The sequence below is a fragment of the Pteropus alecto genome, unplaced genomic scaffold (assembly GCF_000325575.1).
Source record: "Pteropus alecto unplaced genomic scaffold, ASM32557v1 scaffold206, whole genome shotgun sequence".
Taxonomy (NCBI): Eukaryota; Metazoa; Chordata; class Mammalia; order Chiroptera; family Pteropodidae; genus Pteropus; species Pteropus alecto.
Window position 1 is genome coordinate 2771703 of NW_006438906.1, and position 68927 is coordinate 2840629.

General features: G+C 39.1%; 1 long non-coding RNA gene and 1 pseudogene across 11 annotated transcripts; both read left to right on the top strand.

Moving 5' to 3' along the window:
* Positions 1–3180: 3180 nt before the first annotated feature.
* Positions 3181–3299, top strand: LOC112483131 (annotated as a pseudogene).
* A 7511-nt stretch (positions 3300–10810) lies between these two features.
* LOC107195934 lies at positions 10811–59325 on the top strand. 11 transcript variants are annotated; one of them, XR_003047512.1, is made up of 9 exons: positions 10811–11055; positions 11519–11729; positions 28931–29077; positions 45795–46054; positions 49747–49856; positions 50018–50094; positions 50591–50726; positions 52142–52201; positions 54823–59325. It is a non-coding gene; the product is annotated as an uncharacterized LOC107195934 (long non-coding RNA). The 11 variants fall into 11 exon arrangements; XR_003047509.1 differs by lacking the exon at positions 11519–11729 and adding an exon at positions 46578–46826; XR_001517252.2 differs by lacking the exon at positions 11519–11729 and having other exon boundaries at positions 54823–58225; positions 59064–59325.
* Positions 59326–68927: the final 9602 nt, after the last annotated feature.

Here is a 68927-nt window from a genome sequence, read left to right on the forward strand (position 1 = left end):
TATCAGAAAAAAAAAAAAACATGAATAGTATGACTTCTGCTGTTCTTCCACAATAGAAAAAGGAATTTTAAGGTATAAGCAGAAAATAAAATAGATAGATAGATATAGATAGATAGATAAAAGAGTTCCAAATAAGGTACTTAGATGCCCAAAGAGCTAAGCTTTAGAAAATAAAAATTTTACCCATTTATTAGTCTTCCTGCAGAGTAACAGTCAAGTACCAATTTTGAACCCTTTCTCTATGCTTGAAATTCCCCCAAGATGATGGAATTTCAAAGATTAACCATCTTTGGGGCTGGCTGGCCAAATGGGAAGTCAAGAAATACATACTTATGTTTAGTCTTCCAGCACAGGATATATCTTTTCAATAGTTCAATAGTTTCCACCTCAAGGTAAATGTATCCTGTTATCAGTAGTTTCCCTTTGTATTTGTTTTTCCTGAAGTGCTTTGTGATCTTCAATACAAAGTATTAGACGCGAATGTTGTAAATTCTTAGCACACTGTTCATAGCCTTTATACAATGATGCTCCATTTTAGACTTTTCCACCTACTATTATAAAAACTAAGTTATCGACTTTAATTTTTTCCTATAGTTGCACTATCATTTTTAATTTAATCAAAATACAATATTGATGGTTTTGATAAATTCAAGAAATATTAATAATTTGTGATTGCTTTTCCACACAATAAAGTGGCAACAATTATTTTACAAGAGTGGAATCGAGTGAACATTAGTATAACCCACTGTGCAAAATGTGTAAAAAGAGCAGGAGACTATGGAAGGAAATTTTATTTTCCTTACTTCTTATTTTAATGTTATAGAAGCATAGATAGGAGAGTAATTGGTGGCCAACATTAATTTACCAGGAGTAGAATATACACAAAATTAAGAGCAAAGCAATGAGGAACTTCAATGGCGAGAAATTTTTCAATATTTATAGCATTATAAATTCATATTTCCATTGAGCAAACAATTCGCCTTGGAACGTTTCTTACACATTTAAGTGTTTGAAATGCATTGACAAGTAACCAGAGTGTTCCAGCTATATACTGGGTAATGTGCAGGCCACAGGAGAAGAAAAGGGTAAACTAGTGTCTCTCTAGTAAGATGGGATGGGGAGGTGGTCTGCAGGAGGGGAAGAGAAGAGTGGATGGAGGAAGATGAGGGCTTTCGAGGGAAGTCACAGGTTAATGCTGCACAGCACCAAAGGTCTGAACCTCTGGGTAGAAACGACAAGGAGGCAATTTTAGCGTATCCCTTGAAATAACCACTTCTTCCAGTTTCTGCATTTGAAGCTTTGACACCTGGGGCACTGCAAGGTCTGCCCCTCCCAGGGCTAGCTAATTCCTAGAGGTAGCAAATGATTTGCCAGTGAGTGTGCCTTTCATACACAAGCCAACCAATCCAGAGCCTGCACCCTAGCCACCTCCTCTGTGAGATTCTCATACTCTGGGCCACTATCTACCTGCCCTAATCATCCCAGGACCAGGTAGCAAGTGTCCAGAGATAGCCCCTACATCCCAGAGCCCTCTGAAATTATTCAAACGAGCCATCCTAAACCTGCTAACCCTGCCTCCCCTCTGCCTGCTTGTGGAAACTGCAATAAAGCCTCTTGCCATGTTTGCTCCTCTTTCCCTGCCTCCTGACTGACCCCGGTGCTTCCCCTGTGGCCTCGTGTGACATGCTGTGCCTCCTGTTTCTAGGGATCTGTGAGTACAAACATTTCTTCCTTCATGACAGTCCTTTCTATGTCTGCGTGTCTCACCATGCCTGATTAAAACAAATCTCAGGCACATTTTAAAACACTCCTGAAAAGAACTTTTAAATAATTAGAGCTCTTTGTAAATGCAATGGACCGCCGTAGATACAGCAGCTCCCAGGCCTGAAGAAGAGTAATCACAAGCCAGCAGTCCAGAAAATGAAGTTAGACAGATTGTGTGTGTGTATGTGTGTGTGTTTTGGGAAGCGGGGAGAAGTTAGCGTCTTAGATAACTTTTAACTTTCCTTTTGTCTGTATTATTCTATATAATCAGGCACATCCAGTATAAGTCCTCTGTTGTGCTTCTTATTTCTGTGCTTTGCACTTATATTCAGCTTTGTATGCCATGTTCTGGGTGGTGCCTAACACGTTGCTGATGCTTTTTAAAAAATTAAGCCTCAACCAAATCTGGATATCATGATCTCCTGTCATGAGTAGCATATAGCGTGTCGTTTTGTGACTGTTCCTAATCTCCTTCTGTCTGGCATGCTTGCCTCAAAATATTGGCGGAGTGAGTGGAGTGAAGGACTCCATGGGGAAGGGAGGCCAGCATTAACTAAACAGCTTAACTTAACTAGCATTGAGTTAACTAGCATCGATGTTGGATTCCCCTCTGATCTGGAACTACTGTGAGGAACTTCTTACTGTTGGTTACAAAAATCACCTTCAAGATACAGGATGGAAGCTCTGAGTCAAAGCCAAATCTGGATATCATGATCTCCTGTCGTGAGTAGCATATAGCATGTCATTTTGTGAATATTCCTAATCTCCCTCTGTTTGGCATGCTTGCCTCAAAATATTGGCAGGGCTAGTGAAAAATCAAAGTACAAACAAGAGAAAAATGTGGCCGGAGTTTGGAAGCCAGTAGTAGGATTTGGTGGGGGTTTCAGAGCTGAGCTTTGGAACCTAACTGGAAGGAGATCAGAGTAAATATAGGTTAGAAGCTAGATAAATACATTCTTGTGAAAATTATGAAACAACCCTGGTGCTCCCTTGGCTGACGGGAAAGTATGTGATTCCTGAGGGTGTCAGTTTGGCTCAAAGAGTCAATGAAGGCAAAGTCAACCTTTGTCTTAGGCTGGGGTCCCTTGAGAATACATTCTGAGTGAGCAGGAAGCTTATTGAGATATGCTTTCATGATCAACATCTCTAAGGATGTGCAGGAAGCAGGAGGGGACAGAGAAAGAAGTTGAACTGTGATACGATGGCAACCAAGGCCACAGCTAATCCTAGAGTAGTTCTGAAGCTGAGGCGGTTGCTCAGAGCTGTCCACACGCCAGGCAAGGAAGCTGGGCTTTTGCATATTCTAGGTGGATCTGAACTACTTGAGGATGACAACCTCACTCCCACCAGAGGCAATTTCTGAGGATGCAGCTATAAACATCAGCTTCCACCCAGCATCCCATCAACAATGGCACAGTCTACAGCCATGCCACCCTGAACATGCCCGGTCTCATCTGATCTCAGAAGCTAAGCAGGGCTGGGCCTGGTTAGTACTTAGATGGAAGACCACCTAGGAATACCAGGTGCTGTAGGCGTTAAAAAAAAAAAAAAAACAATGGCACATACTGTTTCCAGAACCGTGGATTTCACAGCTAAAGTCTTCCCTGTTATCGCAAAGCAATGCTGTTGATGATGGGCTCTTATAGCTCCTATGAAGGTCTGCAGAATCCATATAGGATGGCCCAAGGAGATGTTATGCTAACTGGTAACTGTGGATTCAGCTAAGTTGGGCAGCGCCGCCACGGTAGATTACATTGCTGTCTGGCTGAGAAGTGACTTCAATTAATAGAAAAGCTGAAAGACCCAGGTTGGGCACCTAAAGTGTGTTCATCGGATGCAGTTCATCCTTCCTGAAAATCTTTTGCACCTTTTTCCAGATCCCTCTGACTTAAAAGTGGGATGCTTTAAATCAAGACAGGTGGAAGCAACACAAAATAATCAGTTGGATCTTCTCTGTTGTTGCCTTCTTGCCTCCTGTCTCATCCTCCCAGCCCCCGTGCAGACAGACACACACAAGTACAGTACTGTTCTCCCATAGCCTTCATTTTACAGATCTTCTGCTGAAGTTTCTGACTAATGGTAAGTTATTTGTTCAGAAAGATTTTATGGCTCTCATAAAATGTCAATTACAGTTTTTAAAATAACTTGTAGTTTTTCTGTAACATGATGCTGCCATCTTGGTTCCCAGAGGGTGTATTAAATTCAAGTAGCAATAACAAATCATTTAAGCAATAAATAAATAACCTGAGATGGAGCGTTGTTAAGAGTTAATAGTCTCCCATACACTCAATAGAGGGTGAGGCTCCACTCAATTAAAGTGACCCCAGGAGGAGGGGGGGCAGGGGCCAAACTGCACCCAATCGTTTTGTTGAAGGTATTCAACCCGCACACATTCATTTCCTTCTTTATGTTGTCTCTTTTCAGCAGGGAAGGCTCTCTGCAGCCCCTGGGCCCAGAGAACAATTACGGTACAGTCTCAGAGAACAGAAAGAAAACTGGGGTCATAAATATGTTAAATGGGTGCGTGGGTTTAAGTGGCTTTGTAAACGAAACACGGAGGAAACCTCAGACTAATTAATGAATATGAAGCAGTGGGAAAGCTGGAGGGTTTTGGGGGGACAGTCTGGTCGTGGGGTGAAGATGCGACATCTATATAATTCTTTCTTTCCAGGAAGGTATACTTATTTATTTTAGATTTTTTTTCCCAAGATCTCAGCGCTTTGATGGAGAATAACAGATATAGGTTAAACAAATTTTTAAGGTAAATCTTTTCTAAATTGTAGTTTCTCTAAGTTATAACTTTGGCTTGAAAGAATGATTTTACAGATATTTAAAAATGTTGTGTTTGTATTTTGAGAGGGAATATCACGCTATCTTAAAAAAAAGAATTATATACTTTTTATACAGAATCATAACTCATTCAATGTGGCATTTCCATGTGTTCTAAAATATTTGTTTTTCCCTTTGGAGAGTTTATTATTTTTCCTTTTGTTCTTTACTTTTTTCCCCCCATTTTAATAGCACGAATAGTTATCTCTATGTGAAATTAAAGATTGCCTGCATGTCTCATATAATGCATTCTGAACCCACAAATGACTTCCTGAGATTGCTATGTGATGCAAGCCAGTACTGGCACTCTGAAAAATGTCCCTGAACTCCGAGAATGCTCACACTGAGGGCCCGCCATAGACCAAGGACCAGAGGTCACGGTAGAGGTGCATATGGACAAAGGGGTAGGAGAGACAAGGGGCGGCGGTAGCAGAGGGAGAGATTGAGAGAGGGGAGAGAGAAGAAGAGAGTGAGAGAGAGAAAGAGAGACAGAGGCTCAGTGGGGGATAGAAGTAGTCAGGTACAAATAAAGCCACAGAAGGACACCACGATAGCAAGAGGGAAAAAAACCCAAAAACAAAAAACCCAGAAGCAATAGAAAAGTGGCTGGCCCAGACATCCTTGTTTAATTGATTAAATGGCCAAGTTGTTAACAATGGATTAAATTGAACCATTGACGTAATTTAGTTGTTCCGATACTAAAATGAGCAGGCTAACTTCTTCTTTGAGGCTGTATCAGTGGTCTTAGTTGCAACAATAAAAAAAAAAAAAAACACCTTTTCCGAATCCTGTCTATACTGACTCAACCATCTCATATTATTTTTATTACATTAAAGCTGCAGAATCATCTAATTATAATTCTTAAATGTACTTTATAAACGACATTTCTTATTCAACAAGTTTTATTAAACATCTACTATAAGAATGGCAAAGGATAAACGTTTTGTGCAAAGAATACAAAAAAGTTTAAGAAATTATAATTTTCCATAGACGTTAAGGAAATACATATTCAGGGTGACATGTTAAACACATCAGACTGAATTATATACAGATAAGAACTAAACAGGACAAGAAGAAAAACACAAGAAATACACAGGAGAAAACTCGATAAATTGCCCTAAGAAGGAATACAGATTATACATGTTTTGAGGTCTGAAAAGAGAGAACTTCTTGGGAGTTAGCATAATCTTTGATAGTTCAGTGAAGACAGATGGCCTGCTTTGGGTCTTCAAGGCCCGGTGATTCACCACTAGATGGAGAGAAGAAAAGGCCACCTGGAGACATTTGATTTATATGTTATCAATTTTTCTTGTTTTACTTACAAATGGAAATGATGAAATACATAGATGTAGCCATATGATACAATTTGTACTTTTTCCTAAAATTTCAACTTATCATGTCACAAATTCAAAGAATAGTTCCATTATTCCATGGAAGAACATGGGGTTGCAAATTGCTGTTAAGTAAAAAATGACAGTAGCGCCAGATACCTTTCTCTTTTGTCACCATATATACAAACTCAAAATCTCACCTTCTTCATGAAGCAATTCTTCCTCTATCAGACTGGAATGATGGCTCTGTCTTCTGAAATTTTGTGGCTCTCAGAATATGATTTGAAAACTCAAATGTGTCTTGGATAGAAAAAGGAAGCAGATCAGTGGTTGCCTGGGGCTAAGGGTGGGAATAGAGAATGACTGTAAACGAACATGAGGGAATTTTGGGGGTGATGAAAATGCTCTGTAAGTTTTGATTGTGGTAATGATTACACATCTCAAACAGTTTACTAAAATCATTGAATCGTACACTTACTATGGGTGAGTTTTGCGTTATGTAAATTACCTCGATAAAGCTGTTTTTTTTTTAAAGTGTCTACCAGGCCAGGCTGGTAATGTAAAAGGGGTGCAGGTTATACTTTTTGGATGCAGATACACTCTTTTTGTATAGTAAATGTTTAAAAATATCCATCAACCCCGCAAAGAGATAGCTACTCCCATATTTCGTGACACATTGAGATTTCTCATTCTATTTTTCATGTCCTAATTTTGATGGAGACATGAGTATAGAGATATAGTTCTTAAATAAAAAGAAACAAACATTGTGATCACCTGATAAATGGCAATTAATGATTCCCTACTGTGGGTCCATCTGGAATAGACAGTGGTGGGACTTGTGGTGAACAAAAGAGGCAGGCCCCATCCTAAGGGGCCAGCCACCATATGAGGCTCCACCGGTTACCATGGGAGAATACCAGCCCAGTGTTGCCAGATTTTCTATTTGTCCAAGAGAATTTTATAATAAAATCCTCCAATTTTTAAAATGTCAGCTCAGACTTTTAAAACAAAACACTGTGTGGTCCAAACAAAATGAGATCAATTCAGTAGCTAAGCTGAAAGTTTGCAAGCTCTGCTTTATAGTCAGAACCTTAAAGTTCAGCACTTAATTGTGGATTTCCCACATTTGTTCACTGTTGTTTTATGGGGGCTAATTTTTACTCCTGAATTCTTTATAGTTCTTAGAGCTGGAGGTTGGGATAAGGGGTTGGGGTCTGATAAATATATATGTGTACGTGTGTGTGTGTGTGTGTGCGCACGTGCGCATGTGTGTGTGTGTGTGCGTGTATTCTGGCCTCCATAGAGTCCCTACATTTGTGCCTGATATATATTACAAATTTGTAATCAATATTATGAATTTCATTAATATAATCAAATGTTATTTAAACATTTCTTTGAAGGCTAACTCAAATATGCATACTACTTCACCCATCTAGCAATAAAGAGCCTGATACTCAAACCTAAGTCTAGCTAGACATTACTTTAAATGATAAAGAATGACTCCTCACATCATGGATTGTATAAAATCTAACTTTTTTAAATTTAAGAAATAAAGAAATAGATTTAAAAAAAAGAAAGAAAGAAAAAAAAGAAAAGAATGACTCCTCAGATTTTCCTTGGTGAGATCTAGTTTATAAGGAAGTAAAAATGACATTATATATTGGGCCATCATATTATTCCCAGAATGTGGCAAAGCATAGATAGATTTGTTCTTTCTTTCTGGGTACATATATTTCCCAGTCTCCTTTGCAGTTAGTTTGAGGTCATTGATTGCATTCTAGGCAACACGGTGTGAGCAGATGTTATTTCCAGGACTGGTTATAGAAATTCCCTGCATGAACCTCTGCACTCCCACTATTTCCATGCTGCAGTATTTTTAGAAGCTATATGTTGAGGATGGAGTAGTCACAAGATGAAAGGAGCCTGGGTCCCTGAGTCACAGTTTGCAGGAGAGCCACATAGGAAAGCCATCTAATCTGCAGCAGACATCACATGGGAACACAAGTGAGAAATAAACATATTTGTGCCAAACTACTGAAATTTGAGCATAATTTGTTACAGCAACCTGCACTACTTATCCTGACTAATACATACAACCTATCTTCTCAGAGATAGTTTATAAAGAACTTGATTACAAATAGATGGTTCAGATCCAACTGATGCAATCATTAACAGCAGATTGCTAAATGATTATGTACTTTTTGTAGTTAATAAAGCTCCTTTACACATTTTGTTTGATGTTCACAACACAACCCTGTGAGGGTACAGAATAAGGCTTATTATCACAACAGAGGTAAACAGCAAGATCAATAAAAGGAGCTGGGATTTAAACTGGAGTATTTTGAATTCTCATTTAGTTCTCTATTCATCTACCACTGTTTATGTTTAGCAGAGAATATTCAAAGAAATGGAAAGGATGCTTAACTTTGTTATCTGATTATTTTCTCACATCCATATTTCAATTTACTATTTACACTCAATATCCATGCCAAGCTTTCAGTATGGCCTAGGTTCTTGTGCTAATGTTAATTATTATTTCTTCAGTTAAACTTCTGTAACAAAAGGAAAGCGTTGTGTAACTTCAGCTACTCCATATTATGATTAATGACATATAAAAACTTGGGTTTTTACAGTGCGATGTATCTCCTGGGAAAGCATAGAATTGCTCGGAATTTTTCATACGTAAGTAAAGTACATATTGTATATAAGCACAATTAACCGAGTGTTGTTATAATTTCTCAATTGGTGTTGTACGAACTGACAAAATTTTTTCTTTCATTAAGGCAAAATGAAATATAGTCCATGAATATGATGCATTAGAAAAAGAAGTTAAAACATTTTCAAAACCATATTTCACCAAAGGGAACAAATGGAATATTATAAATTAATGAGCTCAGGAAATTTCCAAACTTTTATCCTTGCTCTTCTCAAATATGTTATTTGAAATAACACATTTCAAATCCATTACAAAGGTATTTTTTTCACTGTGCCCCTACTCATAGTCTAGTGTGTGCCTCATGCCTGTGGTTCTCAACCAGGGGTAATCTTGTCCACCAGGGAACACTTGGCAATGTCTGCTGACCAGGACCCGCTCAATGAATGAGCAACCTATGCATTCTCACAGGGCTGCATGTTTAGAAGGACCCCATATCTGGTTTAATGCTCTGCTGTTACCTTTATAATTTCTAATAATTTTATCTTTGCACTTGCATTTTGTAAGTGAAGTCTGATGGGACGATGTAGCATGTGTGCAGTATGTGTGGCTGCCTTTCCTCGTTATCCCAATGTTATTTGCAGGCCCAATGCCCCATGAGCACAGTGTTCTGGTGGGTGTGCTGTAAGTGGGAGTTCAGCAAGACTCAAAGGCAGTACAAGTTCAGTGTGATTCACCAATGACTGAGTAAGCAAGGGCATGCAGAAATCCAAAAGGCCACACTTCCTGTTTGGCCTTTCTTTGAGTACAAAAAGAAGACAATGTCATTCTAAGAAACACAAGTTCCTGAGAAACCCTATCATATTCTTTCTTATTCATGTTGTTTACCTGGATCAGCCCACCATTTACCCTGCAAATAATGACAAAAAAGAAAACGGAAGGTTAGAACAACTTCTAGTGCCCCTTCTTTTCAGACCTTCTTGCTCAGCCGTGGGATGAAGGTAGAGAGAGTGAGTAGATATTTTATGCGGCGTGTTCATTGTCCTAGTAGGAGTGAAATATGAAATATGTGTAATTTCAGGGTTTCTGCATATGACATACATGCTCTTTATACTTGCATTAAAACAGGTATTCTGCAGTATAAGATAAACAGTAAAATTCATCCTAATAATTCAAAGTTTTAATTTTTCTTGTTAGAAAGACATTAAGTAGCGAATTTTTAAAACATGTGGTATGTCAGGAGAGAAAGGGAGAGAAAGTGGAAGAAAAGAAAAAGCTGCGTATTATATATTTTTAAATGGCCTCTCCTTGCTTTTTGAATAAGGGACTCACATCTTCATTTTGCACCAAGCTCTGAAAATTCTGCAGCTGGCCCTAATGAAGACATTTTTAATCATCACAACTAGCCTTAGATGGGGTGTCTACTAGTATCTAGTGGGTAGAGGCCAGAGATGTTGCTAAACACCCTGCAATGCACAGGACAGCTCCTTACAACCAAGAATTATCTGGCCAAAAATGTCAATGGTGCCGAGATGGAGAAACTATATGGCATTTGGGTCCATTTATAACTTCTCCAACTCAATGTCAAATCCCTTTAGATCATGGGCCATCTTTTCTCATTCTAATTCACATAATTCACTTCCTGGCACAAGTAGCAGAATTTAATAAAGAGTGATCAATAAATACTTGTTGCATTAAAAAAGAAAAAGGGCTAAACTTTCAATATTCTTTCTTGCTATCATGATCCTGTTGTGTAGACTTATTAAACAACTTATACAATTTGCAAACAACTTACAGGGATTAAGACAGTGGCAGAACTGGAAATGATAGTCTAGTCTCTGACCTTCATTACACCATAGATTTATTACTTCTCTCAGAATTGATGTGTAGCTATAAAGACATAATTTAGAACTGAAAAGATTTTTGCCAGTATACTTAGGGGGCAGGAATTAAGGAAAGGAAATTCTAACTTAGTCCCTGGCTTACAAGCATTAATCTGGATGCTTTATATTTAATAATATGTTATAAATGGTTATCATTCATCCCATTTCATAAGTGAGCAATTTGAGGCTTAGTGAGATTAAGTCATTTGCTCACGTTCATGAATCTAAAGAATGTCGACAAAGCCAAAAATCAAACTCAGGTCTGCATGACTTTGAAACATGTGACACAGGCTGGTCCTCCCTGTGGCCACATTTCACCACTAAGGGCAAGAATGTGACCCCGAAACAGAATTCCATTCCCATTCCACGTCGGTGAAGTGCCCCTTTGTCCCGTCCAAACTAGGATACTTTCGAGAGCGAAAGAGGGGCTGCTAATCAAAATGCGAGATAACAGATGTTAACAGATGAAACATGGGGACCTGAAACAGGTACCCTCTTCTTGGAGGAACCTCATCGAAGGGCAGCATCCTGGTCAACAGCACCTGCTTCCCCACAGCGCTCACTCACATTTATTTGCTGGAAGGAAGTAAAGAAGGTAAGTAAAGAGAGAGGTTAAAAAAAGCATGTGAGGCATTTTACAATTCATCATAAAATGACTACTGGTGTCACCTATTTTGCTTCAAAAGGATTAGTCAAGAAAATTTCAGGAGCAGTCTTGGTAGCCTAGAGCACGCACACATATAACGGATCTGAAATGTAATAGTTTCTTATTCTCAGAAGAGCCCTGATACAGACCTGTGCCAGGTTCTCCTCATCTCAGTGTCTCTTAGGTTGCATACATGTGCCTGCTATTGAAATGAATGCCAAAAAAAAAAAAAAAAAAAGGATTCTGATTTAAACAGCCTTTGGAAGGTGTGAAGCTGATATTCTGAGTTTGTGCCATATCCATGGTGTGGTGGGCAATTAAATAGGCTAAAATCAAAAGAACCATAGCTCTTTCTCTCAAAACACTTTGTCTTCTCTTCTTTTTTTTTCCTTGTCCCCCCCGCCCCATTCAGCTCCTATGAAAAACACACATGCAAATTAGACATGCATTACTAGAGGGAACTTGAAGAAAAGGAGCTACATGGCTCCAGTGGGACAGAAGGTTCAAGCCTGGGGCAGAAATCCAGCCCCACATCATTCCCTCATTCAAATACCGCCTGCTCCTTACATGCTACTCACCCCCTGCTCCCAGAATTTCTGCTGAGCACCAGCCAGAATCCAGAGGTATGAATCTAAATTTGATGGTGGGCACACATATTTGTTTGCATTCATGAAGATTGATGACCACTAAGACCAGAAGTTAAAATAGCGTCCACAGTCCCTTAATTTGGACTATTTTCTTGCACTAGGTCAGTAGCACTTAGATGGCTGGATTTGCAATTTCGTGTGTGAAGGACTCCTAGTTTGTGGCCCTGTTTCCTTCCGGGGCTGAGGAAGGCAGTGGGTCAGAGACCTATGCTTTTGTTTAAGATCACACAGACTGTTGGCAGCAGACCCTTCGGTTCAAGCTTGCTCACTTCTGGAGTCCTGCCAAGCCTCACACTAAGAAAATGAGGGCATTTAATTAGGGGGGAACACCTCGCTTCACATGAAAGAGAAGGGTGAAATGGGAAAAATTAATTCATTGCTGTGTAATAGGTGTAAAACACTTTAAATATGTAGAGATTGCCCTTTAGTTAAATAAATAAATTTTAAAAAGCCAGTTTCTTATTAGAAAGCAACCTAGTATTATATTGACAGCTTTTGCGTCGTGGTAGCAGCTGAAAGCAACATGGAAGCGAGAAAGCCATCACAATAAACCTCTGAGCTTTGCCCTATTAAAAATGTCAGACTAATAAATCACATTTTTAATGACCTAGGAGGGGGGAGATCAATAAGTTTGGGGAAGCCATCTATAGAAGTATCATATGGTGTTATTTAAAGAAAGCTCACCAGGGCAGCAAATATTTCACAGCAATCTAAAGTTCAATGTTAAGATCCAAATTAGAACATTAAGGCCAGAAATCTTAGCTTAATCCCTCCTGTTTTTAGGCACTATTTGGTCTTCAGACTGTATATGTATTTTGAAAATAAATAGCCCTATATCTTTCAAATCGTTTTCTATCTTCAAAATCTTTAAACTGTAAAAAAAAATTGTCAGTTATATTAACCAGAGTTTTTAAAAAGCATTCCTAAATTTGGCGATTGCTTAGTACATTGAAACAACAACAGGAAGTCAAATTAAACAAAAGGGTGAAATTTACTGTTACGGCCATGAATGTAAGAGTATACCCAAAGATCTGCAGGCTTCAGTGCTAGCGAAGATCAAACTGTCAAGCGTAAAAGAAAAATAGATCCCATAAAAGAAATAATCCTAGGCTAATAATTATTTTCTGTGGCTTTTTGTTTTCTCTTCCTTACGCCTCCCCACCCTGGGTTTTGTACGCATTCACAGATATTCTCATGGCGGGGAAGCAAATTTTGCATCTCTTATAAGTTATTCATTTTGGTAAAAGTTTCAAAATTGCCTTATTTAATGAGTTTCTCTTCACAAGTACAAACGTTATAAATAAGGTGCGATGATGGGCAGTAAAGGAAACTCTTTTGAGGTCTTAGGGAAACAGTTTAGCAGGGATTGAAGACCACTTCTGATGCTCACTCTAAAAGAAATATTTTAAGCAAACCATAAAAGTGGGCTTGACCCTTCCCTGGGCCCGTCATAAATCAATTGTTAAAGCAAGGGTGAAAACTGGGGAGGAGGTCAGAGGTGGGAGAGAGGTCACGGAGAAAGGACAGTGTGAGAACCTAGAGCAAAAACCAGAGGGAAATGGGGCAATCTTTTGGCTGAGTAGCATCATTAGTTCACAGTTATGTTGCTTATAACTAACTGTACATTAATGAAATTATAGTCATGTGAAAAATTCCAGTAGCAGAACTTAAAAATCTAAGGTTGTTTTAGTTACAACATTCCTGTTCAGCAAAATGTAGGTTGAAACGTGTTTAAAAGTAAATATCAATCCACCGTCTTTAAGTCCTGAGGAAAGTTTCTCAAAATGCAATGAAAGCTTATACCTCTGTTTTCTATTTATCATTAGAAGACAGATCTTAAAATATGCAAATGGTAATCAAACATAACTGCCTCATTCACCGTTATCTCAAAGTGTCATTTTTGCTATATTCCGAGAAAGACAGCCTTTAACTTTTTGCCAAGTTGATCTTATATTCACAATGAAAGCGTTATGACACCCCCTTTATTAAGAGAGGATATTGAATGACGAGTTAGTTTGATGACTAATCTTGAAAAAAACTTGCTTTTGTAGAACATTTTGTACCAAATGTAGAGTTTGAATGATCTATATATCTCATCATTTATTTCCGTGGGGGTGGAATCAAGTTTGAAGCCCAGACAATTGAAGTGATTCACATTTAAATGAAAGGTGGCCTGATTGATTTGTAACGACACAATTTATTTGGTAATAATGACATTCCCTGAGTTCGGCCAGGAAAACAAAGGTTGATTTATTTCCTAATAACAGAGACAAATGGCCCTTCTGCTCCAGCTTCTTCCTCATTCTCAGTGGCTCAGGGCCAGGTTGCAAGTGGACTCTGGTCTGTCCTCCCTCCTGCTAGAGGCGAATTCTAGACAAAATCTTTCAGAAACATGCACTACAATGGTTCTGAGAATGGAAACCGGACATTTGTACACCTGAAAATTTTAATGACACACATGCTATTTTTTTCCTACTTGCAATTTCACAAGTTGGTATTTAAAACAGTTATGCCAGAAAAATTATACATCTCATGCAAAGCACCTTAACATTTGCATTTGTAAAGATACAGCTCTGTCTAGCATATGTTTTTGAGACAAATCTTAGAAGACTCAGATAAATGGGGCAAATATTATGATGGCATCATTATTACAATGACATTGCTCATTTTTAAGAATATTGTCCTTAAAAAATCGGCCAATAATTTATTCAGGTGGTTCCCTTTAAAAGTGCTTTTAAAAATGCAAATGTAAAGGAAACGACTGGGGAGTGTCTGCCTAAGATAATAAGGAATAATAAAAAATAATACGAGGGCAAACAAATTAATAAAATAATCCATTTTTAGCAAATATGTGGTTTCTATTTTTATGTAATAAAATTACAGTATTAAGATTTTTTGAAAGTTTCCTATTTTATTTAATGTTTTAAAGTGAGATATAATTGACATATAACATTATATTAGTCTCAGGTGTTCAACATAGTGATTTGATATCGGTACATATTGTGAAATGATCACGGCTATAATTCTAGTTAACAATTATCACCGTCCATAGTTACAAATCGTATCTTCTTAGGATGAGAACTTTTAAAATTTACTCCCATAGCAACTTTCACACATAAAATGCCGAGCATTAGTAACTATAGTCACCACGTTGCACATGACATCCCCAGGACTTATTTTATAATTGGAAGTTTGTACCTTTTGACTCTTTCACCCATTCCTCACTGCCTTTTTTATTTGAATATGTTTTTAAGTGTTTGAAGAAAAGCCAAGGCACTCAGAACGTTTAAGAAACAGATCCCTTGGGTGACTTATAGGATCTCCTGGGACCCGCTGGGCAGAGCAGGCCTCCACAGTAAGACAAAGTCCCTGGCCCGGGAAAAGAGGTCAAGTCAGTTGAAGTGATGTCCTAGCATGAGTTTCAGAGGACCTTTTTCCTGAGTAGGAAAAATGGAATAATATGAAAATCAAAAAAGAATGTATAGCCTCATCTTTGTTCCTTTCTGAAAAGCAAAAATTTTTCCAGTTTAACATTGAAAGAAAGTTGGAAACTACTGCAGGCAGCTAGCCGTGTCTAAGTGCCGATAGAAGAGCTAAGGAAGAAAATTGCCTTCTGCTTTACAATGCAGCTTTCATTCATTCAGTAGGCAAGACCCAGCTGTGGACCAGGCAGTACCAGAGAGCTCCAGCTTACAGTAGAAGGCAGGCTAGGTCTTTGACCTCCTAGAGTTTATATTCCAATGGAAAGGTGGGAGGGCAGATGATTAAAAGATAAGCAAAAAGGACACTTCCACTTCCTGACAGTGATAGGTGTTAAGTAGGCAGTAAATAGGGCCATGTGATAAAGCAGGGAAAGTGAAAGCTCAGATGTGTGGTCAGACAGGTAATCTACCAGTGAAGTTGGCTGGGGGATACTGTAGAGGGCAGCCTGCTACTTAGCGCAAGCAAATGCGAGATTAATTTTTTAATCTTAAAAACTCAGAGAGGTTCAGAGTATAATAAACAAACAATTACATACCTAAAATTCATAATTAATAAATCTAGCATATTGTCATTTAGGCTTCAGTTTATTTTTAACAACAACAACAAAAATATTACGGCTGAAGTCTCTCTCTCTCTCTCTCTCTCTCTCTCTCTCCCCTTCTCCCTCTCAGCCTCCCTACTCCAATTCCCTTCCCCTCTTCCCTCCTTCCCTCCCTGCTGGAGGTGATCAGGTAAGGGCTAAAAAAATTAATACTTTTTCTCCTACCTTCTAAGTTCTTCTAGCTTGGCTAAAATTAAATTAACAGAGACAGATTAAGAGGAGAAAAACAAAATTTTAATACATGAATATGGGGAATTAACATAAGCATGAAAATTCCAAAGACAGTGAAGCAACATTGGGTGTATATGACATTTTTGGACAAAGGAGAAAGCGGGGTAGGTGGGTATAAATTTTAATAGTGAGAATGGGTGATTCACAGGTAGTCTAAGAAGGCGGGGACACACATGACAGGCAAATTCTTGCTAGGCAACCTAAAACCATGGGATACAGGGGTATCTAGCTAATAGGCCCCTACCTAGAGCATTTTTACTCACCATACTTAATTCAAATTAGGCTAATCAGGCTAAGGCAAACATTTAAGATTTCCTTCCTGAAGCAGGTTTTTCTATCTGAATCTCTTGGGTAGGAAAGGGGGTCAAAGGTTCTTTTGCAGTCTTTTGTTTCTTAATAAATAGCTTAACATTAGTGTCCCAAGGGCTCCTTCAGGGTGGCAATACTTTGGTCCCCTTCACTCTCAGGACGTGGTGCGTTGCTCTTCCAGTCCACATTGTACACTTTTCCTACATGTACGTATGCCTAAGAACGGCATCGTTCCGTGTTTTTTGCATGTACACAAATCACATCGTTTTATATGTCAAATTCTGCTCTTTGCTTTTTTTGTTCTGCATTGTTTTAAGAATTATCCAAGGCAATACTGATGGTTCTATTTCTTTCATTTTGATGAAGATAGAGTATTTCGTCACGTATCCTAATTTACTCACCCTTTACTGCATTAATAGACATTGAGAGTTTTGACAGATTTTACTATCACACACCGTGCTTCACTAAACATTTTTATACCATATCTCCTGTGCACAGATGCAAGAGGTTCTTTAAAAAATATATAGCTAGAAATAGAATTGCTAGATGGAGAAGGTGGAAGTGGGGATGCATCAGTATTCCAGATGTTGCCAGATTGTTTTCCCAAGTGGTCATACACATTTGTAATGCATTAGGAGTGTGTGGCTCCTCCTCTACCCCATTCTTGCAAGCATCTGGTATTGTTGGCCTTATTGTTACCAAACGGTATCTCCTGTTTTACATTTGCATATAAAATAATACTATTTCTCTAATTATTAATGAGGTAAACCATTTTTCATACATTTATTGACCATTTGGTTTTCCTAGTTTGTAATTTCCCTGCTCTTATTCTTTGTGAAATATTCTACCAGGTTTTGCATTTGTCCTTATTGATTTGTGGCAGCTATTTATATTTTTTGGATTCTGACATATATACACATACATATATATGCATATATCAGTACATATCTGATATATATATATTTATATATGTATTCAGTAAGGTGGGCAACCACAGAATTAATATACAACATTAATTAACTAAATTAACAGCATTAGTTCATATATAGAAATAACTAGTTAGAAGATATAATGATAGCCTCATTGCAAAGTAGCATAAACATACAACATTCTTAGCAATAACTTTATTAAACATTTTAAATATAAAGACATTTTAAATTTATATTCTAAATTAATAAAAAGGCATATCAAGTCCTTAGAGAAGAAACTAACATCGTAAAGATATGAATTATCTTCAAATTAGTCAATAATTTAATTCTATTAAAAGTTCAGGCAACATTTTTCATGGAACTTGACATGAAATCAACATATCAGAGTAAAAAATTTCAAGAATGAAGGCAATGATTAAAAATAACAATGAGGAGTATGTCCTACAAGGTGGCAAAAGTTATAAAATTGTAGTGACCATATGCACTAGCACAGAAATACACAAATAGACATTGTTCTTCATTGTGCCTTGACAATTTTTTAAATAAAAACATCCTTCTATTGTTACATCTTTCGTCACTATATAATTCATTCTCTAATTTTTAATAAATAATACGTTAAGAGGAAAGAGAATCATAATAGTCTGGCTCATGATTTAAAGCCTGTAGGATAGGAAGATCTCTTAATCTAAAGAAAAACCATTTTCTGGGGGCTGATTCAAGAAATGCAGGAGAAATTAACAAGCTGCTCTGACATTGATGTCTTTACCTATAATAGCAAGCTGTACGTAAAGATATTACACACATGGAATCCTAAGAGTGTTTAATTTTAGAGTTTAAAGAAACCAAAGTGATCCTTTAGAGCACGTGGCTTATTTTATGAGATGACGAGGCCCACTGAACCCAATGGTAACAAAATCACTTAGCTTTTTTCAGTATGGTTTTCTCATGCAATGGAAAATGCCAGGAACCAGAAGGAATCTTTAAGGAGCCCCCAGCGTGAAATCACAGCAGGCCTGACTGTGCCAGCAAATGCTGCTGGAGACAGGTGGAGACCGTGAGACAAAATTCATGAGAGCTGCTGGGTGCCTGGCACCCCTACCTGAGCCAGCTGTATCCGACTGTGTCCCGTTTTCTCAGCCAACTTGACTCTTGAGATGCAGAAGCAGTCTCTTTTCTAACTATGATTCTCCCTGGAATGCTTTCAGAGCATTTTTGCTCATCTTCCCCACATACCACTCTGCTATTTAAAATTAATCGACTTGAATGACAAGTGCTTGGACCAGAAGCCAACATTTGGTGATGATGCCCCACGTCCTTATTTGCATGTGGTTATAATTTAATAAAACTTTATTCACTTAAAGAGATGTAAAAGTTACCTTGCAGTTTAAAAAAATGTTAAAAAACTTTTAAAAATATTATCTTGCAATGTCTATACTAGGAACTATATGTTACTATCTCCATTTAACAGACAGGGAAGCTGAGGCTCAGGAAAGCAAGTCACCTTCCCTAGGACACACGGAGATAGGACAGCAGCAGAACTCCCAGCCAGCCATTTCCAGTAGATTCCAACCCCACTACACTTATCATCTTGCTTGATGCCAACTCTCAACTCAACTTACAATAACTCTGGGCTAACTTGGAGAGTTATTGTAACTGGATGATGCTGACTTGAAGTTCTGTAAGAATTCCGAAAAAATATAGGATATGATTACCTAAAATTTAGAGCAGGTTACTCTGTGGCCACGTGTCATAGGATTGCGGAGCCTCTTGGGCTACCTCACTTCACTGTGTCTTTGGAGGATGTTAGCAGCATTTCATTTTGTTGCTACATAATTTCAAGAAATTCACATACTTACATCAATCATTAGATAGTCCTGGTGATGAAACAGGTATAGTGTCATGTGCAAGAATAAAAAATTGAAGTGATGGTAGGAGGATCTAAAGCTTGAAAAAGCTACAATCGTGAGATAACGATTGATATCTTCTATGCCATTCTTTTCATTCACGTAGTTCCTGGTGTCTTTTTGATTCCTTTATCATATGAAGTTCTTTCCTGTCTCAGTAGGGTCTTTACACTGACTGTTCCCTTTGCCTTAAAACCTAGTCTACCACTGTTTGCATGGCTGCCTCTTTTCCTTTGGGTCTTATACTTGGAAGTGCCTACTACTATCTCCTATCTAACAAGGCTCCACAGTTATTCTCTATCAAATCCCTAGTTTGTTTTTCATATGCATTGTTTCCATCTGAAATTATCCCATTGATTTATTTCCTTGAGGATGGAGACTCTTCTTGTTCATTATTGAATCTCTAGCACCCAGAACAGTCTAGAAAATGGTGGTAGTTCAGTAAAAATTGATCAACTCATTGAGTGAATGAGCAAGCTCGTAATAGAAACAGTGAAAATGATCAGAAAACACTTTTCAGCCACATTTCCCTGAGAGAGATTTAGCAATAAAAACAGGGGTGGGGGAGGGGCTGATCATACTTTTATTTGGTTCCAAAGCCTTGGTTGGTAAATCCTGACTTTAGAGAAAAAAGGACTCTGAGACTTGACTGCCTCTGGGCTTTGCATCCCAACTAAGAAAAACCCCTCCTTTAAGCATAACTGGGTCTATTCAGACCTTACTCTCTCTGCTCTTTTGGCATGTGTTCTGGTCCCAGCAAAGTTTGCTATTTACTGGGTTTTGTAGAGCCAACACAAAGCAAATATTTTCAGTTCTTGAACGCTAGTGAGAACTGGGAAATATCAAATGACAGTACCTGGGAGTCAACTCAGCCTCATGCAACAGCAGGCTGGGTTCCATGTGTGCTGGGAGCTCTTGGACTAAGAACACATGGCAAGGGCGGAGTTCCTGCAGCCACTCTTCTACATGCAGCAGAGTTAATGCAGCTATAAGGAAGAAATCGATAACAACAAATCAAGTGCCAGGTGCTGTCAGGTCCACACATTCTCTAAGGCTTGTCAATACCCCCATACATAAAGAGATGCGGTGCACTACAGAAATGCAGAACAGAAGGGTGAGTGGGGAGAGATGCCCGGCAAATCAAGAAGAGCAAAAATGGCTCTGCTAGATGATCATTAAAGCCTCGCTAATCCTGAGCTCAAGTGTTCGAAAATCATACTTGTCCAGAAGTAAAAATCACTGAAACCTGTGCCTATTTGTTTTTTCCTGCAAGAGAAGATTCTGTTATCGATTGAATGCTTGAAGGGCGATCTGAAATGAAACCACATTGAGGCTCAGGGAGTCACATTGCTACTCTTGTGCAGGGTGAGTGGCAGCTAAGCCCTCCTAGATGCTCTTTTTCTCTTGGCCAACTGAAGAGAGCACTGGGGCTTGCCCAAACAGGCCCCAACAAGGCACTTTTATTTAGCTTCTAGCATGATTAATCTAATTTGTTTTCAGTTCTGGGAAACTGGCTATACTACAAGGTAGCTTTCTGGAAACTTACAAAAACTTACATCCAAAAATTCTTGAGCAAATTAGACGTTAAGGGGCCAATTGTATATGTTTCAAATCAATAAGCTGCTACCTAGGTGAAATTGATCTATCTAGAAAGGGTTTATAGTTTAGGGAAAATTTGGTTTTGAGAAAATAGCGTATGTTCTTTTCAAGCTTTCTTTTTCAGACTCACTTTTAAAGGATCATTGGAATCCCCCATTAAGAAAGATACTAAATCTGTCATCAGAAAGGTATCAGACAGTACTTCTATCTGTTGTTGTTTTAACATTTTGAAAAGATTCATAAGAGTGGAGATGCTTTTCTCTTACAAGCTTGCAGGCTGCTCTCTGTTCCAAGTGCAGGTAGCTGGGATTGTCCTAGAGGTGGGGCACAGCCCGAGGATGGGAGCGTCCCATCCTTTCTGTGTAGAAGAGAGGACTGAAAACAGAGTTCAGGCTCTCATTTTTCCAAATGAGAAAACAGACCCCTAGATTAGTTAAACAATTTTCCTAAAGAAACATGGCCAATGACCTAATGAGAAAGCCAGCTCAAAAAGTTCCATCTCCTGGTTTCCGGTCCACGGCCATCTCTATTCTGTTGCACGGGCAGTCAGTAGTTGCAAAGGCACCTTTAGAGGCCCTTTTCCATATTGAAACTGGTTCATGAGGGTAGTTTGAGGACACAGAGTTTTCAATCCCAGGACTTCATGTCCAATCCCTGCCCTCCCAAATCCAGAAACTGGGTTTTAAAAACATTTATTTCTATCTTCTAAAAGTGGATTGTAAGTCTAAGACAAACCTTTAAAATAAGCCATAGTCCAAAGTATTCTCTACTTGCCCTAGACCTCTAGTGACATTAGCTATATGTAGAAGTCATCTAGGCTTTTCAGATGCTTAAGAACTGTGCCATGCTAGGAAGTGATGGTCCAGGAGAAGATTATTTGTCAGGTGCCTGTTAGGTTCAATTTCATGGCTGCCCTCCCCAAATGAGTTTATTTTTAAAGAGTCAAATTTTGTGTCAGAATTTTACCAGGTATATCGTCAATGTAGCTGTTCTTTCTCAAAACAGCTTTTTCTATTTCATAAAGAACAAAAATTTAACCTTTCTTTTCTCCCTGCGAAACAACTAGAAATAGAATTCTTTTGACAATGGAGAGCTCTGTTTTAAAGTAAGAAAAATCCTATCGGCTACCCATGCTACAAACAGAAGAGATTCTTTAATAACACTTCATAGTATTGAATGTGGAATGTAATGCTTATTAAAATTATTTTTCATTTTTGTTCATATGCATATTCTGAGAGAGAGTATTTGTCATAAACAAAGCATTGTAGTAGCTTTTATTTGGAGGATCTAGGGTTAAATGCAGTCACTTACCCTCAGGATCCACTAGTTTATTCATGTAAATTAATGCTCTCCATGGGCTTCAGTTTCTGGTCAATCTGTTAGAAAGCTACCAAAATATTTGGAAAAATTATTCGAGTAGTGAATTAATAAATTTGTAATATCTGAGTTAAAGATATGGAATCCTTGAAATAAAGAAAAACATAGCTACCATGAGAAATTTGTGCTTAGCACAACCGTGTGATCAAGTTTGAAGAACACTTTTGCATCGAGACTATTACTTCCATTGAGAAGTACACGTTCAAAACCATGCGGTTCTGTGGCCCTCAAGTGGTATATATGCTCAATCCGGCCACAGACTAGCTGGCAGAACTAGTTTCCAATCATCCATTTCAACCAACTTCAAGATCAAGTAAGCAGATCAAATCAAGTTCAATTTACCTGCAAAATCTCTGTACTAGAATTCTACAATGCACTTCAGTTGCTAAGTTCATCTACTTGTCTACGTTAGCTCATTCGGCTAAGAAAACAGATGAATTTTAACCTTTCCTATAAGAACCTTAACTGTAATAAGTTCCACATCATGCTTTATGCATACTAACTTTAGTTCAGACAATTTTTAATAGACAAGTTCTTAATACCTACTTGCTAGTTTTACTCTCCTATTATGCATGTTGTGAATTTCAGGAAAACAAAACAAAACATGTATCTAGAATGTCAGTCAAGATACCATCGTTTAGAATTTGAGGGGAAGCACTAATCTGTGGATTTATCTGAAGGAGTTGTTTGAAATGAAGAAGCTATAATAATCTTATTCTAAAGACTTTATTTTTAAGAAATAGTTGCATATACATGTTGATGGAGTTTTACTTCACTTTCCCTCGCTAGAATATAAGCTACAAGAGAGCAAGAACCTTTTTAGTTTTCCCCCACTGCTAGTTCTTTTCTCAGAAGCTAGATCAGTGACTGACATATACTCAATAAATACCTGGTGAATGAATGAATGAATGAATGAATGAATGGTCAAGTGTGGAGTTTCCAGTGCGTGTGATTGATGAGGGGGTTCTATCCCCACTGTTGGAATACCCTGCTGGGGAATTCAGCCAGGCTGGGAGATTTTCCCCTTGAAATCTTGGTGAGTAGAGAACAAAGGAAAGTGTGCATCCCTTTGGCTGCCATTTTTATTTCTGATATGTGTTCCTAGAAGCTTTGCTAGGTGCTTCCTTTCCTTTACTCCTAAACAGTGAGAATAGACCAATTTTATGGTGCTCACTTTCAAGGACAGGGAAAATATCTCATGTGTCTTTGAATTTCCCAGGGCTACCTACATTAAACAAAGGAGACAGGCAACTCATACATCTTGGTTTATTTGATTTAGAAATATATTCCCAGCAACTATTCTCTATGGCTTGGAAGTCCACTGGTTTGTTTGTTCATTTGTTTGTTTATTTGCTTTTTAAACTTCCTCTACTCTATCCCCAAATGGAAAGAAGCAAGAAAGAAATAAATGCCACATGACTGGTTTTGCTGGGTCTGTCATGATTTGGCCAAGGTAGATAAACTCTTGCATTCTCAGTCTCCAGACCCTAGGAGCGGGTACCACACGAACGGGCTTTCCTGGTCAATGCTGGCCTCTACTGGTGTAGAGACAGAGGAAATCAGGATGCCCTTGATGTCCTCTTCAATCCAATGAAAATGGCAGCCTGTGTAGAAAGAGGTACCACCATTCACTTACCTGAGAGTGCCTTGGTTCACAGCACCCATAAATGAAGATGCACCTTTTATCATCTCTTGTTATAGTATGAGCACACTCAGGTAGAGAGGCAAATTTGATTTACTGAATCTTCCCAAAGTGACCAGCTGGTCCTGGTTAGGAGATGGGAACAGACCAAGGACTATTTGACTTTGGAACCCACTTGTCTTAGTAGAGAGCCTGACATATTAACAGGTGCTGGCCAAAGTTCTTGAATGCCAAAGTGACCAGCTAGTCCTAGTGTGCCCAGAACTTTCTCAGTCTTCGCAGCGAAATTCCATTGTCTCAGGGAAACCTCTGTCCAGGTCAAACTGGGATGGTTGGTTACTCTGTTCAGAATACCACAGTGATGCTCATTGACTTGCAGAGTTTTGAATTAAGGTCAGTTCACCTCTTGTAAATCTGGGTAGCATCAGGCTCATCAACTTGGGGGCACAGGGTTTGCAAAAGGCAAAAAACAAAAGTTTTCTATAAAAATATTGATATATTTTTGGACTGTCTGAAAAATTCTTTCTTTCTTTTTTTAAATATCTATCAGAATAATCAGCTAGCATGAAAAACTAAAAGGTTGCAAGTAGAAAAGAACAAAATTAAATAAGAAGCATGACAAATCATTTCAATTACAGGATGCACATATTGCTTTTTTGCCTCCAATTATTTGCCAAGTGACTTACTACAGAAATACTGGTCAATACAAAGGGATCAGTGTTCTAGGCTGGACTTTTTGGACAATAATAATAATAACAATAACAACAACAACAACAACAACAACAACAATAATTTGAAAGAAAATGAATGCTCAGGAAAAAAGGATCATCAAAATTTTTTCATACTCCCTTTAAAAAATAAGAATAGAGCTTTATCAAAATAAATATCCTACCATTTAGTAATTCAGTTTTAAATCCATTTTGTACTTTCAGAATTTCTCCAAATGAAATTCTCCAAAGAAGAATGCACATTTTACAGTCCGAAACATATTTAATATACTGTTTTTACAACAGCTGTTGCTTTCACAGAACTTTAACCCTGCTGTGTAAATGCATCACCAGGAAAATACTCAGGTTGTCATGGAGACAACCTTAGCACAGAGCCCTTTGCTCCGTTGAACTGGTGTCAGCTTTCAGCCTCCCTGCATTCCAGTCTGGCATCAACCCCAGGCTACAACTCAAGACTTCATTAGAGGCCCTGATGAAGAACAGCACAGGAATCTGAGGCAATTACTAGAACTGTATGACCACTTTCCATCAACACACCTGATGAGAAAACTGTAAATTAATTCCAGAGGGAATGATGGCATTAATCAAGATTTTCTGGCATCTTCCTTGAAGAACCCCTGATAGACCCGGCTGTCTTTTTCTAGCTAATTTTAGGCCTATCCATTGTTTTACCAGGGAAAGATATCATTACAACTGATATTTGGAAGATTATTTAAAGTATCATGTGATGAGTGCCCCAAGTGTTAGGCCAAATTTTCAGGGTTGCTAAAAGAGTTGTTGAAATTTCTATCACCCTTTGAAGAAAACACAGAACTATAGTTGCATTGAATCCTGCATGCTGATAATTCTTGATAGCATTTTCTAAAATATTTTGAATATTTGACTTTAAACAAAATTGAGCTCAAAGGAGTCACAGAAAAAATATAGAATAAAAAAGCAAAATTGACCGTTGTTTGGTTCATTTTGTAAAGCATTGCAAAAGAGAAAAAAAAAAATGAAGTTCTAGCCATGGCTAATCACTTCAGAGAACAAATTAAAACAAAATTTTTCTAAAGCAGCTAGGTTTTATGATCTTGCAAGAGTGTATGTGCGTACGTGTGCACACACACACACACATACACACACTCACACACACATATTATGTTCTATTATCCCTGAAAAGTTCTTAAATTTCATCACAAGAAAATTTTCAAATGGTTTATATTATAAAACTTTTACATATTTGTGACTTAGCCAAACAAAGCACCTCATTGACTATAAAGGAAACTTACCAAAATTGTTCTCTAACCCAAAATTTAAAGACACAAAATTAATTCAGTGCTTTAATCAAGCCATCATCAAAAAACCTTATGTGCTGGCAATTCTAACAGAGTCAGGGACAGAGAGTGGGCATGTGTAAAACTAAGTTTATGCTGACTCATCCTTAGAAATCTGACTGAATCGGGCTTGTATTTAGGCCACAAACACGTGTGCGTAAATAAACCAGAAATGTATGACAGTTACCATGTTTAATAAATTGATTAAAGGCTGAGGTGGAGTTGACTTTAATTTGCTTTCTTTGCCTTTTCTCCAAAGATCAGTTGGAGTCCATACTCTTATAGGAAATCTTCACTCAGGAGTCCAACCGGAAGTGTTCTCTCCCTTCTGCTCACTTCCTCAAGCCCTTATTTATTTATTCACTCAACAGTAGTTTCTTAAGCACATACTATGTGCTGGTGACTGTGCATGGTATATAGTGGTGAACCAATATGTGTGATATGGCCCTCATGGAGCTATGTTTTTCTGAGCTGTTCATTTGGCACCATAATATTTTCTCATCTTGTGACATGTTTGATTCTATATTTCCATATTTATAAATGCCTCAAGGGCAGGAAGTATGCAACTAAAGTTGTTTTTAACGAAGTTTTTTAAAATGAAATTGTCATCAGAAGGAATTTATGAGGCATTCGGGAAATATGACATCTCATTTTGGATCTATTTTCTTAGTTATTAATAAAATTAATGTCAAAGAAGAGTGTCACTTTAAATGATGGGCTATAGGTGTTATTCCAAACAAGAAGTTTCAAAAATCAGTGGCAGTGTGAAATAATTGTGAAATATTAAGCAATGTGTTGTTTGTCTTCTCTTCAAATAGCTTAAGTTCTGGCTCCCTGTTCATTGCCTCCAGGGAGAGAAGTGACAGGGCTACAGCAGAGAAAAGATGTTTTCCTGGAATTAGCTTTCAAAATCCTTGTCTCTCAGGGGAATACAGAAGGCTTCCACAGAGAGAAAATGTTTGGGGAAAACATGACTGTGAGCAGAACTTCCTGTTTCACCCGGGACTTCTAAGATTTCCTTGCACTAAGGTGAAGGAGGTGATGATAGCAGAGAGGTGGGTAGGGCTGGGAGAGAACAAGCTGGATTTAATGGGGCCTGAGTGGAGAGAACAATGACCATCTCAACAAAAGGCCACCATGAGAGGCTTCGTTTAAGTGTTCAGGCATTGGGTAGAACTCAGAGACCACGTAACTGAATTATTACCTAAGGACCACTTAGCAGGAGTAGCACTCATTTGAGTCTCCAAATTTCCTTTTTCTCTGTCCAACGTACTATTTGGAATAGACTTAGTTTTGCTGCAATAACAAGCAGCCCCAAACCTCATTAGACCTTTATGTTCTTTTATTCATGGTGCCTGTCCGTTGTGCACTGCTGGACATTCTGCCCATCGTCACCTTGGTCCTCTTTATGAGAACCCAGAGGGATACACCAGTTGCTATCTGGGCCCAGGGCAAAGGGAAACAGACAAAGCCCAAAATGACTGGTAAAGCTCCATGCAGATATGCATGTAACTTTTGCTCACATTTCATTGGCCAACACAAATCACGGACTAAGCCCGATTTCAATGGTGTACCCAGGGGAGGGCAATGTGTGTCAATAACCACCCATACAATCTACTACACCCACCCTGTGTAGTATAAGAAGCCCTTTGCATTATAACAAGAGAGATAGCATGGGCCCAGGACACCTGGTAGGTACACCTGTATGGGTGAGTTTGTGTGAGTAGGTAGGATGGTGGTGGGTGCACCTATGTCTGCAGATGAACAGAACCAGCCTGAGATACGGCCAAAGCCAGATCGAGACTTCACTTGCTCCTAGGACCAACATGCAATGGCAGCCTCATTAAGAAAAAAGCAAGTGTGCTTCCTGTAGTGGAAATAAATTTTATTTTTGTTTTCCCATTCACTCAATTGGATTAGTTAAACCAGAAAAATATATAATTAATGTTCTTATCTAAGAAATGACAGAAGCCAAAATTGCCTAAAATAATCAAAGTTGACACAGTGACTGGAATTAATTATTAATCTTCACAATGCCTGGTTCTTTATTAATGAATGTATTTACCAGGAAGAAAAGTTTGAGAAACATCTAAAAATGCTCATATTTTGTCGTAAAGAATTTTCTTCTGCTGTTAGTGTTTCTTTCTTTTTTTTTTTTTTATACTTATCTCACTATGATTGAGAAATATAAACTTGTAACTTTTGGGATAAAGAATCATATCGAAAACTCTCAATGATATTGTTTGGCCACATGTTGTTTTTAGCATTTGTAATTTTAGGAGAGAATCATAAAAGCCAGAAGATGATAATTATCCCCGACTTGGTTAAACTTTGGGGTTTACCAGTTGAATCGAAGAGGTCACCTGCAGTAGCTGACCTAGCCTTACTCATTTCTGTTAGCCAGTCCTGTTGATTATTTCTGCGAAACATCCATCATCCCAATCCTTTTATATTTTTCTTATTGATTTGTAGGAGCTCTTATTATATTAAAAATATCGATCGCATCATTCCTGAGGCAAGTTACAAGAGTAGCATCATGGATTTCTCTTAGATACAGAGATTGTTAAAACAAGTGAAGTATTATGCATAACTTTTAAGATGGTTGTTCTAAGAGGGATGACTGCATCAGACTGTCCTGCTTTGAATCATCTCCAGTCATCTGCCTAAAATGCATTTCTCTCCTGAAACCTCATTCTACAAAGCATTCATGCTTTTCAACCAAGCTGTCTCTCTTTCTTTAGGCAGCCTTTTCCCATCACCTTCTCCACGTTGCATGCTGCCCTCCACTTCTGTAGCACTGCCAGTCTGTAGCCCTCCATTGTGGCATTTGGTCACAGGCCTCCTTGCATGATTCTACAGGTGCCGCATGTATTTATGTCTCTAAGCCAGAGACTGGGTTTCATGCTTCCTACCTGTCCTCCACAAACCCACTATACTGGTAGTCAGAGGTGCGTGTTCCCAAAGAGACAGTAGTCTCCTTGAAGACCAAGTCATGTTTCCTTTCTCTCCTCCATGTTTGCTGCACACAATGCTGGGCCTGCTGCTCGGTACTTGTCAGTGGATTGAGCGGAAGTTGTGAGAAATGGCGAGGGACGGACCAATGCACAGCTTCTTCCACTTGTCACAGAAGGAAAGGCATGAGAACATTCGGCAGCCTGCTCATGTTCTGCACAATGGACTAGCATCGAGAGGATCCCTCATAAAAGTTAAGTATCACAATAATAGCAAAGAGCTGGAGCAATCTTTACCGAGTTTCTGTTACTTGTAACCAAGAATTTTGAGTAATACTGTGATTTTTTTAGTAATTATCTAATAAGGACAAAGTAGAGGTGACACATCATTTAAAAAATCAGGATTGAACATGCCGTACCTATTATTCTGTTAATGTTTTTTCACTCTTAAAATACTATTAAAAGATTCTCACACCACCAAGGATTTTTCTATGATATTTTATTAGTTGTGCCATTATTCAATTTTATAGAATATGATTGTTGAATGTTCGAGTTGTTTCCAATTTTTCAAAATTTTAAACAAGGCTATAATGATCAATCTTATTTATATACCTTTGAGTAACATTCCTGATAATCTGATAGGTATAAATTTTCAAAAGTAGAGTTTGGGATCAAAAGGCATTCTTATTGTCAGATATTGATAAATTGTGTTTTAGAGAGGTATATCAGTTTACAATCCCCTTCCAGCCCTCCATAATGCTTTGAGGCTCATTTTTCCACACTCTAATCAGCACTACTTCCTTATCAGGATCTCTGAAACTAGACTACAGTGTTTCAGTTCTGGATCCTCTACTTGCCAGGAATGTGACCCAGCCATGTGACCTCAGGCACATCACTCAACCTCTCTGGCCCCCAGTTCCCTCAGTTATGAGTGGAGATAAAATACTCACATCACCTCTTCCACTTCAATGTGTCCCATGATTAAGTAATTCTTATCTTAAAATAGTGAGTGAACTTCCTGGTATTTAGATGGATTCGATCATTTAAAAGGACATTGGCAAGTTATTTGGATTAGAGACACAGCTATCTAGGAGTCTAAGGTAGAAAGTCATACAAAGGATGGAGGTTTATGCATCTCAGGGATGGGGATGGGGATGTCGGGGTCACTAACATGTGTGAGCACTTACTATGTGCCTGTTGTGGACATTATTAGTCTTTTGACCACCCATCACCTGAATCCTTTTTCTGACCTCGGAGAATTTCCTACCTTGTGCATTGTAAGGTCAGAGACATCTCCCACTATACAATCAGAAAATGCCAGATAATCATTCTTCCAGCCTCCTTTGCTAGCAGTGTAGCAAGCTCCAGCGTCTAGGGCTTGGTGACAATGACAGCAGTGTCTCTATCCAAACTGCTCTCCTTTGTGGTGCCTAATCTCCTTTGCTGAGACAAGTCTGAGCCTTGTTCTCCAGCCTTCATAGAGAATCTGATTTCTGTTTTGCTTTAGCATTTTATTATAGAAAATTTCAAGTGCCTGCATGTGCACACACATGAGAACAGCAAAAATAAATCATTCACGTATTCATAGCAATAACTAACATTTTGCCAGCCTGTTTCTTCTATACTCCTCTGCCCCAAGCCCCTGTCCCCAAACACAACTTCTTTCCCAGGATTTTTTTTTTTTTTAATTTAAAACTCAGACATTGTGTTTCTTCACCTATAAATACCTTAGTGTATTAGCCTCTGATAAGGTCTCTTTAAGAGTCATAACCTCCATAACTATATCATACCTAACAAAATCCACAATAATTCTTTAATGCCATCTAATATCCAGTCATATTATAATTTCTCCAATTGTTTTCTTGTACAGTGGGTTTGCTTGAATCAGGATCCAAATAAAGCCCACCAGTTGCCTTTGCTTATATGTCTCTTACGTCCGTCTCTTTGATTCGACAGCATCCGCCATTTCTTTTCCATACTTTTCATTCATTGGCAAAAGAGTTCATTTTCCCTGTAGGACCCAGTATTCTTGTAATTAATTCCTTTTCTGTTTCAATCAGCCAGAGTAGACTTCAGTTGATTGCAACTAAGAATTGTGAATGAAACACAAGCTTTGTAGGGGTCCCAGTTTTACAGAGGAGGAAACTGAAGTTCATGGGGGTTAAGTAACTTGCTAAGTTTTCAAAGCTACTAAGTGTCACAGCTGGAGTTGAAAGTCAAAGCTCTGGCTCAACATCTCTATGTAGTCATCATGCTCTTTCCCAGTTCCCTTGCACCTCTAGCATCCTAATACTTCATGCCTCTTTCCTCGACCCCAAGCTTACTTCCACCAGCAGTGCACCCCAGGAAATCAGAACTCCTTGTTTCTCACTGCCAGTGATAATCTCTGTTTAACTCGACAAGTGTTGGCTTTATTCAAATCCATTACATTTCCTGCCAGAATACAGGTGCAGATGTGAGTAAATACAAATGTGTTTTACATATATATCTTTATCTTAAATGCACTAGGCCACTGGTTGTCAAAAGTACAGTCCCCAGCCCAGTAGCACCAGCATCACCTGGGAACCTGTTAGAAGCCCCACCCTAGATCTACTGAATTAAAAACACAAGAGCTGGGGCCAAGCCATCTGTGGTTTTAACAAGCCTTCTAGTAATTCTGACACTTGCTCAAGTCTGAGAACCATTGCACCAGGCACTCCCGCCTACGCATTCCCGTAACATCACGTTAACATAAAAAAGTCCCACATGGTTATTCTTGCCTGCTTACATACACCTCTAATACTGCATGTAGAATGCCTTGTCTTCATTGGCTGGACATTTTTCTATCTACTATTGAGTTCTCCAGTGGACTCTTTGGTATTTAGGGAAAGGTTATTATTTTTTAATGTTATAATTTAACCTCACATTCCTTATGTTAAAATCACAGTATTGAATGAAATCATTTCAGATGCTAAAACCTCATTCTTACCCTGTGAAAGTAATATTTGTTAGAGTCAGAACTAGATAGTTTGCACCCAGGCAAATGGCTCAAGATCACCTTCAAATTACAGAAGCTCCCAGAAGCTGAGGGGGTGTTCTAAAGGGTCAGATTGGGCTCCCGTGGGGGACGGAAGCTCCCTGTCCCTGGCGCGGTCTCGTTCCACTAGTCTCCGCAGGCCAATGGAGGGACTAGAGAGGGTCCAAAAGCTTGAAGAGACAATAAGGGTAGGTAGGGATATATGCTTGCTGAGTAGGAAGAAGGCTTAAAACTTTGTAAAATCTTTAAAATTCATTCATAAAAATGTCCGGGTTCTGTTTTTGTGCTCTGGGCTAAGCCCCATTTGCCCTGTTTTGTTCTATCCTGATTTCCTTACCCTGAGCCATCTGGCTAAAAGTCCTGTCACTGGACTTTTGCCATCTCACTCACAATGGATAAGGACAGGCACTTGGCTCGCCATCCTCTCAGGCCTCCGATGTATGTTCCTGGTGGAGCAGCATCTGATCCTTGCCTTTCCCCTGGTATCGCTGGCCGTCAGCCTCCACGCCTTCTGACACAACTGGATCCTCGTCCCTTGCGGGCTCGTCATCAGTGGTGTGCTTGCTCCCTGCTTAACCTGAATTCTGCATTCGCATTTTAAGCCCTATTGGGAGACAAAGAAGAACTGCAGGACCATTCTTGCAAGCCACCATCTGTTTTTCCTCTCCTGTCCTAGCTTTTTTTTGTCTCCTAATTTTTATTCTTTTCTGGGACTGAGTAATACTTGAAGACATATTTAACACTTTCTTCTCAACCTCTTCATAGAGTCTCCCTCCCCCTCTGCAACCTTCTAGGCCATACTAAATTTCCCACCAGTGAGAAACAGGCTGATCTTACGAAAGTATGTTCAACTATAGCTGTGATGTACGTACGTACGCTTGCACACATGTGTGCACGCGCACACCACACATACACACACACGCACACACACACACACACACACACAGAATGTCTTTAGGTTTGCTTCTCCAGAAAGTTAATGAAATATCCCCATGGCAACTAAAACCACCAACACTGATTTTATATAGTAACAAATTGAAAATTTCTGGAAAGAGTTTGCCCTATAATGTTTGCACTTAATGTTTATAATTTGTGTCAGATCATGTCTTATCCAAGACATCACTCCCCTTCATTAAGTGAAAAGTAAATACATCTCCAGTGTTACAAAAACAAGCTGCTGTTTACCCAGAGCCAGTTATCTGAACCCAAACCCTCTTTCTTGGAGACTGAAGGGGGAGACTGGCCTGAGACCACAGTCTTTTCAAAGTGAATAGGCAGCGATTCATGTGCCATGGTGCCTGGCCTAAGAGAGCAATAAAAAACTCTTTTAACCCCCACCCTCACTGGGTTTCTCCATTTCTTTTAAAACTGTCATGGGCTCTCACCATGATATAAGTATGTGCCTGAAGATCACTTACTTCTCTTGGCATAGGAACATTTCAGGGATTTATGCTCTCCCATCAGCCTCTCCTTCCCCTTGGCTCCTTCTCACCAGGCTCCAGAATGAAAAATGAGAACACTCCAATCTTGTATATTAAGCCATAACTAATTATTATTAGATCAGTTTTCACTTTTTCCCAATGCAACTGTCAAAGGCAAAGGTCTTAATTTACTAGTTCCAGTAGGCCCGAAGCTAGGGTAAAGAGGAGGATGAGAGGTTCCAGGGATGGACTGACTTCAACTGGCTCAAAAGCTCAGTAAAAAAGCTTTACGGCTATGGAAAGGAATGGACTCCAGTCTTCTTGCTGGAATTGCTGCTCAAATGCTGTGAAATGTTGTTGATATTCTCTGAACCAAAGAGAAATGCCTGCAGGGAAGATAGAGTCATTCTGAATTCAGCTATGAGACCACATAAAAGCTGGGCACTGGGGATGTACAGCCGCCAAATTTCACATGTGGAAGAAACCCCTGGTGGTAACCTGTGAGTGCCACAAACTCTTCAAATCATGGGTGAGGAGACCAGATTTGAAAGACACATCGACACACCCCTCCCAGCCCAGACCGCCTCTTTCCTTGGCAATCTGGTGATCGTGTCCACCATTTTGTCATCACGGGGCAGTGAACGGGCCATGGATCAATGGAAAGTGCGAGAATAAAATCCAGAGGCCCCATATCCCACTCCTGTGTTTTGGTGCGAAGAAAAAATTCAAGATGATTCAAATCAAGTATATTAAGTTCTTCCAAGAGGCATGTCAAGTCTCAGGATCTGAGCAGATGCACAGATACCAGGGATTTACATCCTGCGGCTTGGGATGGGACAGCCTAGGACTGAGCTCCAATTCTGCCCTTTAGAAATTTTAACCTTGGGCAACCTCATTATGGCTAAAAGCTGTTTCCTCATGGTACAATGGAGAGCATAGCACTTCATTCATGGAAAGTCTATGAGAATTTAAAGTGTTTAATGTAGGGGAGGCAGATGGGGGGAAAATTTAAATCATTTCTTCAATTAAAAATTTTTTTTTTAATTTTTAAAAAGTGTTTACAAATTTAGTTATTAGCACATAATAAGCCCTCATAAATATTGGATATTATTTTTCTTGCACTGAAGTTAGTAGTAGTTGTAATATTGGAAAAATCATTCAGGGTTCTAAAATTTCTAGAAAACTGTTAGATACTTAAAATGTGAAATTAAGAGAAAGTCATGAATTCTATACCATCATGGGACCTTAACTTTTAAGACTCACCTCATCTAAAGGAAATGTCAAAACTGTATTTACTAGTGCCTGTGACTTCCTTTCTCTAGTCTATTTCTTCATAAAAGCTCTTTGAGTGAAAACTACATCCTTAGCCCTCCCTGGCCCCTTAGCCTGGTCTCCCTTGTGGTGCAAGCCACCGCTGTGTGTGTAAGGCTGTGGGAACATAATGTACCATCCTCATCCTGCCTTTTCATCCTGTAAAATGGCAATACCTGAATTTCAGCTACTGTTTGCTGAATTATTATAGCCAGGATATCTGTGACTGCCTTTGACATAGCTCTAGGACAGGAATGTACCATAGAGAGAGGGTGGAGACTTCTTTGCAAGGAAAAAAGGTAAAAGAAAAGATGTGAAAAGGAGAGGGAAATGAGCAGGGGTGAAAAAAGTATGGAGAGATGAAAAAATAAATACAATTTGCCGCCTTGCCAGATCAGGGAGGGATTTGCTTATGATCCTATAAGTTTCGAAGAATTTTGTTTGTTAATTTTTTTTGGCGGGGGCAGCAGACAAAACCACTTGCATTAGAGCTGGGAAAAGGCAGTTATTAGGGTGTAGACTGTGGATTCTAGAAAGTCACGGACAGAAACCATCTAAGATGGGAGCATCAAGAAAGAGCGTCAGGGGTGAGAAATTTCAAGAGGAAAAGGCTTCCTGATTTTTGGTGATTCCAAGTGAAGTGACAGTTCTCACAAGGTGAGAAATCTGAAGCATGAATAAGAGAAAGGGGATTTACTAGCTTCAAAGGGAAGCCACTAAATTAATGTTACATATTGCATTTATATTGAGAAATTCTGTTCCACTGGTGCTTAAGACTGGAACTAAGGACAGATTTCTGTTTAGAGAAGTTACTATTTTCTAGAGCTAATAGATCTTAGAAAAGTTAGGATAGAAACTTGCACATTTGCTCAAATCAAATGTATATAGGCATATTATATAAGTGCATATTTGTACATGTTTTTTAATCCTTAAAAGATAATCAAATTATGGTTTTAAGAATGGAATCCTTTTGATATTATAACTTCACACTCCTTATTCTTATCCCAAAACTGTGAGTGCAAATTTTTTTTGGATAGATAGTAAGTCCCACCTCCCTCAAGTTTAGCAGGGTTCATATGGGGATAGAGAGATTTGACATCTCTGAAACTCAAATCCCAGGTCCTGACTGCTAGCTCTCAAATTCAGGACTCACCTAAAATGGACCATCAGAGTTGATATCTGTAGTACACACGAGTGCCTAGGCTACACTGCAGTGCAAACAACCTAAACTCTTAATCAACAGATGTGTACAGTATTTTTGATCCATGGATGGGAATCCTTGTGTGCAGAGTGCCGACTTAAGTTATACTGGATTTGCTACTGCATGGGTGGTTAGCACCTCTAACTTCCATGATGTTCAAGTGTAAGTTGTATTTCTTGCTCACTCTGGTCCACTCAATGTCTTGTAGGCAATCCTGGCAGGTATTTTCCATGTGAGGCTTGGTGTTGCTTCTTCATGCCCCCCTCCAAGTCAGGTAAAGAGAGACAGAGTTCAATGCTTTACCTGGAAGTGAAAATGCCATTTCTGCTCACACTTCATTGGCTTAAGCAAGTCACATGACCATACCTAACTTCAAGGGAGGGATAAAAATTTCCAGAAGGAGAGAACAACAGTAATCCTACCACAACGTCAGTCATTCTGAAAATGAAAAAGCAAACAGCACCATTGTCCTATCTAAACAATCTCATACTTCAGAGGCATTAGTCATTCATTAGTCCACCTGACTCCTCAGTTTATGTGGCCACCCTTCTTATTCCATTACACATCATACATTAATTATCCTGACAATAACCGACTCTTTCCTTAGATGGTCAAATAATACACCTCGATTAAATTCAAAATTTACCCACTCTTGCTAGATTTTTGACATAGCTTAATTAGAAACTTAGAATTTTATAAATGCAGAAATTAGCCAAATGGCCTCAGAATTCTGATATCATGTTCACACATAACCTCACTCCATCAAGTACGTGAGAGTAGGCATTATTCCATTGACTTAGGTTTGTGAGAATAATGCTTCTGAGATTATTAATTTTCTCCTAAGAATTTCATCAAACTTTTATTAAGCTGCAACCTTTCAACAATGCTTTCTGAGTTATGACTTCAAAGAACACAGCTTTTTTCCTACTTTATTATAATTATTTTTTCTTTAGTAATATAATTATTTAAAATACATACGAATAACTATTAACTAGTAAAATAATAGTTTATTTGTCCAGATACAATTTTCTTTGCAAGCTTAACTATTTAAGAATCTTGAAGGAATTTGAAATAATAGCATCAAAAATAGTTTAAAGGAATGTCACAGAATATATTTGCTCTTACTTTTCCAATAATCTCAAAAAACTTCATATGGTTACTCAGGCATACATTAAGCTGGGGATTGGAACTGAATCCCTGCCTCACAATATAAAAGCAATAAAGAAGACAAAAATGCACAAAAAAATGAACCTAAGGATTTAAAAAACAGTCATCTTTAAGTGTGATCCTGTCCACCTCCACATCTTTGAAGGGCAATGCAACACAATAAAAATATTGTTTACATAAAGCTCTCAAACAACAGTTATATAATATTAATATAACTGTTGTAATTCAGTTATAGTAATATTATATAACAGTAATAATATCCATACTATTAAAAAAATGTTACCACATATTATTATATGTGTAAGATACCACATGTTATTAAATATGTAAGGTACCTAGGAGAGAATTGAACAAAAGATTTGCAAGGCTTAAAAAAAATTGTAAAACTATGTTGAAAGGCATCAAGAACCCCTAAATAAATTCAAGATTTTTAACAGCAAAAACCTGGAAATAACCCAAATATCCAATGAAAAAAGAATGAATAGGGCATATTTTAGACATGGATAAGAAGACTCTATCATAGATAAACCAGTTCTCCTCAAATAAACTATCAATCCTGCACAAATTCGTCCCAGGACTTGAGGAACTGATTCTAACATGTATGTAGAAAAGCAAAGGGCCAAGAATAGCAAAGACTCAGAAGAAGGAAAAAGTGAGGGGAGATTGCACCACCAAAATCTAGGCTTATTGAAAAGGTATAATAAATAAGTCAACATGGCATTGGTGCAGATATAAACTAATAAGCCAATGAAAGCAGAAGAGAGATACTGGGAATAGATCCAAGCATAAATGGAAACTTTATATACTGCAGGTAGCACTGTGGATTACGGGGGGAAAGATGGATTAAGGAACATATGGTGCAGAGTTCATTGGTTATCCTTGTTGAAATAAAATGAAATTAAGTCCCTACCATGCATAGTATATATACTACACAGTATCAGGTGGACTGAAGGATTAAATATGAAAAGCAGAACTTCAAAAGTTTTAGAAGACAACATAGAAGAGAATATCTATTGTTTTTCTTTTTTTTAATTTCACCGTGGGAAAAGATTTCTTAAGCAAAACAAAGAAAGCCAAGCCATAAAAGAAAAGGTAGAAAAATTAGATATATAAAAAAATATAAATGTTTATCAGAATACAACTTGAAAAAAGCATAAAGAAAACCCATAAACTGGGAGATGATACTTGCATCATATAACAAATATGTGTGTATACATATATATCAAAAAAACAAAAGCAGAAAATAGAAAATTATCAAAATGAAAATAGAAAAGAAAATAGAAAAATAAGCAAAACAGGAATAGGCATCTCACAGAAAAGGAAATCCAAATGGCTAATAAACATACTAAAAAACCATTAGTAATCAGGGAAATACTAAAATGAAATCTCATGTACCTTTTATATTCACCGAATAGACAAAACCATCAAAGGAAAGTGGTTACAGAGGAAGGTGGTACAATCACTTTAGAAAATAATGTATCATTACCTGGTAAATATGAAGACATGTCTGATGACCCAGCACTTCCGTTCCCAGGGGCTGCACATCTGCACCAGGACACATGACTAAGATTTTCATAAATTTATTGTTTATAATAACAAAAATCTAAAAATAGTAGCAGGGAAATGAATGAATGAATTAAAGGATCTCTATCTAGCTATCTATAAAGAGCACATGCAATATGATTCCATTTATGTGAAATTTCAGAATAGAGAAAACTAATAATATCTTGTTTAGGGATATATTCACATATAATAAAAGCTATGAAGAAAGACAAGAGAATGATTCACACAAATTTAGGAGAGTGCTCAGCTCTTAGAGCAGGGACACAAATCCAGCCTGGGAGCGGCACACAGGGGTCTTCAGAGGAATTGGTATCATTCTATTCCTTAAGCCTAGTGGTGAATATATGGGTTTTCATCTTCTTATTTTATATCTTTCATGCAGTATGTATATTATTTTCTTAATGTCTGCACGAAATATTTTATAATGTCACTGCCAATTTCCATAGGTTGTTTTGTATAAGGATAGTATTAAGTTGAATAATAATAACTTTTAGAGCATGTGAATAGGACAGACAATATTTGTTGTCACTGTCAGGGATGTGACTAATTGTATTAGTCACATCAAGGTTTGGCCTGAGACCATCACTTTTACGATTACGAAAATATTCCTCATCTCTTTTAAAAATATGTATTTGTTCTATTAATAAAAAATGCGTAATCCCTAGCATGGCACTTAGAGGTCATTTAATAAATATTTGTTGTGCAACTGAGCAAATAGATGGAAATAAGCAAATTCTTCCATGTTTTACAGTTATTTTTTGTATAATGGTGTCAGTCACCACCCACCCCAGGCCCACTCATGGTTCAGCCATAAAATCCTGCTATCCATGCGCTGAATATTGCTCAGGCCCTGAGTCAATGGAAGCCTGGATAGTTGAATAAAATGGAAAATTTTCTTTCCCCTGATGACCCGGGTTCTAGCCAATGTCTGCTGTCTTGACCTGGTGTCAAGTGTGCTTGGGGCGAACTTGGTGTCAGGACACAGCACCAGACATGCCCAATTTTCCACCTGCTAAGCACATTCCCTCTGTGGAGGCCAGAGTCTGCCCAGAGACATGGAAAGGGTCGCGCTATGGACCAGAAGATGTCATATCTTACAGGGTTCCTGAAGTCAAAGTGGGGAGCCCTTGACGCAAATGAGCAAGGAGAATGAGTCTGCTGTCTGCGAAGTGCTAGCTGAGCAGAGGATGTCGGCTGGGGGCTGGGCTTCCATTTTAAGGCAGCCATGGTGGGCCACATGCATAATAAAATGCAATAAGCCTATGCAGAGAGAACGGCAGATGAGCAGAAAGAAAAAGAGTTGAAAAAAATACAGGGAGAGAAGTTTAAAATGACTTCTTGGCTCTTGTGAAGTTAGGTGACTTAATAAGCCCTGAAACAACATAAACAAATAATAATAGAAAATTAATGGAGCAGCAATACTTACAAAGTGTTTACCCTGTGCCCGCACTTTAAACATAATTCACTGAATTCTTGCCTATGAGTTACAAATTCCCATTTTACAGTAGAGAAAACTGAGGCTTAAATATTTTAGCTAATTTGCTCAAGCCGAGCATGGAACAATGGCTTGAATCTAAGCAGTATAGCTCCAGAGGCCATGCTCTTGATCTTGATATTCTCCTGTCTCTCCAAGGGTCTTCATGTGGGTTTGGTTACTTGCAAACAGCCCCTAACTGAGTAAGACAAATCCTTTTGAGAAAACCACACTGTTGCCCTGCTCTGTAAGCTCTATTGTGAACAATTAGTTGTACGGACGGTCTGCCTGGGCTCCAAGTCCTGAACCTCTTCCCGTTGTCTGAGGACTTGAACTTACACTATCATTAGCCCAGTTCCCTGAAGACTTGACCCCTTCGCCTAGTCCCAGTTTACCCTTATCTTTAGTGCTTCAGTGTCCACTGTTCTGAAGAAATGGCTCAGAAACTCAAAGCTCTGAAGTTTTCCCAAACTCATGTTCTTTAAAATACTATTTCTGAAAGATGTTAAGGGTTCTGTGGAACAAACGAATGAACAAACAAAAACTTTTTAAAAACTGGGCTAAATGTCATTCCAAGAGGCTTGTCTGCCTATGTCCAGCATCTAGACCAGAGGGTGGCAAACTGCAGTCCTTGGCCCAAAAACAGCCTGCCACTTGTTTTGGTAAATAAAGTTTTATTGGCACACAGCCATGTCCATTTGTTTACATATGGCTGCTTTTGTACGAGAATAGCAGAGTCGAGTATTTGCAACAGAGCCTGTATGGTCTGTGAAGTCTGAAATATTTACTATCTCTTTAAAGAAAAATTTTACTGACTCCCGTCCTAGATGCATGGAAAAACAGTCATCCTCACAGTATGATTCAAAAAGTATGCTTTAAAGTTGGGCAGCTCCAAAACCTCCCCTATCTTGCTGGTACAACGAATGCGTTTCCACCAACATTTCCACCATCAGGTACTCACACATGTGACTTTCTCTCCTAGTGATAGCATGCTAATATGTCATTTTGCGCCCAGACTGGTTGCTCACGAGTTTCCCTACCCTAAATATATTGCGTTTCCTTTACAAAAACCAACACCATAAATAGAAAATGTGTGCTGTGCTATGCTCTTAGCAGACATGTGTTACCTTATTTTATTATGAAAATGATTTTTTTATTTTCTGCAACAGTTATTCAGATTTCCTTCTGGTTGCTATAATTCACTTCATTTAATAGAAATGAAATGTACCTAGCCAAAAACAGAAAGAGAAAAACAATATTTAATACTTCAAGAGGCAAATATTATTATTTCTGTTTTTCAGAGGAGGAAACTAAGGCTTTGAGAGATTAAATTGCATGCCTTAAAATTATAGAGATGAAAAAGGCAGCAAATGCTGTGTGTGAAAGGCTCTGAGAAGTCATGGAGTAAAGAAATTTGATTAAGCTTTTTTTAAGCCATCATTCTCCAGGTTTTTTTTTTTTTAAGATTCTTTATAAGATCCTAAGAGTTGGTTCTCTGAGGAAAAGCACTAGGAGGTTGCTTCTCTTCAGAGGGGATGTCACGACTAGTCACAGAACAAAAACATGCCCATGATTGAAGACACACTTGACTTTGTGGAGCTCTTGAGGTCTGGAGGGAAAAGCCTGCATGTCGGCATTACAGAGATCAGGCACCAGCTTGCTACCAGGAAAGAATTTTAAACAACCCAGGTTTCAGTTCCCTCCTCTGTAAACCCCATGGGGTTATGGAGACAGTGACATGAGATCATCCATTTCAGCCTAAATTGAATGACATACAATAGGCACTCGGAAAAGGGGGGATAATATTATATTTCATAGGCACAGGTAGAAAAAGTAGGGAGTAAAAATGAATCAGAACTAAAAAGAAGAAGGAGAAACCTTCTGTACCTGATTTCTCCATCTCGTCTGCCTTGCCCAACTCAAATCACGCCCGTTGCTCCACCTACAGCAGACAAGAACTGCCATGGTGGAAACAGAGTACAGGGATTGCACATAGTTACATCTAATAACTGTATTAAAAACCAAGTAAACCCTAGAGCATTTTATTGTTCCCTTCCCCATTTGTGTCCTCAGCCTCTAAGCTGGGATGTTTTGCCCTCCCTGATCCTAAGGACAGCGCATCAGATGAACTACATTTTCCCAGGGTTGATGGAATAGAGGAGGGGAAGGCGGGAATCTCACCCTTTTATTTTGGCAAAGGTCTTATGAGGACACACTTCTTATGCTCCCTGGAGGCGGGAGCTGCCTGCCAGCCTGGAGGCTGGGACCCCAGTCTCCATTTCACCAATCAGAAAGACTGAAACACTCAGGATTTAAAGGACTAGTTCACTGCAGGCCAATTTCTAGGCTTCTACTGGCTCACAAACCAGATCTCTGGGGGTTTTGCCTTTGTTCCTGAGTCTGCTAGGATTCTGGAAAGACAGCTCTTGTGCGATGGAACAAGCCCATGATCTAGGACAGGGGTGGGCAAACTTTTTCTATAAAGGGCCAGAGAGTAAATAGTTCATGCTTTGCAGGCCATATGGTCTCTGTCACAACTACTCAACTCTGCCCTTGTAGCAAGAAAGCAGCCATAAATAATATGTAAATGTGGCTGAGCTCCAGGAAAACTTCATTCGCTCCAAGGAAACCTCATTTTTGGACACTGAAATTTGAACTTTATATAATTTTTTTGTGTTACAAAATCATCATCTTCTTCTCCTTCTCCTTCTTCTTCCAACCATTCAAAACTGTTAAAACCACTCTTAGCTTGTATGCCATACAAAAACACATGATGGGTATGATTTGGGCTGTGGCTGCCATTTGCTGAGCCCTGGTCTAGAAAATCTTCAAGGTTCTGGATGAGGGACTTTGGACAAGCCTCTTACATTCTGCAAAGATAAGTCGGAGCATATACCAACCAGCAATGAGATAAAATGAAATAATGTCTGTGGGATTGCTCTGATAACTATAAGGTGTATTTAATCAATTAACATTAATATTACCAAGTAAGTCTTCAAGCAAAAATGTTGATTCCAACATAGAAAAACATGTAAATTATCCAGGGATCATTTAAAGGAGGAGAATTTCAACCTCTGTGGGGGAAAATACAGCTCAGATGATCTTTTCCAAGTGTTTTGTATTTTGAACAAAAAAACCACAACCAAAATGTGACTTGTGGTTTTGGATGTTGGAGGATTTTTTGCCACCACTTATATTATTTTAAAAGTCATAAAAATCAACCACAAAATATCTAATTTCTCAAATTATTATTTATTACCATTTAATTAATTACACGGTAGGTTGAAGCTTTTCTTCCACAGTTTCTCTCTGTGTAGCACAAACCTTTTCTATGGCTTCTCTCTTTGCTAAGAACACCTGAAAGAGGGCAATAGTCCCTGATGTCAATGGAAACAGAAGCAAATGCAATGCTTTCGGGACATGAATTATCTCCCAGCTTCGGGCTGACAGATGTTCTGGGGCCTGTGGGGTAGGAGAAAATAAGTAGAAAAATGAGTCTCCAGTCAGAACCCTCAAAGTCTTGCATTCCCCTAGCTTTCTTCCAGGGGGTGTTTTGAGTCACATTCACACTGGCCGCAATGGAGAAAAGCCTGTGGTGTTCCCCAAAGAACGGGGCTTTACAAGTGCCCACTGAGGAGAGGCCTCTGGCCCAGACATGGGAAACTTGTTCCTAAAGGCAGGGTCCCAGTGAGCATTCAAAAACCATGGCTTCAAGAGGACATTAGCAACTCTGATGAAATGAAGGGAAAGAATCGTGACAGGTGTTGCTACGCAGAGAGAAAGAAGAATGCCAGGGAGGAAAGAAAAAGAAGCTAAAGAAATTTGGTGCGCTTCATTTTTTAATTTAATTTAATTTAATTTAATTCTATTTTCTTCTATTTTATTTTCTAAAAATGAGAAATGTAGAAGCTGACATTATAAATGAGGTAGTCAGCTAGGTAGGCATATGCTGCTGTAAGAAACAACCTCCAACTCACAGTGACTTAATACATAGTGTTTATTTCTCACTCATGCGATGTCCCCTGCAGGTCTGCCGATGCCCAAGGACAATTCACCTTGATGTGGAGACAGTGATCCAGGCTTCTACTATTCCATGTCTCCTGCCTGAACTCCTGGCTCTGTGATCCCTTCAGAAGGGGAAGAGAGAGCTGGCAAGTCACATGGGATCTTTCTAGCTTCACCCTGGCACTTGCACTTACAGTCTATTGGCCTGGACAGATCACGTGGCTCCACCGTTCCTCAAGTGGGCAGAGTCCTGAGCATTCCTGAATCATAGTTTTAAACTCACCTTTTATACATAAATCAGATTCTTCCCTTTATGATCTCATTGGGTCTGGCACAAAGCCCTCCTAAACTCCTTCTCCAGTTTTTCCCCAAAGTGCAGAGAGCCGAGTAAGCCAAATGTTGCTTCATCTCACTGATCTTTAACTTCACTTGATATTGCGTTTTCTCCATTATTACAATGTAATCCATTGCTATAACCATCAGAAGTGGGCTATGCCCAGTATGACTATTGCTAAAGATTTAACCCTACTTGGTTTAATGCCCTCTGTGTTCTTGGCTCACCTCGCTGTTTAGTTGCAAAAATGCAAAATATTCTACAGTCTCTCCTTCTGTTTGTCTTGCAAAATATTCTACAGTCTCTTGTTTGTCTCGCCCCAAGGCATATTAGGTACCCTTTTCCCTAATTTGTAAACTTAACTTCTTCCCCCCCCCTCACTAAACTTGACATTTTCCCCCTCCACTATTAATTCCTTCCCTACTCCTTCCTGAAATTCCCCTCTACCCATCTAGCTTGTTGACCATCTAGCTTGTCATCACCTCATTAGTCTGGACCTCAGTTTCTTCATGCATAAAATGGAAAGTTAGAGTGAGCTGTGTCCTTCCAGTTCTGATGGTCTCGCAGTGAGCACAGAACCTTCTCTGTTTGTCTCTTATGGGGTGTGCTAATGAGGCAATCAAAACCTGACATGTTTTAAATAGAAAAAAATAAACCCTATGAATTGAACTTTGAATTAGAAATTTCTTCAGTTTAAAAATTTCACCTTTCTTTAATTTTCTCAAATAGCTTTTTATGAATAGGATCATTTGAAATTATTATTTAATTTACATAACTCATTATATGGTTACTCTTAGATTTATGCACTGTTGTGAATCATAAATAATGAAAATATCAAGTTCTCCTAAAAGAATTAATGGAGTTGATTTCTATGTATTTTCCTTTCATGGTGTTTATAAAGACTTGAAACCAGAAGGAAATAAAAATATTAAGTTAATTTTGAAGTTAATGTCCACCTACATTGATGAGATGCTTATATAGAAATATGATCATTCACTTGTAAACAGGTATGTTTCTTTGTTTTAATTGCATAAAAATATAACAACGATATAAAAGATTTTTTTCTCAGGAAATGAGATTCCTTGGTCATTCCTTTTCAAGATTAAACATTGAAGGAAAAAAATGTATTCCTCCTTAGTTGCTATGCTTGCTTATTAATCAGCATCAATTTTTTAAACCATTTAGCCAAACATATTGTTTAGGCCAACAGCGATGAGTGCAACGACTTTCCTCCCGTAGCTAAGGATGCATCCACGGACACTCGTTAGCAATGATTGCTGGTCCAACTGTCCCCTTTACCCAGGAGCTCACAAAATTTCTTTGTGAGCTTTAGTTATAATGTAGACCACTAACAATGAATTCTGTACTGGTCTGGGCTTTTGAAAGATGGCATAAGGAAAGCAGATGGCAGGTAGACATAAAATGTACAGATACAAGGAACACCATTTGTCCAACAGCTTCTTATCTGTTTTGTTCTAGGTTCTGTCGCTATTGTTACAATGCAGAGAAAGTGCCTCTGTGCCTGAAGAGAGTTGAGTTTTCCGTCAGCCAGTGTACTCCATTCCGTATTATCTGCGTCATTGACTTCCAATTAGTGCACGATTTTCACTTTGGTGCTGATTGAAGTTTTGAGGGGAATGTTAAACATAATTCTACACTTTCAGTTGCAAGAGTTTACTCCAACCCTGTGGTTTCACTGTAGAATGCCCCGCTGACATTAGGAGACAGGTCTGCTGAGGGTAAGAGCCCTGAACTTTGAATCCAGGTCTTAGGATTACTTAGCCCTGATCATGCTTCTTTTTAGCAGTGTGGGTTGAATAGTGTTTTAGCCTCTCTGAGCCTCAGTTTACCCTTCAATAAAATGCTATAATGATTTACACTTTTCAGGTTGTTATTAGGTAATTATATCACCTATATGATTTTAACATCATGCCTAACTCACATCTAGGCAGTCATTAATGGTGGATATTAATGCCATATTTTGTCAATTTGAAATGCGTGTCTCATTCCCCATTTTAATATCTCTGAAATCAGGATGTGTATTGTAGTTGATGACATCTCAATTACTGTAGGCCAGGAGGCTGGTGGGGGTGGCTGCCTTTGCCTGCCCATGTGTTGTTGCTCCTGGTACCTTGATGGTTAGTCCTGATGGTGCGACTATACCGTAGGCTAGAAGTTTCAGTCAATCAAATTTCTAGGTGTGTTTGAGAAAGGAATCTGAGTCCCTATTGTAGTATGAACATCCTCCATTGATATGTCTAGGGAAGACGAGGAATGCAACACCAATCCTTTCTGAGTGGGCATCAAGACTTGAAAAAAGTCCTGAAGAAAAAAATGGAGACCTCTTTATGCAGTGCTGCATCACCAGGGCTCTCTTCTTGATGACCCAGAGGATGATCCTTTGTAGAAAACATGGAGATTGACAGCCTGAAGTCAAAAAAGTTATTCAGATGAGCACATTCTGCATGTGAAGAAAGTTTAAGAAGTCATCTAATCTGTTTCTATTCTTATGTAAGCAGAAGAATGATATAAGATGATCACTTCTATCTAAATAAGTCAAAAAAGCTCTTTCAACAGTATTAAATATAAGTGATCTGAAAATGTAGTTATATTTGAATAGGGACGATTATTTTCTTCTAAGTGTGTCCTTGCATGGCCTCATGAAGAAAACAAAGTCCCCTTTGCTGCTTCAGATGCTGCAGGTGGGTCAGAAAAAGAAACTCAAGGTTTCCCTTTGCTGACGACACTTTTCCTGCTCCTGTTTAAACAGTAATGAATCTCTTAAAGACATTTCCAAGCCTCCCTCCTATTCTGAGTTTGGGGCAGTGTCTAGTTCCAGCTGAAAATGAAACTCATGCGTTTTAGATTTCTGCACTCAGATCTCTTGTCCTTTTTATCAAGGTAAGATGCTATGAGGGAGGGAAAGGTGATTTCAACAGGCTTGTGCAAGATTTCAGAAAATGTCAATCACAAGTAGGAAATGATAATAATAGTAGTAATACGAATAGCTAACATTCCTCAATATTTACCCTATGCTAACTACTATTCTAAGCATTTTATATGTATTAACTCATCAGTTCTCCAAACAATATCAAGAATTTGAAAAAAAAAGAATTAGATACTAATTATTATGATCATTCTTCCGATGAGGAAACTGAGATACAAGAAGGTTAAGAAATTTGCCCACGTTCACAAAACCATGAAGAGACAGATCCAAGATTTAAATTCGTTTAGCCTGGATCTACTAAGCACTTAAATGCTAGGATATTCCGAAATGATTATGGCTTGAAACTGTAATTATTTAATTTGGAGGAAGAGTCAAAATGCCTATTGGAGAAAATATCCAAACATAACTAACATATTGGTTATTAAAATGGTAATGCATAGCCGAGGAAGAAAGTGTAACTGCTTGTAATAGGGCAGATATTCAGAGGGAATAATAGAGCAGAGTAATCTGCCCTAGTACAAGCAGTTACTCTTTCTTTCTTCCACATCGCAGCTGACAAGAATCACGGAGAAAGGTGGAGATGCTGCCTAAGGGACCATCAGCTTGGGCAGAGCCCCAAAGAACAGAAAGTTCAGTGGGCCTCTGGGCTGGCATTCAGGAACCCTCCTAAGGGGCAGGTGTTCTATAACCTCTGTGTATGTCTGATTTAACTTGTGTTCCCATAGACCTCATCCCAGACTAAAATTCCTACAGGGTCCACACAGAAAGTCCTGTCCCCTTCCCCTCTCTGCCAGCCCAGAATGCCTAACAGAAGTCTGAGAAAAGACCAGTAATAGCCCTTTTGGAAGGGGGCGGGTACAGAATTAGCAATTCAGGCAGGCAAAAGGAATGGTGTGCCCGTTTGCAAAAATCATTCGGGTACGATGATTTCCCTCCAGCCCCCTCCAGAAAGTATAGAATTTCAGAAATATCCCGCTAATGCTTGTAAATCTTCAAATCTTTTGAATGTCAACTTTAAAAATATCGTTTCCAAGTGTCCCTGTCCTGCCTCTCTCGAGCATTGAATGCTCCAGCAGAGATAATGCAGGCAACTGGGCCCACTGCTCGGGAGAGCTGAACTGCCGCTTCATAAACTTGCCATGTGAATCCATGATGTCATCTGTTCCCTCAGACCCCAGACCACCCACGCAGGCAGCCTATTCTCTCCCGGGCGTCGTCGGGAGGGACCTGCCTTTACAAATGATTTGAGGTCGAAACGGAGGAGGACGTAGCTTGAATTGTTACACAAAAGTGCTGCCTGCGACAGTGATAAGCATTTAGACATGACGATGCGGTGATTTTTTCCCCTATTTGAACGCCGAAATTCTCTTTAATTATGGTGGAAGGATCTGAGAGAAGAGAAAGGCAAGGGAGGTTTCTGAAACAGGCCAGAAAATTCATAATATAACAGTGAGCAAGAGGGAAAATATGGAAAAAGCTGGGGACCCTGGAAATATTGGGGCAAGAAGTAATCAGATCATCGACAATGTTAGATTCATGTGTAGATGACTTTTTTCTACCCTGACTCTTCATTATTAGAAGGAAATTGTAAGAAGCAGGGAAATGTCTACAATGTTGAGAAGTAAAGAAATGCATTTTTCAAAAACATTTGAAGGAAACTGAGGCATTTGGGGCTTTTGAATACTTTTTACTAATCCTTAATTGAGAAGGGGAAAAATGCTCATTTGAGACCACAGACGGTGATAGGGCCTTGATGGCCTGTGTGTGCTGAACCAATCTGCCTCAATACCAAGGAGCCCTGACATTGAGGCCCCTGGAATGTGGCAAGAGAGAGACAATGAAGGGTCCTGTCTGCTATTTTTCTTTGGGATAGTCGGAGGGCAAAGTATAAGGGCGGGGAGGGAAGGTAACGAATCCTAAATGTACAGCACTGAAGACGTTATGATACTGCTAAATGGAGAGAAAAATTAATGTGTAGACTAAAACACCAGTTTTGTGCCATCTTCAAAGAAACAAGCCATTCTAAGACTGCGAGGGGAAGGGGGTCTTAATCTTTTCTGAGACACGGATCCCTTTAGCAGTCTGCTGCAGGCTATAGAAAAATTATTGGAAGAACATTTTTAAATTAATTAAGCAAAATACAGAGGATTACCAAGGTAATCCATGATATCAAAATGCATTTATCAAAATATTTCTAAAATGGTCATTAACATATTAATATGTGTATTTCTTTACTGACTCTTTAAATAACAAGATCCAATGGTGAGTTTTGGTAACTGCTATGATTCTGAAGGTTGGCATAAACAGTAGTTCCAGATATCCACAGCAATGGTAGGTTATATGTAGGCATCTGAGATGTGCATGGGTGATAGAGTCACAGGTAAGTGCCCTTACAATTGTGACTGGGTTCTTACATTTGTAATTGAAGGAATATCTCCGTTTTAACCGGAAGTCGAAAATAATCTTTTTTTTTTTTCAATCAAGTTCATGGATGCCCCCTTTAAAAGCCCCCATCCTAAGGAAGACATTTCCAGGCAGCCAAGTGAGGACCGGTAACAAAGACTTGGGCATTGGAGAAGAGTCACTTCTGACTAGTGAGTGTCTGACCTCAGATGTGTTCCTCAAATCTGTTCATAAAAACAAACGTTGAAAGAACCATTTCTCTAAGAGTTCCTTATGACATTGGGGCACAAGGAAACATGCTTTGAAACCTCTCTGAAGACTGTAAAACAAATGCATACTCTTCTCTTTGCAGCAGAATGCCCTGATGGGAATGGCAGTGGAGCCAGATGGAAGATGATGGGCTGGTGATCCCTGATCTCAGTGTTAGCAGTACGTAGCCAATAAGACAGTATCCAGTGAAGGTAGAATAGGCAGAAGAAAAGAAGGAGATGGGAAGGAAAAAAACCAAGGCTTCTTTGTTAGGCTGATTGGGCTGGTTCGTGAATCCATGTGAGTGTTCTTCTGGTGGGCAGGGGTGGACTCAGAATTCATGGGGTAACGAATTAGGTCCTGTATTAATAGAAATAGGTGGCAGTCAGGGAGTGCTGTGCACAAGCTTTGTTGGTTGCCTACCTGGCATCCATCACCCCTATTTCCTTTCTTAACAGTGCCCAGAGCCTCATATTGCACCCACCCTTCCTCCTTCCAGCCCATGTGATCTCTGTTCCGGGGGAAAGCTTCAGAAGATTTATACAAAATCTTGTGTTCTCTTTTTCTGGCCACAGCCATTGGTCCCGGGTAGGCATGCCACCTAGGCTGAGGCAATCAGGTGACTTTCAAAACTCTTGTGGAGAAAGCTGGGACAGAAGGATTCTTTTTTCCTCAGAATTGGCAGGGTGAAGCCTGAACCAGCTATGGTCATTTTTTCTACTGGAAGGAAGGCCAGCCTGGGATGAAACCAACACATCAAACAGGACACAGCCAAGGGAATCTCAGAGAATGAGCGGGGGACCCTGGATGAGGTAAACCTAAAATCTTGGCTTACAGCTGGATTTCCAATTAGGAGAGTTAATGAATTCCCCCCTTGTTTAAACCAGTGTGAGTTAGGCTTTCTGTTACTTGTAGCCCAATACATCCTAAATGATAAAGCATCACATTCTCCAAGGAATCCCCAGAATTTCCTGAAGTTTTACCCAAATATCTACTGTTTTGTCCACACTTCTATGTTGCATCTTCATAGGGCTGAAGTAGGATGTATGTCTTAGAGTCCAAACTCTCAGAGTGAATTCTCGACTCAGTCACTAACTTATCCTGTGACCAAGAACAGGACACATCACCTCTCTGAGCTTAAATGTCCTTCTCTGTAAAATGAAGCCACAAATATAAATGGTTGGAGAAATTGATCCCAAAGCCTTTTTTTCCTAACATTGACCAAAGTATATTATAAAGAGGAACATGAGCTTTAGTAGTCACTTCAGTTTGACTGATGGCTTGGAAAAGTGGTTATCTCCCTAGGATACATTCACAGCTGTGTCACTATTATAGAACTGAGGATTTTATGTGATCACGAACGTTAGTAGCCCAGGGAATATGTTGTATTTAGAGATTTTTTTCCATCATTCATTTAGTAATTTCTATGTACCAGGCATTGTAGCAGGCAGCAAGATATAGAAGTAAAAGACGCAGTCTTTGTCTTTAAGTGGCTCACAATTTAGCAAGGAAGACAGCTGGACTGCTGCGTATGGTTATACAGGTTGTACACTGAACAGCTCTGGGGTTGCCTTTCATGCCAACGTCAATATGACAGCTCAGGGAGACAAACAACTAAAAAACACATATATATAAAGGGCAAAATATTAGACGGTATGTACTCTATGATCCCATCTGTGTAACAAAAGGATGGGAAGACATGTAGATCTATATCTCTACTTCTAGATAATTTCTGTAGAGACAGCAGTTAAATCTGGGAAGTAGGACTGGCGGGAAGTGGAATGGGGAAGAGGGACACTTTCGTTGTGTACTTTATATCCTTCTGTCTTTTTTTATTTGTTTTCTATAAGAAAAGTTTACCATGTATCAAGATATAACTTTCAAAAGTTAGCAGTTATAACTTAGTTGAGTGTTCAGTAGAGATGTTTCCGATGCAACAACATCATGGAGGTGAGTCCAAGGTTGGCCGATGTGATGGTTAACTGTACATGTAATTTAGCTGGGCAAAGGGATGACCAGACAGTTGGTAAAACATTATTTCTGGGTGGGTATGTAAGGGAGCTTCTGGAAGAGATTAGCATTTGAATCTGTAGACAGTAAAGAAGATTCCCCTCATCGATGTGTGTGGGCAGCATCCAATAGTTGAGGGCCTGATAGAACCAAAAAACAGAGGAAGAAGGAATTTGCTCTCTCTCTACCTGAGCTGGGATATCCATCTTTTTCTCAGACATTCAGACTCAGCATTCCTGGTTCTCCAGCTTGCATAATCTCGCAGCCTCCATAATAAGTAAGTAAACAAACAAACAAACAAACAAACAAACAAACAAACAAACATTATTGGTTTGGTTTCTTTGGAAAACCCTAACTGGTACATCTGGCATGATAACCAAATGATTACCAGAGGAGGTGATGTTTTGGTTGATCCTTAAAAGATGAACGGGAGCCATTCAAGTGAAGGAGGAAGGGAAAACTATTTCAGACAGAGCAAACTGCATGCACAGAGGCAAAGGAAGTGGTTGCTTGTTCAAAATTGAGAACTTGGTCGATAATATTATAATAACTATGTATGGTGTCAGATGGGTACTAGACTTATCAAGGTAACCACTTCATAAGGTATATAAATGTCTAATCTTATGTTGTCCACCCGCAACTAATATAATATTGTATGTCAACTGTAATTGGAAAATAAATTAATTTTTAACAAATTGAGAACCTGGCATAGCTAAAGCATGAAGGGTACGTGGGAAAATGACAGGAGTCAAGGCTGTAAAGATGGAGCATGGCTCAATGTTTAATAATAGTAAGGCAGATAGTGTGGATCTACTGCAAGATTTTAAATAGGGGAGTGACAAGTTTGTATATGGGTCCCAGATAATTCTCAGTGTAAAAAGAAGATTAAAGTGGAGAATACACAGGTGGCATGCATACACGCACATATGCATTCAAACACATACACACACGCATAGCACCTGCATCAGGAATGTTATGAAAAGTTTATCTATCTTTTGTTATTTTCTTCTTCCTTTGCTTTACTTTCTTTTTGACATGCAAATCTGCAATCTACCTAGAATTTGTTCGTTTATGGTATTAAGTAGCTTGGCTTTGCTTTCAAATGTTTCAATTGTCACAATAGTATTAATTGAACAGTTTATCCTTTCACTTATCTGAAATGCAATCTTTGTTCTATATTAAGTTCCTACAGCCATCAGAGATGGTTTTCTGAACACTTCCTTTTCAAGTAAGTGGTCTACTTTGTGCCATGCTTTTCAAAACACTATAACTATAATATTTGTCTATATCTGATAGTTCAAATGTCCCCTTATTATCTTCTTGTTCAAAATTATCCTAACCAGTTTCATACATGTATTCCCCTAGATTAACTTTACCATCAATTTGCCAAGTTAAAAAGAAAAAAAAAAAAATCTCTGAAATTTCTTTGGAATTACATTCAATATATAAGCTAAATTGGGCAGAATTTAGCACTTTTACTATTATAAATTCTTAAATTTATTAAACCTGAGATAGTAAATGAGTCTATCCCTCATTTAAAAAAAAAAAAAAACTCTTAGAAGGGCGTTTAGAAGTGAGCAGGGACGTAGCTTACGTATTTGGCGCCCCCCCCAACCCACCATTATGTTTAAAATAATCCTTTATCACAGAGATTCTGTGTGAAAAGTCCCAGGACTTTGTGAAGTAACAAACACAGAGCAATGATAATTCCATTATCACCATGACACGTTTCCTCATAAAGCCTTCTTGGAGTCAGCAAGACATCTCCTGAAATAGTCTCATTTACTTTTGAAGTAAAGAGTTCTCCAGCAAAACAAAGCCACCTTACTAAACTTTGGGGTGAGAGTTATTCTTTTTTCTTTCTTTTCTTTCTTTTTTTTCTTTTTGAGGGCAGCTCCTCCATAGAACTTCAGAGTACATAGTGTCTCCTATGAATTGGGAAGTCTTAGCAGCCTGGGGACAGAGTCACCCCGTATTTTAAGAAATATTATTACAGTTTTAAAGCTAATGTTTCTCTCTACTAGATGCTAAGACAACTTCATTCCCTGTCTAGCAAGCCATAGGGAAGGCAAAGGTTCTCTTTAGGACTTTAAGTGTATTACTGAATGTAATGATATCTGCCAAACGAATGTTGGGAAAAGCACACTGCAGCTCCACAGCCAAATTCCATGGCAACAGCTGGTGAATCACAGGTGTTGTCAAGAAAGACTCCAGCTCAGCTTAAATGTTCCAGAGAGTTCTTTATTATTTTAAGCACCACGTTTGGAGAGTGTTTAATTTGCTCAAATTCAAAACATTCCTCATGGGCAAAATGCAATGTAAACAAAGTACTAGGAGAGAGTCATGTCGACCTAATTTTTTATTTGCAAACAGGGTGGTTTAAAACAAAGTATTTCTTTTCTAAGAGTGATATTGCCACGTAGGCATTTAGGAAGGTTATGAAGGAAAAATGTTCTATTACTCCAGCTAACCATAATGTGAGCTCTTCGACATTACCTGGGGGAGTTGGAGACGTCTAGACCGATTCAGAGCATCTGCCTTGGCAGGGGCAGTGTGAGGAGGGGCTGGGTCACAGCAAGAGACTTGAATATCTGACAGTCAGATAGGTTGAAACCTTCGGGGTGCAGAAGTGTTTCGAAGGTACTCACGTCTGCCTCATCTGCTTCATTCCCACTCTCTTGTGGTTTAGAAAGTGAAAAAGAATCACCCAGAAGCTCAGAGCCTCTGCGTTCTATATTCCATTTCATATAAGAATGTATCTGAGATGATGTGCATTGTAGTTGTGCCTGAGTTTACCGTTTAGAGACCTAATTTAATCTGGCCCCTACTGTCACATGTGAATTAATTCATTCGTTCTTTCGTTTATCAAATATTTAGTGAACCCTTACTGAATTCCAGGTCCTGCGCTAAAACGAAGACACAAAATCGGAACCAGATACCATCCTCATCCTTGATGGGCTGAGGGTAAGTGAAGAACAGATGAGTTATAACAGTTACACTTCAGGTGAATGAGTGCTCCCAAAAGACATAACTGGGAAGGATGGTTCCTGTCACAGATTTCTCCATTAGCCATGTCTCTCCCCCCAACTGCACCTTCAGGAATAGCCCACGGCCTCAGGGATCAACCTGTGTCATCCCTCTGACCAGAATGACTGGTCTAAGAATAAACCTGTTACCCCAGCCGGGAAAACTAAAGCTGGTAGGGAAGACTTTTTTCCTCCCTGCTCACCATCTAGGCCAGTGACATCACTATGGCAGGAAAGAATGCTACCAACTCCCTGAGAGGAGCAAAGATGAGACAGACGCGCAGCTTCCCAACAGCACTGAGGCCTGGGGCCAGCCCAGCTCTTTTCTGTGGCTTGACTATTTGATCCAGTAAACCCCTCCTCCTTTTATTTCATTTTGCTTGTGCCTTACTTGCTTTATTTCATTGAGCTAATTTGAATTGAGACTCTGTCCCTTGTCACCAAGAAAGTGTCATTTACTCTATATATCAAAATATGGGTGAGTAAAGGGGCGAGAGCATACGGGCGGGTGGGTGCACCGAGCCCCGGCTAGACGCCTAAGAAAGGCTTCCTGGAGGAAGTGATACCGTAACGGGAGATGTAATAAATGACAGCTGGATCCCCGAGCTGCTCTGCTCCATTGTTTGATTTCCCTTTATAAAACACTTCTATCTTTTTCTTTTCTCCTCCGAGAAAAAGTAGGATTCAAAAAAAAATTAAAAGTTGACGGGACCTTGTAGGGGTGGTGGGCAAGGGTCGTGGGATGAGTGTCCAGCATCGTTCTCTTTGTAGATAGGAATGAGCTGCCTAAGGAGCAGAAGCATAAAAGGAGGATGCCTCAGAGTTCAAGGTGATGTAGGTTTTGCATAGCCGGGGTGCTACTGACACCTCCACGGACAGCTGAGACAGCCGAAGACCTGAGCTTGTGCTGCCTTAGGCAGGGGGTTACCCCATCAGTCCTACTGTAGTCACCAGCCCAATCGAGCCCTTCGCTCCCAAGGACTATGCTGCCTGCGCATGTCCTCACTTCCCCCACCACCTGCCTCCATCATCCTCCTGGGGAAGATAGAGAGGCTCTTCCTGAATGTTACAGAGTCTCAGCTGCTGGACAAGGCAGGGAGGATATTTTACTGCAGGGAACCAGAAGCACCAAGACATGGGACTGCAAAACAGCACCTTGAGCCCAGGGAACTCCAAGTAGCACCGCCACTAGGCTGGACAGTAAGTCTCTGGTAACCCATGTGTACATGATCTTGAAAGGATGTATCAAGGGAAAGTGTTTTGCAGTTGTAAAGTGCTCCACAGACGCTATTTTCTGTTATGACGCATATCGTAGGGTTGCTGTGAGACCCAAATGAGATCACACGCCCATAAAGTTGCTCTGGAGCCTGGAAAAGCACCACGCACGTGCTAATTAACAGAGTTCGAGTTTGGCTGCATTACGTCTCAGACCACAAAGGAATAGTAAAAATTGAAATAACAGAGAATTTCTCTCGAATCCACAGTATTAAATGTCTTTGTAAACTGGGTGTTTTAATTAAAATACTTCCTATCACCTCTTTACAGATAAACGAATGATTTCATTGTCTATTAAAAATAATTTCCTGCTAACAATTAATTAGACCACCAGGCTTCAGGCTTCAAGCCTAAGATTCGTTTTTGTTGATTTACCACGTCACCAAAAAAGCTCAGTAGGGCATCTAAAATATACATGTATGTATGTATGTGGGTATGTGTGCACATATATTTTTTTTTGTTTTCAAATCTGTATCCATTATCTTAGTTAAAGACATCATTACTTCACTCCTAAAGTGTCGTAATGTTGTCCTTACTGCTCCCTCTGTCTCTAGCCTCTCACCTCTCTGCTCTCAAATCCATCATTCCCACAGCTGCTCAGAAACTCAACAGCATTTAAATCATTCCACCCAGCTTGGCTGTCATGTGGCTTCTTTCATTGTGAAAAGACATAAAATAGAAATAAAAAAATATATAAGAAAAGAAAAGAAAAATTATCTTTTATTCCAGATGGTATAATCATTTACCTAGACACCCAGGAGAGTTAGCGAAAACATCACTGGTCCTTATAGGTAAATTTTTTAATGTTGCTATACAGTAATTACCAAAGGACCATTGTTTCCCTACCTAATTGCAAAAACCAGTCACAACATGTGATGGGAAACAAGACACCCATCTTTGGGGTATCATATAGATGCTGAGTGTTGTCGCTTGAGGTTCCAAAAAATTCTTATTGTTCTAGCAGCCTCACAGAGTCTCCTGTGAAAAGAGTTTCTGTTTCTAGGCCCTTTTCTCTAACCGCAAATGTTTCGACCCAGCTCCAAGGTCAAGGTGAGAAGACATTTTGCTTCATATATCTCCAAAAGCAAGCTAAAAAAAAAAAAAAAAGAGCAATGTAGAGATGCTTCCCTGCCTCCTTCGTAGAAATACATTTTCCTTCTCACTCACAAAACATTGTTAGCTCCTTAAAACATTTTTATTGCCAGTGCAAACCCTGGCTCTACACATATCTCCCACTTGGGGTGGTTTTCTTGGACAAAGGGATGGCCTGTCCTTAAGAAGTATTTAAGTCTCTACCTCCCACCAGATAACAATGTTTGCAGTTTTTAATAAAAGATTGTTTTCAATTTCTGTCCACCAGGTTCGCAAAATTCTGAAGTACCTGCATGCCCTGATATTGATGGAGGGTCTTCTTTGAAGTGCAAGGCCCCAGTTGTCTGCACTTTCCTGGTTTGAAACTTGTTTAAGCTGTGATCTGACGGGAAAGCAGAAGTTCCCCTAGGAGGGGTGTAGGAGGGGATGGAGAGTGTTCCTGGCAGAGAAGACAGTGTGGTGGGGTAAAGCAGGTATTAGGAGAGAGAGATCACTAGGAGGTGAGTATAGCTGAAGCACGGAGACTGGGATGGAGATGCAGGAGGGTGGCTGCTGAATGAAAGCGACAAGGGTATAGATTAAAAATATAAATAGTAGGTCTAGACCACAAAGTTTAAGAAAACACTAAATTGTCACTTCCCTTCATCATACTTGTTTCTTATACCGTGTAAGTTGTTGGTTCACAGGAAGAGGTCAGTGGGAAAATGCTCTTTTTCTGTCCAGATTCTAATCTGAATGAGACCCGTTTTGTTTCTGTTATTCTCCCAAAAGTTAACATAGGTAATGACAGCTATCGGGAGACCAAGAAAAATCCCATCCACTGCAAACCCCATTCTTCATATCCTAGAATTCACAGCTCCTGCCATTATACTAAATCCAGAAAAGTGACCATGGTCAGAAACTTCGGCGTAAGTATTAGTGACTTCTCAACCTTCCCATGGGGAATTTGGCGGGGTTTCCCCTACAGAATACAAACTTTTCACTGCAAGCGTTCGTCCTCACAGACACCTATCAACTATGGGCCAATGATAGAATCAAAATGCCCAGGTTCCAAGTTGGCAATATGCACCAAGACCTTTAATATATTTATCAATTATGTTAAATAGAAATTTTAACCTAAGGCTATTAATTACAGCAATATATAAACATGTTTTAAAAGGAAATGATTTAAATGTCAGCCAGCAGGCAGGTTTTTAAAAAATCTATCTTTCTGATGCAGCCCCCCCCAAAAAAACTAAAAATCTTGTTTTTGAATAATATTTAACAATATGGAGTAATTCTCAAAATATATCATGTGAAAACCTGATTATCAAACGGTATACTAATGACAATTTTCATTTTTTCATATCTGCACTATGAAGATATAAAACTTGGAAGGCAAGACTCTAAAATATTAACATGTGTTTTCTCTGAAAGATAGGGCTTTGGGTGGTTTGCTTTTCTTGTCGTCCATTCTGTTTTTTTTTTTTTCCCCGAGTGTTTAAAAAAATGTAATATTGTTACAGTAAGAAAAAAAAAAACTAAAAAAAAAAATTCAGAAGAGCCTGTGTTTTACATGGCAAAGTGGATCCTGACTGGGTGAGCATCTGAATCACACAGCAGTCTTTGTGCAAATAAACATGGTCTGATTTCTCTGAGTGTCCCAGAAAAATGAAATGTTTCTGCGAGATTTATCTGTCCATGTCTTTGCCTGAGCAAGGAAACACAAACACAAATACACATGTTTTTTCTGTTGTGCTGCCCTAGAATATTTGGGAGTTTGGCTCCAGGTCCAGAATTCCAGTTGCCTCCTCCAAAACTGGGAGCCTCTTGCGTCTGTGAAACGCAAGCTGCAGCTCCCAAGGGAGAAGACACTCCTCAGCTTCCTGCCTCGTCGCAAAGAAAACCGCCCTGTGTGCACAGGCCTCCCCACTAGGGTAGAAAATGAAAACCGCTTGGAAAAAGAGCAGAATGCTTGCAATAGTTTGTTTGGTGTCTTAGAAAATAAAATTCGTCTTTCTTCACCAGATGAGAGCCGTTGTTTTCAGATGGCTTGGAGGGAGAATCATTCCTTGCACGGAAACTAGAAACCTGGCTAAATTTCCAGAGCTATTTTTCATGGACAGGATCGAGAATTTGATGAGAAAATGAGAAATACGATTGTAAGGGGCTTGGTTTCCATTGGATTTTTAGTTCCTGTAGATTCTTCCAGATGTTCATGAAACCTATTTAATCAGAATCTCTGGGGACCGGGTCCTGGCCTCTCTATTTTAATAAGGGTTCTAGATGATTCAGATGAATAGCAAAGTTTGAGAATGACAGCCGTAACCATACACCAAAGGGGACTTGCATAGAAAAACATCTTTTAAAATACACATGGCGTTGGCACTAGAGATATTTAAATGCAGCCTTAAAAAATATTTTTAAAACACACATGGCATTGGCACTAGAGATATTTTAATGCAGCCTTAAAAAACATTTTTAAAAAAGACTGTCTCCTTTGCTAGAAAGGATTCCATGCCATTATTTCACCTCAGTCACAGATTCCTCTCACAATCTGAATAGAAACAATGGAGCAACCCAAAGGCACACTCAGTCACAGCCATAGGATTCCACATAAATCAGCTCAGGGCAAGCTGGACTAAGTGAGGGTGAGTGCTGCCGAGGCAAAGCGGCCCGTCTGGTGACCAAACGCTTTTTGCCTATTAACTGCATGTGTTGACTTTGTGTGGGGACCTGGAGAGTCCAGTCACCACAAACCCAAGGGTCAACAGCCACTTGGCAGACCCTTTGCACTGAGCAAGTGCTGAATTAAATAAAACCAGCATTTAAACCGCTCAACATCCTTTTAGAAGTTACTCTTCAATGTTATGTGAACACATGTCCTGATTTGTAAATGGGGTTTAAGTCCACTACCCAGGTGTAATTTTTAACAGCACTCTTTTCATTCCCAGCCTTATCCCTATTTGCGGATAAATCCTACGATCACCTAAGGTCAAGACGGTAACATGTTAGCCGAGGGGAGCACTGAGAGGGAGAATGGTTAGTAACCTCCCTAGATAGTCACGAAGCAGTAACTAGTGTTTCAAGGCAGCCAGGGCCCCTCATTTGGCAAGCAGCAAAAATAACTGCTTAAGAAGCTTTCCTCCATCCTTTCTCTCCACCCCCCTCCATTTACGGTCTATATTTTTAACTCTTTCGGTTTCTTTAATATCACCGAGCAGCTCAGGGCAGTAAGTGTATGTCAATTTTCACTTTGCAGCATACACACTTTATTCCCAAATTACCCCAGTAACCCAAATAAGAAAGGAGAAAATGCACAAAGAATTACTGTGGCCATCTGGAATGCATAATGTGGAAAGAGCTGCAATACATTACATGGTCTGGAAAGTGGCTGGTCGAATTCCAGAGCTAAGGCAGACTTCAAAGTCTGGCCGTACATCAGTGAAACTGCTGATCGGCTCCGATATTTAAAGTGGGTGTAGATGAATGAATTTATTACAGTTTTTATCTTCTGGGCTCAGATGGGGAAATGGGATCATAGTCAGGTTCTCCTTTAATTTCATGCTGAATTTTTTTCTTAGATGTTATTTTTCTCCTCCTTGACGCTGTACTACGTGTTGACTTTTCTCTTCGGATTGCAACATCCCTTCCTTATCTCTGCCATGGTCCTGAAAACTGACTCATTTGTACGAATCGCTTAACTTTGTAGAGACTGGTGGCCTGATCGTGAGATGTTTTGCACAAAGGTCCTCAATTAAAATATATGAATATGTATAAATATACATATATAAATATAAAACTTCATAGTCTTTTTCCTGTCTCTCTAATGGAGCAAGCCTGCAGTTGAGATCTGAACTGCATGAAATTTATTTCTGAAATTGAATTTGAGTGATATCTAGTTGTATTCCCTGATTAGAAATATTTTATGAGGAAAACCTGGACTCAAATATTTGGAAACATTTGATTTGAGGACTGCTGTCAGAAACTCTGTTTTAGGAAGGGATGAAAGAGCAGTTCTTTTCGTCAACAGCCTCGAAATCTCTTTGAGAAACAAGCATCTTCTAGTCTCTGCCAACTGGATTGCTTTTATCTTCATACAAATTTTTCTTGACCTTTAAAAGAACCTCAACAAATAGAATCCTAAGCCAACTCCATAGCAAATATCCGCACTCCTCCACCTTCAAGAGCTCATAAGCTTCTATTTCTAAACTCTAAACAACCTCATTAGCAATAAAAAACAGTATTGCTTTGGGTCTCTTTTCAAACTGGGAAAGAATTATTTTCGCACACGTAAAAGAAAGAAGCACACCAAGAGGAAAAGTTTAACAGTCTCCTGATAACCTACAATGACTGCTTTTCTCCTTTATATGGCAAATATGCATTTGAAATTTCCTAGATTTCTATGGTAATTAGATTATTAAAACAGAGCCGAAGTTCCTACTAAAATATTCAAGACTAGCCCAAGATAAGATGGTAGAGTAAGGTAGAATTTCACTTCAGGGTCCCCTCAAGTTTTTGGCCCCTTTTTCATTTTAAGGACTCTTTCTTCACCTCCTTCCCCCAGTAATCAAAGGACAAGATATTAATTCTTTAATGAGTTGCCCCTCTCAAGAACCTTTTTCATTTTAAAAGAAGGTTGAGACATGGACTATGTTTAACCCAAAGAGATGACTCTCACAGTAGGATATGGAAAAAGAAAACTGTGGGGAGACATGGGCCTCTGACACCCTTCAAGTTATATGATGACGGTGTTTTCCTATACGCAAAGCATGCCATGAACCAGAGTCACTTCTGAAGGTCAGTGAGTTATTTAGATGTTTTTCAGAGGAAAACGTAATTCAGTATGTCTTCCACCCATGGGTTATATTCCCAACTCAGTTCTAAGATAAGACATTTTCCAAAAATAGCGAACATTTGCTTTTTATTGGTTTCCTAGGACTGCCATACCATCATAGTACTAAAAACTACAGAATATAGTTGTATCACAGTTCTGGGGGCTAGAAGTCTGAATTCATGATGTGATCAGGGCCACGTTCCCTCCAAAGCTTCTAGGGGAGGAGCCTTCTATGCCTCTTCCAGCCCTGTGTTTTTCTTGGCTCGTCGTAGCATAACTCCAACCTCTGCCTCTGTCATCACACGGCTGCCTTCATACCACAAGTCTCTACATCATCTTCCCTCTGTGTGTCCAAGGTTCCTCTGTTTACAAGGACACCAGTCATTGTGGATTATGGAACACTCTAATGAACTCATCTGAACCTGAGTATATCTGCAAATATCCTATTTGTAAATGAGGTCACAATCACAGGTACCAGGGGTTAGGACTTCAACATATCTTTTGATAGGGACATAATTCAAATTATAACATGCTCCTAGACCAGAACAACTGAAGAAGATGAAGATAAGGATAATCTCCCAAGGGATGGCTCCTAGCTCTTCCTTGTTGGAAAGATGTAATTCAACCTTGAAGATCTGGTGACAAATGCTGTGATAACTCTACAGACTCTAGATAGCTCTAAAATAGTGAGAAGACAGATCATTCCACATTTTCGACATCTTTGTGCCTCAGTCTTCACATGTGTAAATGAGGGACTATAAAATTTATCTGTCCTGCCATGTCCACAGAGCCATGTAAATGTGAGTCATTATAAGTGGGACTCACCTCTAGGATATCTTGAGACAGGCTAGAGGAGTTGACCCTGGAATCCTAGTTTTATCACAAGTGATTTCAGCACAAAGAACTCGGGTTTATAGATATTAAGTCACTTGCCAAAGAGGAACAGATGGGGATTTGAATTCAGGTCTTCTGCATCCAAACTGGGAAGTCTTTCCATCACACTGGGGGTCCTCCAGGAGTATCCCCTGGAGGGCTTGTGAAAACAGACTACTGCCCCTGCCCCCCAAAGCTAGGATGCAGCTGATCATTTCCATTTCCAACAAGTTTCCAGGTGATGCCAATGTTGTTGGCCAAGGACCACATTTGGAGGACCACTGCACACTGGCTGCACATTAGAAGTCACCGGAGGAGCTTTCAGATGTCCCTGGTCTGGGATAGAGCATGGCCCCCGGCAGTTCTAGAAGCTCACTAAATGATTCTAATGTGCAGCCAGCTCCCCACGTGTATCACCCCAGTCACTTCCACATTTTTTTCTTTTAAGAGAAGAGAAAGAGGCCTCTCAGAACACGTATTTAGATTCTGCGGGGAATGAGACGGGATCTAAGAAAGAATATCTGTTTCTCCCATGACCCACACAAATGTGTTCACTCCCTCCTCTAACTAAACTCTTTCTTCTGTCTAAATTCACAAAACACCCTTTCTTGTGCTCAATTTGTAATTGACAAATCTCTTCATATCTTGGTGTTTGTTCCATTATTTCTATGTCCTAGGACTTATTTAACAGAGCAGATACCTAATATAATGAGATTTTAGGGCTAAATCCTGACATATGCACCCAATTTTCATCCCTGCCAGGTCAAATACTCATTTCGACTCCCTGTGACACACAAAACAAAACTTTAGCTTGATATTCAGGCCCTCAATTACATCATCCCTACCTGACCCTTCTGCCACTGTCTTTGCATTGTCTCAAGTCCTCTTCATGCTGGTAATGGGGATTACGCCTCTTTGCTATTCCACACATATTTGCCCCCTTCTTTTGCTAAATGCTATTCAAGTTGTTCCCTTTGCCTAGAATAGTTTTAATCCCAGTCTACATATTTAAATTCTGCATATTTAAACCCTGAGTACCCTTCATGATGCACTCAGATTACCCTTCCCAGACTCCCAATTAGAATTAATTTATTCCACCAATCAATCACTCACAGCATTTAGTTCTAACCTAACTTGTTCTATCTTAGTGGAGTAATTTATGCTTATCTACCACCACCATCTTTTACCACTGTCAAATCCTAGGAAATGGAATCTCAGTTTATCCATTTTAGAATCCGCCCCATAAACTCTAGCTCAAAGCTTACACATAAGAAGTGCTCATAAAAATTCTAGTCCAGTACTGAATAAGATTCAGCTTACGCTTTGATCTACGTTCTTATCGACATTTTATTAGTCATTTACACTTTAGTATAAATGTTTCCAATTCTTTCATGAGACTGTGTTATAAGTATTACAAAGCATGAGTGTATGATGACAAAAGTGCAAAGGCAGATTTGAGATGATAAAGGGTTCCATTGATCAAATTTCTCCTGCAGTCTCTTAGGAGACATGAACTTTGTTGAGGTGTGTGGCAATTCTGATGCCTATGAATCAGAGAAGAAGGTGGATTCAAAACTAAAAGCTTGCATAAGGAATACTTTCTTAATAACTACATTTTGGTATCCCTCATTAGCCCCCTTAATGAACATTAGGACCCAAAGAGTTCTCATCTAACAACTGATTCTTTACTATTCGAAAAGTTCTCCATTTGATCCTCACATGGTTTTTGATTTCTGCACATTTTCTGTCTTGTGGCTAAAGCCTTGCTGATAGAAAGGGAGCCTTCCTGTGGATTTGCGTTCAACCTTTCACATGATATCATGCCCTATAGTAATTTTAAAAATAAAGATTCAAAGTGCTCCCTATGTTCCTAATTATCCGGTGGTATAATTCACACACATCTGTTTCCAAAGCCGCCACATTTGGGGGCCAAGGGAGAGTCACATTACCACACTGAGTGTTCTGGTGGAAGCACCAAGGACTTCCAGAATGACAACGCCACATGATGGTAAAACACTCAATCTGCTTTCCATCCAAGCGGCTTTGAGAGAAGTGCTATAAAAGGGGCTTACCAGCTGACGACCCTTTCAAAGGCTTAGATCCCTGCGTTTTATCTCATTCCAAGTGAATTCTTTTCTGAGCTGAACACATTCAAGTTTAAACATGGAAAGGAGTTACAGAGATCATCCGGACCAGACCCATGTCATCAGATGATCTCCAAAACATCTAGAGTTCCCAGCTCAGTGGGAAGGGCATAATGCTTAGAGCCAGTCACAGCTTTAGGGCCTGTGAACCTCAATTGTCTCATGTGTAGGGTGTGGATAGACCAGGACACCATAAAGCTCTGATAAGAATAATTATGTACCTGGTACAAGCCCAACCCATATTAAGTGCTCATAATATATTCCTCCCCGTTCATTCTGCTGTTCCTTTTCTATTGGCATATAGGAATTCTACAGCTTCATTTAGAAGTCTACTTCACAATTTTACTCTCCTGTTAAGAGAGTTTTTGCTTTTGTCCAACTCAAATCTCTCTGTTTTATATATTTAAGTTCTGCTTTATGTATTTAAGTTCAATCAGAATCACTCGTCTTTTCTTCATTCCTAAAACAAATGACCACCTCAGCATCTCTGGGTGGTCTGTGAAAAACATGGAAAATCATTTCCCCCTATTTAATCATATATTTATTAGATTAAATTATATGTAGTATATGCAAATACTTTGGAATTTTAGAAGAGTCGAGGCCAACATATTACTACCCAGCATTACTACCTAGTAGAATTCTTTATGGCCTCCTATCTGGATGCAGCAAACACTCCTCATCGGTCCCTCACACCTACTGCTGTTTCCCTCCAAACCATGAACCCACCACACAAATGCCAAAGCCCACTGTCATTAATTCTCTCCTCTATTCCTCAGGCTTCTTGCCACAGCTTAGAGGGGAAAAAGCTAAAGAAAATATTTCCGATGTAAAAAACTGGCAAAGGGTTTTTAAAAAATAACTGTCAATGCTGTTCTATAGAACTTTCGACAATGATGATGGCAATGTTCTATATCTGAACCGTTCGAAGCAGTAGCCACTAGCCATATGTGGCTAGGGGGACTGAAATCTGCATTTTTATTTAATTTAATTCTTAAATGATTATTTTGCTTAATTTTAATTAACATAAATTTAAATGGGTTAGTGACTATCATATTGAGCAGCAGAGATATAGACCAACATTTCTCAAGCTCTAATGTACATTAGGACTCATAAGGGTCTTGTAAAAAAGCAGGTTCTGATTTAGTAAGTCTGGGGTAGGGCCTGAGATTCTACATTTTATCACATGATGTGATGCTGCTGGACCAGAGATTATTCTTTGAGTAACAAGGATCTATCCTAGATTGTACACAGATTTTTATTTTTGCAGAAAAAAATAAAGACAGTTACATAAAACGATGATAAAGAAGGAATAAACCATTTACGAAAAAGGAACCCCAAAAGGCTATTAAGCATATGAACATGTTTAAACTCATTAGTGATCAGTAAAGGCCAAATAAAACAACAATGTTATATTGTTTGACAACTATGAGACTGGCAATGATTAGAAGGCTGGGTATCACCAAATGTTAGTGAGGATCATGTCCTGCTGATATTTGGTTAGGCTGGTGTGGCCCCGTTCTAGAAAGAAATCTGGCACTACTGATTTAAAGTAAGTAGCTACATACCCATGACCCATCCTGGGTTTGTACCCCAAAGAAGTTCTCACACGGGTCATGTAAGAAGGTTGTGACGGGGAAGCGAGCCAAGACAAGAATCCATCACTGGGAGAGAGGATGGTGAAATGTGGTGCATACAGAACATGAGACACTAACATTTGGAAGCAATATCTCTGATGTGCACGTGGCAATATCAATGGATCTTATGATGATAGCACTGAGTGAAAAAAATATGAATCAGAATGAGACGTATAATAATACCATGCTCAATAATTAAAATACTGTCTACAAAATAACAAGTTCTGTCTTGTAAAAACATCTATAAATTTAAAAATACATTTCAAACACTTTAGATTGATCGCATATGGTGGGAATAAGGTAGCAGAATGGGAGTATGAAGTGGAGAAACAAGGGAAGAAATGGAACAAAATGGGGTCTTGCATGGACTGTGAAGATGTGGCATGTGGCAAAGGAAATGTCTACAATTTAGTACCCCTAACAAGCTGACCTCAGCCTCATCTCCTACTGCATCTTCCATGTTAACTCTCCCTAGGCAGCTGACAAATTGGTCCTATTGCTCTCCTCCAGACACACATGGGCCATTCCTCCACAGACTCCTTCTCCCAGCATGGAATTTCCCTAAGCCCTGAACCAAACTACATCCATGTGAACCCTGGGCTATTTCCTTTGGGAATTCTCCCCAGTCATCAAAACCAAAATGAATACCTCTTCCTCTGACATCTGCCACACCCATGCTCTGCACCTCTCCTTTGGCACTGATCACATACTGACTTGAATCATTGGCTGCCATTTTGTAAAGACGTGAAACAACACTTATCAACAACCAGAGCATCAGGGGCAAGACCAGTCCTTGGAACATGTAAGCTTCTGAAGCATAGGATCAGGGTCCTCTTCGGGATCCTCATCAGAATCTATAACCGTATTTTTCAAAGACCTGATTAAAAAGGGCTGACTGACTTAGTTTACCGTCATCTTAAAAACTATTCCGTTATGAAAATAAAGTCCAGTATTCGCTTCTCAGCTGGAAGGCAATATACTTGAAAGAAGAATTCAGAGTGAAGAAGTCAGGAGCATGTGGAAAAATAAGGTTTGTTGACCAATATCACTAGTGACTCTTACAAATATTTTTATATTCATTAAACTAAACAATAAAGATAACACACTCGGTAAAGATAATATCAACAGTACTTCATATATCCTAAAATCATCATAATGAACATTGTTTAGTTAATTACAATTTGCCATTGCTTATTGTCCAGAATCTCTTCAGGATATCTTCTTCAGTGGTTTTAATGTGACGCTTATAAATTTGGCTTTGTTTGTTGTTACTTATAAATACTGAGGATGATAATAAGTACCATTTGTTGAGTATCTACTGTTTCTAGCTATACACACTTTAGCTCATTTTTCTCCTCACAGCCCTGTAGGCGATACTGGAGGATCCCCATTTTATTGCTGAGGAAACAGAGTTAAAAGCAATAAAATAACTTCATCAGAGTCCTCAGCTAGTGAGTAATAAAGCAAACCTAATTTTAAAGCAGTGAAGCAATTCATCTGACTCCCAAACTGAAACCCTTTCCACCATCCATTTCTGCCAAGGAGTTTTCTAATGTGGTGGATTCTCCTAGCAAATGTCTATTCGATATTATGACTGATCATCTAAGTCATGAAAAGAACTGCCTATGATTTGCATAAATCAATGGTTCTCAAAGTGCGTGCTTTTTTAGAACCGCTGGTGATTACTACTGAATTGGAGGTGGCGACTGAGTATCATACAGCTTTAAAAACTTCTAAGTAATTTTAATGCATAGCCAGGTTGAAAACCACTGGCACAGACTCAGAACACATGCTCAGATGCAGGTTGACATGTGCCAGAACGGAAAGGGATTTGTGTAATAAAGTTGCCCTCAGTCCTTTTTTTTTCTTCTAAATTAAGTCTCTGTAGGGACAAGTTTTCCATCTTTTTGTCCAACACATTTATTAATTCTCTCTCATCTCTTGCCAGCTTCTTTTTGCCTTTTCGGAACACAAATATCAAAACAGGAAGTAAATATTTTGTTAAGGGTGCAGTAAGTGCAAAGCATCATGGCACCGATATTTTCAGGACTGATTGGTCAGGGTAGGCTAACTGCTTAACCAACCACCTTAAGACTTGTTGGCTTAACATGGTAGAATTTTGTTTCTCACTCTCATAACTAAC